General features: G+C 51.7%; 4 protein-coding genes across 7 annotated transcripts; 1 reads left to right on the top strand and 3 right to left on the bottom strand.

Moving 5' to 3' along the window:
- Positions 1–3,893: 3,893 nt before the first annotated feature.
- On the bottom strand, positions 3,894–15,084 carry LOC141988622 (uncharacterized). 3 transcript variants are annotated; one of them, XM_074954459.1, is made up of 8 exons: positions 14,519–15,084; positions 13,941–14,053; positions 11,207–13,290; positions 10,249–10,327; positions 8,321–8,528; positions 7,373–7,609; positions 6,346–6,447; positions 3,894–5,206 (listed from the first exon to the last, which is right to left on the bottom strand). In XM_074954459.1, the coding sequence occupies exons 3-8, from the start codon at positions 13,126–13,128 to the stop codon at positions 5,148–5,150; spliced, it is 2,607 nt and encodes an 868-aa protein (XP_074810560.1). In that variant the 5' UTR covers positions 13,129–13,290; positions 13,941–14,053; positions 14,519–15,084; the 3' UTR covers positions 3,894–5,147. The 3 variants fall into 3 exon arrangements, with proteins under 3 accessions (XP_074810560.1, XP_074810561.1, XP_074810562.1); XM_074954460.1 differs by lacking the exon at positions 13,941–14,053 and having other exon boundaries at positions 14,300–15,084; XM_074954461.1 differs by lacking the exon at positions 13,941–14,053 and having other exon boundaries at positions 14,708–15,084.
- A 2,303-nt stretch (positions 15,085–17,387) lies between these two features.
- On the top strand, positions 17,388–35,766 carry LOC141988624 (E3 ubiquitin-protein ligase TRIM58-like). Its single transcript, XM_074954462.1, has 8 exons — positions 17,388–17,515; positions 19,644–20,094; positions 21,051–21,146; positions 31,691–31,921; positions 32,262–32,284; positions 32,371–32,483; positions 33,723–34,246; positions 34,838–35,766. The coding sequence occupies exons 2-8, from the start codon at positions 19,666–19,668 to the stop codon at positions 34,889–34,891; spliced, it is 1,470 nt and encodes a 489-aa protein (XP_074810563.1). The 5' UTR covers positions 17,388–17,515; positions 19,644–19,665; the 3' UTR covers positions 34,892–35,766.
- A 1,937-nt stretch (positions 35,767–37,703) lies between these two features.
- Positions 37,704–40,952, bottom strand: LOC141988626 (uncharacterized). Of its 2 annotated transcripts, none has more exons than XM_074954469.1 (3): positions 40,763–40,952; positions 40,145–40,278; positions 37,704–38,910 (listed from the first exon to the last, which is right to left on the bottom strand). In XM_074954469.1, the coding sequence occupies exon 3, from the start codon at positions 38,900–38,902 to the stop codon at positions 37,769–37,771; it is 1,134 nt and encodes a 377-aa protein (XP_074810570.1). In that variant the 5' UTR covers positions 38,903–38,910; positions 40,145–40,278; positions 40,763–40,952; the 3' UTR covers positions 37,704–37,768. The 2 variants fall into 2 exon arrangements, with proteins under 2 accessions (XP_074810570.1, XP_074810569.1); XM_074954468.1 differs by having other exon boundaries at positions 40,189–40,278.
- Positions 40,953–60,347: 19,395 nt separating this feature from the next.
- LOC141989696 (uncharacterized) lies at positions 60,348–68,652 on the bottom strand. The gene is made up of 6 exons (XM_074956631.1): positions 68,385–68,652; positions 66,970–67,041; positions 66,440–66,514; positions 65,446–65,799; positions 63,863–64,147; positions 60,348–62,229 (listed from the first exon to the last, which is right to left on the bottom strand). Exons 1-6 carry the CDS (start codon positions 68,650–68,652, stop codon positions 61,973–61,975), a joined length of 1,311 nt encoding a protein of 436 aa, XP_074812732.1. The 3' UTR covers positions 60,348–61,972.
- Positions 68,653–69,048: the final 396 nt, after the last annotated feature.

Below are 69,048 nucleotides of genomic sequence, written 5' to 3'. Positions count from 1 at the left end.
TGCAGGACCGTTGTGGGCTCCGGCCTGGTGTGTGCGACCGGCACTGAAACAGCATGGCGTGGCACCAGGGCTGTCGAACCCCATACCGGATTTTCAGCTGACCTTGGAGGAGACCGCGGTGCCTCCCGGGTCGACAACGGCGGGACGGAAACAGAAGAGGCGTAGCGTCCCAAGCCAGCCTGTGACATGGGGAGCAGTAAAAGCATTGGTCGCCGCGGCTCAACGAAGACTGGCAGCAAACCAACAGCCAGAGACTCTTGAGACTTTGTTTGTGGCAATTCTCGCCCAAATCATTGCTAATTCTGTATTGGTTGTATGCCTTTTGTGCCTGCTATTTCCTGGAGGGGTTGATTCGGGAGCGCTTTCTCCGTTACAGGCCCAAATGACATATAACCTATGGGAAAGATTGGCTTCAATAGCAAATGTTACCCACTTTTGTTTATTTGATTTTGTAGCAGCTGAAGAATTGTTAGATACGTGCCTTATTCCAGTATGTCATCACCCTGAGGAAATTGGGAATGAGATGATGCTCGCCGCTCACTCGAACCTCTCTTCCCAGTACTCTAGCATGGCTAATCGGGGCCAGGCCAATCACACTTTACCTTTTTAAGCTTATTTTTTGCTGCTGCTGTGTACAATGTATTCCTTTTTGTTAAGGCTTTGTCGAGACCCGCCCTGGCAGGCTCCACGAGTTATGACCTTGCCTGTCCGGGAGTTAATTGGCTTGCAAATGCAAATTGATGGCTACCATGAGATGGCCGAGCACAAATAAACAAAAAAGGAGGGGATGTAGGATTCATAAAGGTTTATGCGCTTGGCAACATTCAGGGCACACCCGGAGTGTTGTGTAGGAGTAGTGCACACACTGCTCCATCCAAGGGCATCAACCTTGGAATCTCGCCAAGATGATATGTATCGTGGGAAGCCTCTCAGGACTGGGCTCAAGGCCCGAGAGCAAGGAATGCGGTAGACAGAAATTGGTAAATAAGAATGTTAAACAAAGCCAGTGTATTCCTTTTATCTGTTGGAGAATGTAATGCGCGGGGGGAGAGAGAGAGAATAAAGGGGAAGGTGAAAAGCTGACAGGAGAAGCCCGTTAGAGACCAGCCTGCTTGCTTGCTAAAAGCTGTATTCTGTCTTGTCATTGAACCGCCACAGTTGTAGAACAGTTTTTAAACTAAGGGCTAAGGGAAAGCTGCCAGGTTCAGAGGAGCACGTGGTTGGGACACAGACATCCCTTAGGGGAGGATGTCCCCTGCACTGCAGCTGGGTGCCTGGCCAGCAGCCTCTGCGCTCTCTGCTCAGCCTTTACAGCTGAGCGGTGGGAGAATGCCCAATGCTAAGGGGTGGCTATGGGGGGACTAAAGCAAGTTTTGGGGTGGCTATGGCCCCCGCAACCCTCCCCTGCCCTTGGGGAGGGGGCATCCTCCTTGCGCACAAAGAGCACAGCCAATTCGGATTCACTCTGGTGCGGTTTCTTCTCACCTGATGCCCTCGCCTGTGTGCTGCTTTCCCACAGGCACTTGGGGAGTGCGTGGGAATTGCAGGTTTTCTTGTAATGGGGAAACCCAGGCCCTGGTTCCCACAGGAAAGCACCACGTGGGGGAGGGCATCGCAGCCTGGGAAGAGAAGGAGCCCACAGGTCTCTGCAGAATTGGAGGGGGGAATCAGTGGTCCAGACTTTCCATACGTCCAGGTCTATGCTAAAAACTTAAGTTGACCTATGTTAGCTCCCAGCCGGCCTGCCCGCTGGGGTCTCAGCTCCCTGCTCCCAGTCAGGCCCGGCTGCCCCTCTGGTTCTCCACTCCCAGCCAGGTTGTCGCTCGGGCTACCCGCAAGGAGCCTGGTTGCCACCTGCACTCTCGGCTCCCTGTTTCCTGCTGGGAGCCCATCTTCACTGAGGCTCCCTGCTGGGAGCATGGCTGACCCCCGGACTCTTGGCTGCACGCTCCTCACCGGGAACCCAGCAGCAGCCCTGACTCCGGGCACAGAGCTCCCCGCCCAGAGTAAAAAATCCCAAAAAGAACAGAAATGTCCTCAGAGGCAGCTATTCCACGATAGTTATTTCATTCAATTTCCCAATTCATTGATTATAAGGACAGAAGGGACCACTGTCATCTTCTAGTCTGATCTGAATAAATTTAAACCTGGTTTGTATTGTTTTAGTTTGCACTTGCAATGGCTGGCCTAGATGCAGCTTGGGTACCGATTTAAGTATTGTGGGAAGGGATGCAATCTACACCAGTGTAGCTAAAGCGGGTACAATGCTTGGTGTGGATACAGTTATACTGGTATAAAGGTGCCTTACACTGGTTTATGGTATTCCCAGTTTAAACACTTTTATAACAGTACAGCAGCATCCTCACTCGGGGGTGGGCGGGAATTGTACTGTTTTCACCATACCAGTATAGTAATGGTAATGTCTGTGTGTTGACAAAGCCTGAGAGTGCAAGCTAACCCCATGTAGCCAGACTGAAAGCCAACAGCAGCGTCCATGCACATGGACTTGTCTTCACTAGGGTTTTTTTTAAATTGTCTGTTTTTTCACCTTGAGTGAATTGGTTGCCAGTTAAGTCGAGGCCATTAATCCCCCTTTGGACCCAATGCTGAAAAATGTTTCCTCAGAATGTCCTTTTCAGTGCTTGTTTTGTGTCTCTGAATTATTATTTACGTTTAAGTCTCAGATTTTGTCATGGATATTTTTAGAAAGTCACGGACAGGTCACCGGCAATATTGAAAAATTCACGGAAGTCCATGACCTGTCCCTGACTTTTACTAAAAATATCCTTGACAAAATGGACGGGCTGGGCAGCTGCGTGTGGCTGGGAGCTCCAGGGTCCCCCTCTGCTGGGGCCTCTGAGCTGCGGGGGTCCCACTGCCTCCTGCAGTGGCCCAGAGCTGTGGGGGTTCCCCTTGCTGCCCACGGTGGGCAGCAGCCAGGAGCCGGGGGGGTGCCCCTGTGCTGCTCGCGGCAGAGGGGAGCATCGGGGGTGCCCCTGTGCTGCCCATGGCGGAGGTGGCAGGGGACCCTGCAGCTCCCAGCCGGCGCTGGCTGAAGTCATGGAGGTCTTTGGAAGTCACGGCTTCTTTGACTTCCCTAACCTCTGTGACTCAATCGCAGCTTTATTTATGAGCAATAATTACTGGGTTATTAGTGCCCCGATCTTGCCAGCAGCTTCTGCCCATGCTTAGCATTACAGCTGTGAGTATCCATCCCCCATCGAAAGCAATACCCCTCCTTGATCTCTTGCTAACCCTCAAAGAGCTCCTCCAACCTTCGTCCATACCCCCACCCACAACAACCTCAGCACCTCTACTGCCCCCCTCCCCAGGTACCCCTTAATACCCCCTCCAGCACCCCTGGAGACTCCTAACATCCAAGAGTCTGCCCTACAGGACCCCCCCAAACTACCCAGCTATGAAAGCACGCAACTACTCCCCCAGCACCTCTCAACCCTCCCCCAACGCCATCTATCTCCAAGTAGCCACCAGCTCTCCCACAAGCACCCTGTTCCCATCCAATCCCCCCTACTTAGCACCCACCTACCTTCTAGCTTCCCCAACCCCTCCCTACCACCCAGGAGCCCTAGCACCCACCTACCCTCCAGTATCTGAAGTCAGTGCTGCCCATGGAATATTTCTTTAAAATGATGCTTTATTTTATTTTCACTTTGAAGGGCAGGCTCATGGGCAGACCCACGCAGCACAGAGCTGCCCATTTCAGTTTGCCAGGGTTGTGTGTTTGTTCTTCTTCTAAACTGTGTCTGATGTCTGTGAGCAGTGAGTGCTGTCCCACGCCGGCCACCCAGCACCACCTGGGCCATCAGGGCACGTGGACTCTCCTGTGCTGGGCGAGGTGCGAGTTCTGGCTGAAGCCCCTCCCACACTCGTGGTATGTGAAGGGGCGCTCGCCCGTGTGCATGCGCTGATGCCCGATAAGCTTGGAGAGAGCTCGGTTGAAGCTTTTCCCACACTGGGGGCACTTGTTGGGCCTTGCCCCTCCGTGGCTGAGGCAGTGCACCTGCAGGTTGGACCTGGAGACGAAGCTCTTCCCACACTGGTGGCAAAGATGCGGCCGGCCGACTGTGCGGGCCCCGCGCTTGAGAACATTGGAGCTTCTGGTGACGCTCTTGGCGGTCTCGGTGCAGGCATGGGCCATGCAGCGGTGCATGATGGAGTTGCTCTGACAGCGAAACTGGCTGTAGTCAGGGCACCAGTAGGGGTGCTCCCCCCATGTGCGGGGCCTGGTACTTGATCAGATTGTAACCCTGGCTGAACTGCAGCCTGCAGGAACTGCACTGGAATGGCTTCTCTACAGAACGGTTCCTCCGATGCATCTGCAGGGCCGAGGTGGTGAGGAAGCTTTTACCGCATTTGGGGCAGCGGTGGCACTGCTCCCATGTGCTCAGCGGCTGTGGGGAGGGGACATGGGGCAGCGCCACCCTCTCGGGAGCTTCCTACTGCCACCACCTTAGCTCCTTGCCACCTCTCATGGCCCTGACGCTGGCTGGAACACAGGAAAGCCAGCCATGAGGGGTTGTCTAACTCGGCCCTGTCCTAGGAACCTTCCACCATTATAATGGCCATCTTTGTAGTCTTGCCTGTGGCAAGGCATTCTGGGAAGCTTCATCCACCATGGCAGCCATTTTACGAGCCCTACCTGTGACAAGGCATGCTGGGAAATACAATCCACCATGACAGCCATCTAAACAGCCTTGTCTGTGGCAAAGCATGCTGGGAGAATATAGTATAAAAAGAAATCCCCTTTCGGCTGCCTATGAAGAAGACTGAACTGAAGTGCCCAGGGTGGAAGTCATAGTTTTGGAGTGAAATCCAGCCATTTTATACCCGGCTATCAGAGCAGGGGCAGGACTCATCAGGGAAGGGGAGCACAACTTGGACCTTCTCAGTGGGCCAGAGAAACCCACTCCTGTCCCTTATTTGACCTTCCATTCTACTTGGGTCAATCACACATAAACCCCTGAGCCCTCTGGACTCATCCAAACAGCCCGGATTGCCCTAAACCAATGGAAAAAACATGGAATGGGGCATTCGGGAATTATAGCTGCTAGACCAATATATTTGATGCCGCTCCAACCCTTCCCCCCCGGCACCATTCCTGCAGTGGTATTTTTAGACTCCAGTTCTTAGGGCAGCGCTTTGTCTTCTGGTCCAGTATCTGTGCAATGTCTGGAGTGACAGGGCCCTGCAATGACACCGCATGCAAAATATCACAATAATAAGTAAATAACTTGCCAGCACAAGTTACTTTCTTTTAATGCACCTAGTGAGCCAGGGCACTGACTCTCTCTCTCTGAGGCTCAGTTCCCCACCTATAAAACAACCAAAATAATCCTTCCTTTCGTATTGTCTATTTAGAGGATAAACTCTGTGACAGGGACTGTCTCTCACTGTGTGTCTGGGCAGCGCCCAGTGCAATGGGGCCCCAATCTCAGGCACTGTATGTCTATGCAGCACCCGGGCACAATGGGGCCCTGATCTGAAGTTAACCATACTATAATAATTTGAAGGGGATGTGGCACGCCATTTTTGTGGGGGACAGAGATTGAGCTGTTACAGCTTAGAAATCCCCATCGAGTAGCTGCTTCCTGGCTTTGTGCTCAGACAGTCCCCGATACTCTCCAAACTGTGTAGAAAAATTTTCCTGCAAATTTGCCTGCCCAACTGTGGAACCAAAGCTGTTGACTATAATTAGAGCTGAGTGAATAACTGATTTTGTAGTTCACAGGCTCAACCAAAAAATCCCCCCCACAAAAAAATGTGTGTTAGTTTTGAACCAAAACTGGTTTTTTTTCCAAATTTTTTGATCCAACTGGAGAACTTGAAAAAATTTGGTTTCAGATCTACAGAAACCTTTTGGCTGGCATAACACTGATCTTTTTAAAAAGTGTTTTGTTTCAATTCAGTTGTTTTTGGGTGTTTTTCACCCTTTTCTTTTTTTAAATTGGACAAACTTCAGAAAAGTAGAAACGAAACATTTCAAAATGGTCACCTCAAAACCTTGAGAGGTTGTTTTTAAGTGTTTCCCATGGTTTTTTTTCCAGCTGAAACTACTAATTGAATTCAACCCAAATTCAGGAATAGTTTCGGAGCCACAAAAAATGCATTTTTTAGTGAAAATTGTATTTGTCCAAAAAATGTCACCCTGATCTAGTTACAACACCCCTTGGCAGAGGGGCTGGCGCTGCTAGCTACGGAAGGGCAGCTGGGGACATGACAGTCTCTCCGGAGGGACCAGCTGGGAACAGAATACGAGTGGGAGAGCTGCATCCCAGTTCTGTGTTCGGGATTATGGTGGGTCCGAGTTGATCCAATGTTTCTTACCTGTAGTGTGGCACCTTTTAGGGGTGGGCAGGGGATCCGGGACCCATGGCGCCTGCCCTTGCTCCATGCAGGAGATTACATCTGGCTTGGGAATGTGGAACCCTGTGCGTGGGGGAGAGAAAGGACAGAGGTGACATGGGTGGGGTTCTCGGCACAGGGGGAGGTGTGATCCCCATGGGAGGGAAGCGGCGTCTGGGACCCACTGGGAATGATGGGAAGGCTGACCCCTGCTGGAGAGCCTGAGATCAGGGCATGCACAGGGAAGCCATGTTCTCAGGGAGACTGTGGGTGTGTAGTAGCAGCAGGGGGTGGGCAGGGTAGTGCCTCCTTTCTCCCCTATCCCGACGGCAGCCTGGCCAAGGGCCGGTACCAGAGCCCATCCCCAAGAACAAGGACAGGCAGGTGTGGCAGCCCCCAGGAAGGCATTTACACCAGGCAGGTCCATTCCTGGATCTCCTTTTAGATAGGAAGTGACAGCGTCTCTGTGACAGGCGCTGCACACTAGGCACCAGGGGGCTGACCCCATAGAAATAAAGGGAATCGAAGAATGTGCCCATCCAGCCCAGCCTCCTGCCTAACCCGGCCAGAGAATCTCTCCCAGCGACTCCTGCCTCTGGCTCAGTAAACTCCTGGCTGAGCTGGAGCGGGGCTTTGGGACAGAGACGCCCCATCTCCACTGACAGACTCCCAGTGAGGGAGAATCCACCCTGTCCCGAGGGGAGCTCTCCCAATGTTCATTCCCCTCCCAGATAAACAATGGTCCCCAATTCCCAGCCAGAATTCATCTCCCATCTGCTCCCAGTCAGACCCTGCCTTTGTCTGGATGTTAAAGAGCCCTCTCTTCCCAGCAGTCCCCTCCCTGTGTTGGTGCTTACAGGCTAGGATCACATCACCTCTTAACTCCTCTGGGACAAACTAAAACATACCGAGCTCCTTCAGATTCTCCCTGGGCTGCTGGCTTCCCGGGGCCGAATCCCAGGCACCAGGATCTGGCCCAGACCTTCCCCCGAGACACGCAGTCCCTTACCCAGCGACTGAAGGCTCCAATAGTTCTCCAGCATGACGTCCCTGTACAGCTCCCTCTGCTCCTCATCCAGCAGCTCCCACTCCGCCTCCGTGAAGGTCACAGCCACGTCCTCAAACTGCACCGGCCCCTGCAGCCCCCGGGACTCTCCTCTCAGTGCTGGCTGCTCCAGGGACCCTTGCCCCATCTCCGTTGCGGGTGGGGGAGAGGAGTTGAGCTCAGGCAGCAGCGCTGGAAATGCTGACGGAAGGAAACAGAGCTGGGTACGGCTCAGCTGGAGGCTGACGAGGGCGAGCGGTCCCGGCGCCCAGGACTCCACTCCGCAGCGAGGGCAGAATCCAGGGTGGCTGGGGACAAGGAGGGGCTGTGAGAGGATGGGGCCACATAGGGGTAGTTGGGAGGGAAGGCAGGGCAGATGCAGATGCAGCCTGGGATAACGGGGCAGGTAGTGGGGTGGGACTCAGGACGCCTGGATTAAATTCCTGGCTCCACCACCACGGAGCTGCTGTGTGACCCTGGGTACGTCACTGCGCCTCTGTTTCCCCTCCCAACTTTTGTCTGTTTAGACATGAGTTTTTCAGGGCAGGGACTGTGTCTGTGCAGTGCCTGGCACGACGGGGCCCCAATCTTGGTCGTATGTGTCCGTGCAATGCCTGGCGCAACAAGGTCCCCACTCACTGTGTGTCTGTGCCGTGCCTAACATGACGGGGCCCCGATCCTGTTGGGGGTGCTACTGTAACTCAGTCAAAGGAGGAGACTCCCTGCTCAGGGGTGGGGCACGGGGCTGATCAGTTACATCCCCTCCCTGCACTGACACCAGCAGACCACTGAATTGTCCACAATGTGGCCACAGCATTGCGGCCTGCCCGAACCAGCCTGTGCCCTCCATATGCCCAGCTCTGGTCACTCCCCTCCCTGTCCCTTGTCAGCCCCCCACATTCTGCCCCATACCTATTTCCTGGAGGGGCTGGGGCGCCTCTCTGGGGACATTTGGTGCATTGTTCTGGGGTCCTGGAGGTTCACCCTGTCCTGCATCCTGGGATACACACTCAGGATGGGGCTGCAGCCACTTCAGCTGGAAGCCAGGATATTCGCATAATGCCCCAGGGGATGCCATCCTCTCTGAGTTCTCTTCCTTGACGTCCACACCCACCACAACCTGGGAAAGAGCCAAACATGTCAACGTGGAGCTGGGGCTTGGGACCCTCTAGGAAGAGTTGGGTCTGAGAGGGGAGATGGTAGGGAATATCCCACTGAGATATGGAGGGGACACAGACCCCAGGGCCAGCAAGGGGCGCTGCAGGGGCTCATGGGAGAGAGAGGCCAATAGTCCTGGCTTGAGCCAGTCTGTGTCTGTCAAAGCTTCCCCTAGACACAGCTCTGCCCATGCCCCTCATTCCCGATCTGCAGCCATCCTTCTATCCCAACCCCGGACACAAGTGGATTGAGCTAACTCTGGAATAAGAGTGTCCACACGTAAACTTAATCAATAGTTAATCCGTTTTATGTTCACCCACCCCCCACATATACCACCTTATTCTGGATTAGTTACATGTCTAGGCAAGCCCTAACCTCTCACTCGACGGCATTTTTTGCAGCCATTAAATCATTTTTGGAGCTCTTCTCTGCACCCTCTCCAATTTTTTCAACACCCTTTTTAAAAACACTGACACCAGAACTGGCTGCAACATCCCAGTATCAGTCTCACCAATGCCATATACACAGGTGAAACCACTTCCCTGCTCCTCTCCTGTTTATACATCCAAGGGTTGCATAAACCCTTTTTGCCACAGCATCACACTGGGAGCTCTTGTTGAGTTGCTCATCCACTGACCCATAAATCCTTTTCAAAGGCACTGCTTTCCAGGATACAGTTCCTCATTCTGGGGCAAGGCCTGCCTTCCTTGTTCCTAGATGTATAACTTTGCATTTGGCTCGATTGAAATCCAGGTCGCTCTGTATAACTATTCTGTCCTCATTATTTATCACTCGCCAATCTTTGGGACACCTGCATATTTTGTCAGCCGTGATTTTGTATTTACTTCCAGATCATTAATGAAATGAAAGCGCTGGACCAATGCCTGCAGAACCCCATGAGGAACACCGTCATTCAGTAAGGATTCTCCATTAATGACTGAGATCTATCAGTCAGCCAGTTTTTAATCCACTTAGTGTGTAATTTACGGCTATGGTATAGGCTGAATTTTACGTCAGAACGTTGGACGTCACGAAATCAAATACCTCTTACCGAAGTCTACGTCTATTACATCTACGCAGTTAGCTTTTTTGACCAAACTTGCCACCTCATTAAAGAATGAAATCAGATCTGACAAGACCCATTTTCAATTAAAAAACCATGATGACTTGCCTTAGCTATAACCCCATCCTTTAATGCTTTATCTGACATTATTTTCCGTTCCATTATTCTGCCTAGGATTGACGTCAGGGTAACCCAGGTTATCCAACTTGCCCTTTTTAAATATTGGCAGGACATTAGCTCTCTTGCAGTCTTCTGGGTTTTCCCCAGTATTCCGAGATGTATTAAAAATGAACAGCAGCAGGCCACAGATCTCCTCACTCACCTGTTTCAGGACTTCTGAGTGTAAGCTATCTGGGCCTGCTGACTTTTAAAAGTTTATTCCTACTCATTTTTTTTTTTAACGTCCTCCTTGGTTACTAACAGTCTAGAAAGTATTCCAGCATTGTCATACGATCAGGGTTGCCAACTTTCCAACTGCTAAAAACCGGACACCCCTGCCCCACCCCCGATGCTCCGCCTCTTCCATGAGGCTCCACCCCCTACCCCGCCTCTTCCCCCTTGCTCCTCTCCCCCTCCCACCCTCCATCATTCACTCTGCCCCTCCACCCCCGGGACTCACCTGCCACCCGCAGAGTTGGGCTGGGAGAAGCTCACGTGGAGCCTGCCTGTCTGCCCAATCTGGGGACAGCGGCTGGGCTCTGGCTCGGAAAAAAAAGCATAGTTAGCACCCGCGGAGCCTTTTAACACTCCCCTTTCCCATTCTCTCTCTTCAGTGTCCCACTGTACTGAGCTTTTCCTGATTTCACTAAGGCTACACTACACTACCACGTATGTCAGCAAAACTTATGTTGCTCAAGGGTGTGGAAAAAAAAACACCCCCCCCCAAGTGACATAAGTTTCGCTGGCACGAGCGGTAGAGTGCTTTATGTTGGCGGGAGAGCTCTCTCCCATCAGCACAGAGCGGCTACACAAGAGATCTTATATCTTGCATTGGTACAGCTGTGCCACTGTAACATCTCAAGTGTGGACATGGCCTTAATCTCCCCACTGACTTATAATGAAATTAGAGTTTGGTAACATAGTACACAGGAAAATGATGGTGAGATTTTATTCTTTGAACTGATCTGTGCAATAGTATTTGCATAAACCCAAGGTAGATGTAAATGTTTCCAGGCATAACAAAAAAAACATTATACGTTTATCCATTCTGTTCTATTGGAACCTAATCACTTATCAAGTCTAAAGGATGTACGCAAAACCTTTCAAACCTCACCGTCTAAAATTAGGCACCTCAATTGGACACTTTCATAAAGCTAAGTTGGTTTTCAGTGGTGCTGAGCACCCACAAAACCTCTGAAAACCAGGTTGCTTTTCTGCGTGTGCTTTAATATACGGTTAGGTGCCAAGTTGTACATTTTTGGACATCACCAGATGCTGTATAATCATTTCATACAACCTTTATATCTTCTTTATACTTCACAAGACATTAAAAAACAAAAACAGTGCAAGGAACTCCCTAGTACAGCCACAAAGAACTTTCATGAGAATAGCAATTTAAAACCTATCTAAATTTATACTTCTGATATTTTCTTGCCGCTCCCACAAGCTCCTTAGCCGCTTCCGTCTTCAAAAATCCAGCAAACTCGGCACATGTCATTTGATAGTTGAAGTGCACGAATAGCTCAGCTTTTGCCATGTCCACTTGGAGCCGATTCCTTTTGTCGGTCCGCAAGTTCTTCATAACCCTGAAAATGCCTTCCACAAATGTGTTGCTGGGTGGGGTAGCAAGCACGTGCTGCACAATTTTAAGTAAGTTCGGGGCCTCGCAGCGCTTAAAGAATTCTACCCACACCTCAGAGACATTGTGGGGCTCTTGTGACTGCCGACGCAGTGTCGATTCAGCACAATTTGTCAAACTCTTTAGGGTCGGTAGCACATCATTCAATGTACACATTTCTGTAAATAGTTCATCTCCATCCACTTGAATGCCCAAGCTTGTCGTCAAAGCACACAGTTCGTCTAGCTCAAGAGGTCTGTCCAGATTGAGGGGCGCACACAACTTATAGAAAGAGTTTTCACTGAAATCAAACCACTTTTCCAGGTACTGTACCATGCGTGTGTAAGCCCGTTGGGCATCTCCAACAAATTTATTCTGCTTGTTAGGTGGTAGTTTCTTCAAGAACTGTGTCACCTTGTACCCATAGAATCCTCTCTCTTGTCGATTCTGAATCTCTCTCCTCAGCTTGTTGAATGTAGTATACAGTTCAGTTACCTGAACATAATCACTCTCAAGAACCTTTATGGTGTTGTTAAATTGGCTCATAATGTTGTGCACAAAATAGATGTACAGCTCGGGAAGCGTAAGAGTTTCATCGTTGGACACTGCATGCTCTTGCTCAGAAAGGAAGGCCCATATTGCACGGCACACATTTTCCTCTCCTTTGCTCACAAAGTAAGATTTGAGTGCTGGCCAATTCTTCAGTAACCTGTCTACTGCAGTGAAAAGGGTCAGAAAACGTGTAGATATATGGGGTAAGATTTCTGAATATTCTGTCCCCATGAAGTCAAAGAACTCTTTAAGTTCACTAATATTCTTTTCACTGGACGAGAATTCACTGAAAACGTTGATGACCAAGTGCTCTACATCATAAGAGAGCATTTTCAAGCCATGTTTTGCCGTATTGTGTAGTATGTGAGCACTGCAATGGCCTGGCACAAGGTTTGGTAAATCCAACATTCGTTTTAGGTGCACGAAAACAGACTTGTGTTTTTCAAAATTAACAGCTGCATTGTCTGCTCCATACGCCACAATTCGATTATGTATCAGACCGGCATTTTGAAGACAACTTTTTAAGTTGTTTGCGATTGCCTCTGATGTTTCGTCTGCATCCTCAAAAAAGTCTATGATACACATGCAGCTTCCCTTATCTTTATTAAAGTAGCGGACGGCAACTGGGAATAATTTTGTGTTCCCTTTATTAGAAGCATCCATCGCTATTGAGAACGATGTTGATCCAATGTCTTGCAAAGCCAGTTTCAATGAATGGGGGGCTAATACTTTCTCGATCAAAACCTCCACTTTTGTCCTTCTGCAGTGAATTTTGGAAGCTATCTTGGAATCAGTGAAAATGGAGCAGTACAGCGTACTTCCGCAATCTTGAGAACGGTAGCTATGCTGGTGTTTAACTCCATGATATGTTAGAAGCAATTCAGCTGTGCACATGTGTTCTTCTTCAGAGGTATCAGCCTTTACGAAGAATTTATCCATAGTACTAGACCGTACCTGTGCTCGTACTTTGATTTTGTGACCCGGTGTCTCCGCATGATGCTTGATAGCTTTTACAGAATCAAACTTAACCGTGAATTGAACACGACAAATAGAACAATACCCCGAGTCTTCACTTGCTTTCATAAGCCAATTCCGATACGCTGGGAGTTGCAACCACTTGTCTTTAAAAGAGCACAGCCTTCGAATCTTTCTCTTTTCGGGTGCCGCCATTTCACCTCGCACTAGTCTGACTGCAGCACAGTTTAGCCACCAGATAAAAGAGCGTTGACTGAGGATGCCGCGATGTTAACTACGTAGCTGACCGCTGAAGCCTGCTGGCTAGGCACTTAACTCTTTAAAGGCCAGTTGCTCCCCTCTGCTTGTGGTTGCGCACTAAAAAAGTTAATTCAAAGAGTCAATCAAATATGTTGTTCTGACAGATATATATTCTAATTTCAGGTATTATTTGTTACAGGACACTAGAAGAAGATAGAAAATTGCACTAACTGGACTTTTGGAGTCTGGTCAATACTTCTGACCAGAGACTGCCCAGGTCCCCTTAATACAGGACTATTATATTATATCATCCTCTATATTTTGTCATAAGCTATTTTTCAGTGGAGCTAAAGTTAACAGAGGTGTTTTGACCCGTTTCTGCAAGGACATCTCTGCATATTTGCATCCTGGCTGGGATGATTTAGTTGGTGTTGGTCCTGCTTTGAGCAGGGGGTTGGACTGCATGCTTACGGTGTCACGATTTTTCATGTTTGGGAGAGTATTATTAAGCAGTGACAAACTGATGTGAAAACTATAAGATAACAATATAATTTATATTTGATACCAGCTGCTCTCCAGATTAACAAAACAAGACACTACCATGTTGATATATTAAGTCGACTGTATTAAGATAATATATTCTGAAATTTGTTTTAACCTTTCAAACAATAAAAAACCCACCCAGAAGAGAGAATGCAAAGAATTTAGTTCATAATCCAACACCACATCCCCATCACAGACAATGTTTATATTTACAAATCAGTTACCTGGCATTCCTTAGAGTACACAGTTCTGTCATAAAGGTGATTCTCAGGGATCATCTTCATTTTTCTGGACTACATTGACTCTTAACACACGGCATCCGTTGTTCAAACCTTTGCTGAGTGTTGTGTCAGAGAAGTCAATCGTGGCACAGTGGGGTGGAGGACAGTCCCCAGAGCAAGGGACCGGGGTGGGGACAATCAGGGCACAGCGGGGTGTGCGGGGGGTGGGGTCGGTCCTCAGAGTGAGGGTCTGGGGCTAGGGTTGCCAACTTTCTACTTCCCCTCCCCAGGCCCCATTCCACCTCTTCCCTGAGGCCCCGCTTCTTCCCCAAGCCTCCCCCCATCATTCCTCCCCCACTCACCTGCCACCTGCAGAGCCAGGCCGGGAGGAGCTGATAGGAAGCCTGGCTGCCCAATCAGGGCCCAGCAGTGGGGCTCTGGCTCAGAAAAGTCGGTCCCCAGAGTAAGGAGCCGGGGCAACTGGGACGCAGCAGGGCAGGGGGGCGGGCGGTCCCCGGAGCAAGGGGCTGAGGGAAGGGCAGACAAGATCCCCTTCTGGGCAGCCCCAGTACCCAACCTACTTCAGTCTGCTGGAGGCTGGAACCACTTCTCTCCGTCAACAGCTGAGCAGCTCCCCCAGGTAGCAGCAGCTGCTGCTCTTGCCGCCCTCTGCGCGGAGAGGCTGCCTGCGATTACACCGATAACCGGACGTTGAGTGTCCGGTCCCCTTTCCGACTGGACAAAACGGGACCCCTGGCAGTTCTACATACCGTACAATTACAATACTCCATGGAGCGTCTTTCCAAGGGCAGAGCAGAAATGCCCATTGAGCCCTTCTGCCTTCGCTGCACCATCATCACTCACAATTTCCCCATCTCCAGCCAGCGCCCTGCTTTGCTTCCTGGTAGACTGAGCCCCCTGCCCCGGAGCTCTCCTGCGGCCCGGACCTGGCTCAGCTGGGGGGGGGGGGGGTTCCGGTTCCAGCCCCGGTTGGGCTCCGAGCCCCACCCCCGGCCCTGCAGCCCCCGATTTCCTGCCTCTGCGGCTGTTTCTCCTGCTGCGCTCAGAGGGGGACTCGGCCCCGTACGCCCAAGCCAGCCCCGGAGGGACCCAGGTGTCCGGGGGGGCGGAGAGGGGTTGGCACAGGAAGGTCCCTCCATTTTCCGTCCCTCTGTAAACACGGCCTGCTTTCCCCAGGCACCGAAAGATTTAGGCGCCTCCTCCACGCTTTTTAACCCTTCAGCTTCCCGATTTGGGGAAAGTGTGCGCCATTGCACCATTGCGGGGGGGTTTGCTGGAATCCCCAGCTCCTGGAGTCACGCGATCACGGGGGACCCCCCCCCCGCCACTCCCAGCAAAGAGAAAGGGCGTTTTGTAGCCCTGGTGGTTGCAGAGTAAAAATGTGAACATTTCACCCATGCTGCCTGCAAATATACACCATATTTCCCAAAGGGAAAATAGGACACCGCGTGGGGCTAGTCCTCTCCCTCCCCCAGTGCAGGGCTGGCCCGAGCCCTGCCTGCCCCTTGCCCGAACCCCTGCATGGGGCGGCATGGCCACTTGCATGGGTGGCGGGTGAAATTTCTCCTGGGGTAGGCTCCCTGTCCCCTGGCTTTTTCCACCGTTGGCCGCACCCACACTCCTCACCGCTCCCACCCGCACCACTGGCTGTGTCCCTCCTATTCTCCACCCCTCTCCCCTGTGGGCACCGGGGGCATTTGTCCCATTTGCTCTTGATGATCAAGTTGGCAAGAGCAAATGGGACAAATGCCCACTTTTGCCGGAGAAGTTGGGACAGCCAGGACAGAGCTTAAAAAACAGACTGTCCCAGTCAAAAAAGTGACATATGGTCACCCTATGTAGATACTCTGAAACCAGCAGATACTGCTGGGCGGGGGACATTATCCCCAGTGCCTCTATTGTTGCCTGGAGTAGCAGCATGGCCAACTCTCTCATTACAATAGGATGTTTTCCTCAAAGTCCCAGCTCCTGGAATCCCGTGATGACAGGAGATGCTGCTTTTTGGAAAAATCAGCTTCTACCAGTGCTGCCTTGGGGTGGCAGGGAGGGGAAAGGGACGGTTTAGTTTGCCCCGGAGAGCCCCTATTTGAGAGGGCATCCAAACCGAGTGGCATTGGATCCTGGTGCAGGAGGTCACAGTGCTGTCCAGGTTTTGCCCAGCTGCCCCTCGTTCATGACACAGCCCCAGCCCCACAGGATGGGAGCCACCGCTGCAGGATGAGCGCAGAACAGGCACCCAAGCCACCCCTCCTCTGGGGCCTCCCTTCAGAGTTCTTCCCATCTCCCCAAAAACCTTGGTGCAGCCCTTGTTTCTAGCTCTCATGGTTGGGGAGAAAAGCTTGGAAACATGACCTGAGTGTGGAAGCCTCAACACTCAGAAACCATAGGCCACAGAAACACCCCACACTCCTTGTTTTTAAGATAATTGCATAATTTGGTGGGGGGCCTGAACGCCTGATTGTTCAGTGTCGGGATTGGCCAGGCCGCCAAAAGGTCCTTGAAAACTGATTTGTCTCTGTGGAACCCCATTCCTTTCTCCTAGAATATCCAGAATGTTCTTTCCTACAGGGGACAGGATTTTCCACTACATACTCAGACTGTGAACGCTTTGGGACAGACACCTGCTCTTTGTGTTTGTAGTGAGCCTAGCCCTGAACCACACCTGCGGCCTCTAAACCTACTGCAATACCAATAAATATTAATAATAAGACAAGGACTGGCTGGAAAATACCAATTTTTTTCACAAGAAATTCAAAAAAAAGTCAAAATTTCCAGCCATTCCCTCCCCTTCCCGCCCAGTTTTTCAATGCAAACCGCCAAACCTTTTCATTTTTGGAAACCACATTTTGTCGGGTTTTTTTATTTGAAACTGAATATCAAAAAATTTTACCCAACAGTCTTATTACTGGACACTGAAATTTTCTACCTTTAAAAAAAAATTACTGAAAACTGAAGAGACTTTCCATTTCAAATAGCAATTAATTAACTAGTTTAAAAATCAGTTTTCATTAAAATTTTTTATTACAAATTCCAGTTTTGGGGTATCTGGCCCCTTTGATGCCAATGGAGCTATGGATGATTGACACCAGCTGGGGATTTGGCCTCATTGGTTCCAGAGGAGTGTTGGCCAATTCACACCCAGTCGGCATCTGGCCCACTGACATCAATGGCGCTACAGCTGATCTGGCCCATTGGCTCCAGTGGAATAACAGCTGATTCACACCAGCAAGGGTTGTGGTTGTGTCTAGGCACTAATAATACCCGTTCAGGGACACACCCTCTGCCCTTCTTTGCGCCTCCTGCCCCATGCCCCCTCCTCCTGCACAATCTGCCCGCTCCTGGTTGCCAGTTTTGGTTGGACGTATTCCTGGAGGTTTCATCACACGACATGATCTTTAATAATGCCTGGAGGCTCCAGCAGCCCTAACTGGGAACGCCCTCTGCACAGAAAGCGGCAGGAAGGACAAAGTTCACTTTGCTGGCTTCACCTTGTGCTGGGAGCTTTTGCCATAAGCTTGGAGCTCTGACCTGAGCACATGGCCCAGGCTTTCGGGGAGGTAAAGAATTCCATTTCTCCTCCTTGCCCTTCTCTTTCCGTCTGCCTTATTCCTGTCTTCCACCCTTCCCCCTGCCACTCTCAGTCTTCCCCACATTATTTCTGTCTCCCGCCCCGGCTCGTCCCTTTTGTGCTGGTGGGACCCCCTTGCTGGTCACTGTATGTGACAGGTGTGGTCCCCTGCTGGGCCTAATGCACAGCAGATGTGAGCCTGTTACAACCTCAGCTCCAAACTCTGGCCCTTTTGCTCTAGCTGGGGAGGTTGGTGTTTTCAGTTCGGCACAGTCCTGCTCCTTCCCCCCCCTGCCCCCAAGCCAGACAAGATGGCCGCGGTTGTGCTTGCTGTCCTGGCAGGTAGGGGAACGATCCTGTATTCTCTGTGGGCACTGCCCCATCCAGCCCCATGGCTGTACGAGCTGTGTCAGAGGAAGACGGCACTGCTGACTTGAGGAAGGACCCCATAAATCAGGAGACCTCAAAAAAAATAATTAGTCTATTTGTCCTCTAGGGTCAGTGCCATGTAGGGTCATCATGTTTCTGTCAGCTGACTCTTAAACTCTTAACTGACTCTTAAAAACGCAACCGGAGATTCCCCCATAATCCGGGGAGTGCAAGAGTCAGGGTTTGAAAAAAAGCATTCAATCTTGTGAGAGCTGGCAGCGCTGGGAAAGGGCAAGTGCTGTAGCTGGCATCCTGCCCAACCACAGCAGCCTGCAGAGCCAAAAGCATGAGTCTGTTGCACTCCTGTTGGGAGGGGAATGATGGTCCAGTGGTTTGGGTGCTGCTATCTTGGGACCCACTGACTTGGGTTCAATTCTTGCTCTGCTACAGGTCCCTCGGGTGGTCTTGAGCAAGTCAGTGAACTGTTCTGGGGGTAACAGCTGTGCCTTGCCTCACGGGGGGCTGTGAATATCACTACAATGCTGTTTTATAGATTTTAAGGCCAGAAAGGACCATTAGATCGTCTAGTCTGACCTCCTGCATAACCCAGCCCAGAGAATCTCACCCAGTTACCCCGGTATTGAGCCCAATCACTTAGATTAGACTAAAGCATTTCAGTCTTCGGGAGATTAAATAGCTGAGTGTCCCAGGCAGAGAACAGTTGAGACCAAGGGGCCCCTGAGGCCCCTGCAATGGCAGGGAATTGATTAGGTGAGAAACGCCCATGTGGTCTTGGCAGGTGATTCATGCTGCAGAGGAAAGTGAAAACCCCCAAGATCCCTGCTAAGCTGACCTGGGGAACAGTCCTTCCTGCGCATGGGAGCAAGATCCACCAGCCACATAGCTAGAAAGCATTCTTCAGACAGCCTCAGACCACTAGTCTGTCCTGTCTCCAGCTATGGACAATCCCTGATGCTTCAGAGAAAGGGGGATGGAGAGGAAATGAAGAATACATCTGGCCAAACTGTGCATGGAGACAAACAATTCCTTCCTGACCTCCTCAGTGGCTATAACCCTGAAGCATGATATTTGATTACAGCCATTGTCTTAGTGCAGAGCTGTATGTGTTGTGAGCATGTTGAGGGCAGTGCAGGCAATCCTGTTCTCCCCATGGGCCATGAAGGAAGGGGATTAGCACAGGGACTCATAAAGATAGTGCGGCAGCCGACACTGTGGTGATGGGGTCCATATAGCTAGAGCTAAAGTGGCTGGGCTGTAATAGACTCATGCCTTGCACTGACTGGTGGGTTACACATGCAGGATAACACACCTTCAGAGGAAGTTTCCTCTCCCTAGGTAGAATTTGGGTCTCTATAAAGCAAGCTTGATTGGATCCCTAAAAAAGCTCTTGGGTTTGTGTGGTGTATTGAGGACTGTGTTTTCATTGCAAGCTATCACTTTAAGAATTTTTTTTTTCCTGATCCTGTTTGCAGACTAAGGGGCTCTAGAGGGGAGTGTATGATCAGTCAGTCTGCAGCCAGCCAGCCAAGAGCAAGGTGGATGAATTGGGCCTCACTGCCTTAGGGAGCAGCCTGCTTTGTCTCTCTCTGTTTTGGGATTCTTGAGGAGTGTGATTCTGAATTCTAGGAATTAAAGTAGCATCATGTTGCAACCTTCCAGCAAGAGAGTTTTATGTTTTTATCTCATTTCTGTGCGTGTGCCATGAACATAAGGACTCTGTTTTACAGGGCGTTGCCATATAGTGGCATCATGGCCTCAGCAAACCCTGTGGAGAGACTGAAGGATGAGGCCTTGTGCCCCATTTGCCTGGAGTGCTTCACTGAGCCAGTGAGCATTGACTGTGGGCATAACTTCTGCCGGGTCTGCATCAGCCGATACTGTGAGGCATGTGAGGAGGAAAGCCCTTGTCGACCCGTCCAGTGCCCCGTCTGCAAAGGGAAATTCAAGAAGGACAACTTCCGGCCCAATTGGCAGCTGGCCAACATGTTAAAGACCATCCTGGAGCTGAGGGCCACGAGGGGAGAGGAGCGGGCGGGGCCGTTCTGCCAGCATCACCAAGAGCAGCTCAAGTTGTTCTGCGAAGAGGACGGGAAGGCCATCTGCGTGGTGTGCTGGGAGTCCCAAGAGCACCGGGAACACAGGGTGGCACCCATGGAGGAGGCTGCCCAAACATACAGGGTGAGAGTCTGCTGGGTGCAGGGGCTCCTGGGTGCTAATCTGCTGGGGAGCTGGGTGCTAATCACAGGCGCAGCTGGGGGCTCCTCTCCACTGCTGAAAGTTTAGGTGGGGCTACAAGTCTTTTCTTGTGTTTGAGAAAACGCTTTTCCCTCAGCGGGCTGGGCTGCTTGTCCATGCCCAGGGCAGGCCCCTAGGAGGCCAGGTTCAGTTCCCAGCTCTGACACAAACAGACCAAGCAACGGCTTTAGGGTTTCTTCACTGCAGCCGAGGGAACTTTTCAGGGAAAAACATGAATATGTTTCACAACATCGTCCATGTTGAAAAAAACAACAACATTTTTCTTTGTGGGGGAGGGGAACTTCTAAGCAAATCTTTGGACAGGCTTTATTTATAGGAGAGCCTGTGTGTGGCTAATGGCTCACTTTACTGGTACAAAGGGACACCCCTGGTGACTGATCCCAGGCAGGAGCGGTGGAAGAACCTTAAAAGTGAGGGGGCTGACAGGCTCCCGAACTGTGGCCCCGCCCCCATGTGGTCCATTTCCCCGAGGCCCCGCCCCTACACCGCCCATTCCCCCGAGGCCCCGTCCCCGCACCACCTCTTCCTCCAAGGTCCCGCTCCTGCACCACCTTCCCTCAAGACGTCCACCGCACACTCCTCTCTGCCCCTTCTCCATCACTTGTTCTTATGGCCAGTAAAGATTGGGGGAGCCATGGCCCCCTGACCTCCCCTGTTCCAGCGCCCTTGATCTCAGACCTCTGAATCTTCAACCACACACCGTTCCTGTTTGAGCTTGCAGACCAGGGGGCATTAGCTGAGATGCAGTGGCAGCCTTACAACCCCCTCTACATGGTCAGGTCACAGGTCTGGTGGAAACCAGAAGTGGTCAGCACCTCAGTGGCAGGTGCATGGCCCTCCCGGATGCCCTCCTGACCTGTGCTGCTCTTCCCCCTCAGACCAAAGTCCAGCAAGCCCTGACTCAGCTCAGGAAGGAGATGGAAGCTGCCAAGCGGCTGGAGGCCAAGGAGAACAGGAAGATCAAGGAATGGCAGGTGAGTGTCTCCCTGGTGGGAAGGTAGATCCACTCCAGTTCAACCACAACCTATTGAGGCCTCGCTCTTGGTCGCCTTGTGTCAGTGCCACGCTCGGTGCGACAGGGCCCAACTGCTACCATGATACGAATTAATAATAATAGCAAGGTATTACCTGGCGACTCCTTCTGTATTTAGTGATGACCCTGGCTCAGGTATCTGTGGGGACTGAACCCAGGGCACCAAAGCATCCCCCTCTAAAAGATTAAGTTTATTAGTGCAACGACTGTAGATGTCTAAGCCAGCAGGGCCGGCCTCCTGCCTAACCCAGGCCAGAGAATCTCCCACAGCGATTCTGGTCCAATAGCTCCTCTGGTCCAATAGCTCCTGGCTGAGCTAGAGCGAAGCTTTGAGACAGAGACGCTCCATCTCCACTGACAGACGCCCAGGGATGGAGCAGACACTACTAGACGCATACATGTGCTGTAGCTGCTGTGGGGATCCGGGAGCACATTAGCACAGACGTAGGGGAGCATGGCTGTCACGGCTCAGGGACACTGCTCCTCTGTCCCCCTGTGCTCTCTGAGGACACCCTGCTCTGGCTGTGAGCCTCCATCTCTCTGGGGTGGAATCCTGAGATTCTGCCACTCTCAGACTGGGTCCTGCCCCGCAGTCCCCGGTGTATCATGCACGTGTGGGCTGTTCCTCAGGGAGCGCCCAACCCACGGTCCATTCAGTAGCCAGACTTCTTATAGCAATAGTGGTGTGTGACTGTAACCATCTGGACAAAGCACTTCAGAGAGAAGGACCCTGACTCATCAAAAGGTCTCCACGTAGATCTGCTTTACCTGGAATCCTGCCAACTTTCCCCAGTCTAGTTTTCCTTAGCTCTCAAAAACCTTTCCCTCTCCCTTGAGGGTGTGAGCCTCTTTGAGCCCCCCACTCCCAAAGGGACCGAGTCATCCCTGGGCAAACTTGTCTAGCAGGGTGTGAAGGCTGATTCCCCACTCTGGCACTTTGAGTGTAGAAGGTGGGGGCCCACAAGGATTCTAATAATAAAAATTAATACTGGCGCCTCCAGGCTTGTATTAAACTCCCAAGGTTACAGCTTCTCTCTGACCTTGGATGGGTAGATGCTGCCACCACCCAAGTGCAAAAACCCCTTTTGGAACCCAGGAAGGCGCACTTGGGAATTCCTCCCTGTGGGGTACCCTCAAGCTCTTTCATCCCCCTCCAGGGAGGAGCTGAGAAAGAAAACAAAGGAAATCAGCTGTTGCCACCAGCTAATTAAACAACATCTGCACAAAGCTCTGAGGACATGTTGCCGGCACCCAGTGCCGAGAGGCTGAACAGCAGCTGGGGTTGGTTCGGTACCCGGTGTGCTACACCCAATAATCACAGCGGGGTGGAGAAGCAGAAAAGTTTATTTGAAGCTTCAAATAGGTACAGGGAGATTTGAATCTCAAATCCTGCACACAGAGCAGGAAGTTACACAGGCTTTTATACATCCTTTTCCCCAGCATACTTATCCAATAGCAAGCTGCCCCAAGTATCCATATAGCCAGCCAATCCAGTTCCCAGCTAGTTCCCTGGTTCTCTGTATCATTTGTTAAACTATACATAAAGCTGCTTTATTCAGCATTGTTCTTCCATATCTGCCCTGTGTGGCCTTGCTTAGTTTCAGGCAGTCTGACTCTGCAGTATATTGTTGCAGATCCTCAGCATAACTGCTGTGTGTGCCTCCAGGCGGGGGGGCCAAGGACACTTGGGCCTAGTACGCAGAGCTGCTGCGAGTGCCTCCAGGCAGGAGGGGGGGCCAAGGACACCTGGGCCTAGTGCGAGGGGGCTTCATCGACACTCGTGGTCTTCCATCCCCTTGAGTTACCTAGTGGCCATGCCCCAGTGTCCCCAACAACTCCCCCCTTTGAGAACACTCAACAACCTTGGCTCTGAGTTTTCTCACTTAGGCTACTTATTTCTTTATAATAGGACTTTGCATAAGCACTTTGTGATAGCCCTGAAGAGAATGACTTATTAACTTTTGCAAAAGGGCCCTAACACATGATACTGCACAGCATAATACCAGTAATACAAGCAATACAGGAAAGAGAAGTTTCAATAGCAGGCTAAATAAACCACCAAGCCAAGACGACAAACCCCAGCCTGAAAACAAGGTTTGCAACCAATCGTTCTCTGGGGCAGTATAGGCAACCTGTGCTCCAGCTCGGGCATGGGCCTCAGCCTGTACCACCTTTTTATAGATCTCATAACTGCTATCATTTACCTATACACAACATTGGGGCCCGACGAGGGCACAAACCCTTCCTTGGGATGCCAAGAGATAGTCCAAACCCAGCCTGTTTTGGAGGGAAAACGTCCTGAGCTGCTGTACCTCTTTATTTAATGTTTTTACTGCTGACCCTAAATCAGTAACCGAGTCCTCTAACTTTAAGGCAACTTTCTCAAGTACCATTTGCAGCCTTACAGTATAGCAGCCTATGCATGCCATGGCTGGTCCGGAAACCAGTGGCGCTATTCCCAGTACAGAGCACCCTACAAGCTTCTCGGTTGTGAGGGGATTCTTCATATTGCCCTCCAATGCCATAGTCAGTCGCTGCAGGGTCTTTTCTCGTGACTCAACAGAGGTGTCTCGGGCATTTCTAATCTTTCCTTTGGGCAGTGTGGCAGTTATGGAAAGATGAGGAACTCCATGAGCTATATAACAGCTACCTGTCCAGGTGGCTGGCAGCACCTTGTAAACCTTTTGGCCACATACAAAATAGTGACCCTGTAGGGCCCAGTAAGGACTGTTTCTTAAGGGGATTCCTGGGATATTTAAGGCTGCTTTTTCAAACAGTTCATATGCCCGTAGGGGGGCATCCCATCCTCCTGATTGGGTACAAGTGGGGGCATTTCTAATTGTGCTGTTCAAATTACACTCGCCATAGGGACCACTACAAACCCACCATTGACTTGCTACATTGGAAATGTTAACTGGACGGCAAGTTACATTTCCAAACCCCTTTTTTTGTGGTAAGATTATTTGTAAGAGTTTCCCTAAAAGGGGAGGAACCATTACACCCACACTGCTGCCCTCCCCTGTTGGTCTTTATCCAATACCCATCAGCCCACTGTGTAATAACACAGGAGCTTTTCCCCACAGGACGCCCATAGTGATCAGATTGGTTTCGGGTAAAACATAACACTCCCTCAGTGAGTACTGCAACTGAATACTCCTGGTCCTGATAGGTGGCCTGCTGTAAAGAGGTCTTATTCCAGAACGGCGAGTCCGTTCTTTCCTGCTCTTTGGTGGCGACTAATTCTGCTAGGGTCAGGGGCAGCATGTCAAGGGGCATTCCCGTTTTGGGGGACAGTGGAGTTGGAGCAATCAGTCTGGTTTGTTAAAGTAGCAACATGGTGCGCAAGCGAAACAAAGGAGTTATGCTCTCGATATGCACAGTTTGGAAATACCAATACAGAGAATAACAATGTTACCCAATTAATTATCACCAGAGTCTTCCCAACCCAGGGTCTCCACTACCTGGGTGGGCCCATTTTAGCATTAAGGTGCCCGCTATTTGTGTCTTTTAAACAGTAGCTTTAGCCCGAGATCATCACTAGATGAGGAGTCAGCAGGTTGGACGGTCCACTGTTCTGCTGACGAGGGGGCGGGTACTGCCTTCAGACGAGAGTGATGGATCCAGTTCTTGTGTCCCTCGATCTTTGCCGCTGTATGGGAGACCAGCAGGACGGTATAGGGTCCTTTCCACTTTTCCTGGAGAGGCTCGTCTTTCCAGGTGCGAACAAGCACAGAGTCACCAGGCTGTAAGGAGTGGATGGGAGTGTCCAAGGGGAGAGGCTGGGAAACCTTGGTATACCTGTGAAGAGACAAGAGAACAGCAGACAGGGAACACATATACTGTGACAAAAAAACCATTACCCAACTCCCATTTCCCTGACAGAACCGGGGTGCCATTCATAGGCCATGCCCTTTTAAACATAATTTTAAAGGTACTGAGTCCTAATCTAGCCTTTGGGAGAACGCGGATACGGAGTAGGACGAGGGGCAAAGCATTAGGCCATCGCAGTGAGGCTTCTTGGCACACTTTTGAGAGATGCCGTTTAAGGGTCTGATTGGTACGCTCCACTACCCCACTGGCTTGCGGTCTCCAGGGCGTATGGAGTTTCCAGGGGATCTGTAAGGCATGTGAGATGCTTTGAATGATTTTTGACATGAAGTGTGTCCCGTTGTCAGATTCCATCCACAGGGGGAGTCCAAAGCGAGGAATGATCTCCTTAACAAACTTGAGGGCCACTGTTTTGGCAGTGCAGTTACGGCATGGGAAGGCTTCTGGCCATCTGCTGAACCGATCCACTATGACAAGGAGATATTTGAACCCTTGGGTCCGGGAAAACTCAGTAAAGTCTATTTGCCACACTTGTCCAGGGCCCGGAGTGGGTTCTAGGGCAGCTGGTGGCACAGGATGTCCTGGTCGGGGGTTATTCTTTTGGCAGACTAAGCAGTCCACTTGTACCTGGGCAGCCAGGGGTCGGAGTCCGGAAGTGATAAAGTATTTTCCCATTAGTTGGATAAGTGCTTCCCTGCCAGCATGAGTGGTTTGATGTAGTTTCTGCAGCACTGGCCGGATTAGGCCCTTTGGTAAGAGGACCTTCCCTTCTGGGGAATGGAGCCATCCCTCCTTTTCCTGGAGACCGAGTTTGTCAGTTAGCTGTCTCTCCTCCCCGGAGTATTGAGGGGTTGGAAGCTCCCCTACTGATGGGATAAGGGCATGCATATGGGCGTTCTCAGTCTGAGGGGATGACAGGGTGGCAGCATGCTTAGCCTCTCTATCTGCCCGGGCGTTACCTCTGGCCACATCTTGATCCTCCCTTTGGTGGGCTTTACAGTGTACCACCACCACTTCCGAGGGAAGTTGTACGGCTTCTAGGAGCCGGATGATTTGGGGCCCATACTTGACTGGGGAGCCTTGGGCTGTCAGCATTCCCCTTTGCTTCCATAGGCCAGCATGAGCATGCAGCACACCAAAAGCATACTTTGAATCAGTACAAATGTTGACCCGCTTTCCTTTTGACAGTTCAAGTGCACGGGTCAGGGCTATTAGTTCGGCAAGCTGGGCAGAGGTCCCAGCAGGCAAACCTTCAGCTTCCACAGTGTCATGGAGGGTCACAACAGCATAACCCGCCCTCCTTTGCCCATTCATTACAGTACTGCTACCATCAGTCTACCACTCATAATCTGCATTTGGGAGGGGTACATCCTTTAAATCCGGACGGCTGGAGTACTGGACATCTATGATCTCTAAACAGTCATGTTCCTGTTCCTCTGTTTCTGGCAAGAGAGTGGCTGGGTTAAGGGAGGGGCAAGGCTGTAAGGTGACTTCAGAGTTCTCTAACAGCTTAGTCTGATACCGAGCAATCCGAGCCTGGGTGAGCCAAAGCCCTCCCTTTGCATCCAATACGGCTCGGACCATATGGGGAGTATAGATTTGCATAACCCCTCCCAATGTTAGCTTCTCGGCTTCCTTAAGCACTAGGGCAGTAGCTGCGACCGCCCGTAAACATGCCGGCCAACCCTTTGCAACCTGATCCAATTGCTTAGAAAAATAAGCCACGGGACGTCTCCATGCTCCTAACAGCTGTGTGAGCACTCCTAGGGCCACCCCCCTTCGTTCATGTACATACAACTGAAACGGCTTAGAGAGATCCGGCAGGCCCAGAGCCGGGGCTTTCATCAATTTTCTTTTCAGGATTTTAAATGCCCTGTCAGCCTCTGGGGTCCAATAGAAGGGGTCATGATCTGCTTCTTTTACACAGTCGTACAGGGGTTTAGCCCACAGTCCAAACCCTGGGATCCATATCCTGCAAAAGCCTGCCATACCCAGAAATGCCCTGAGCCGCTTACGATTACTTGGAGTAGGAACTTGACAGATAGCTTCCTTTCTTTCGCTTGAAAGCTGACGCTCCCCTTGTTGTATGTGAAACCCGAGGTACCGTACCTCTGGGAGGGCAATTTGAGCCTTACTCCGTGCTACCCGATATCCCCGGAGTCCAATAAAATTCAGGAGGCTCACGGTGGCTTTAAGGCAGGGGGTTTGGCCCACAGTGGCAATTAACAAATCATATACATACCGCGGAAGGAGGGCCTCCTCATTATCCCACTCCTCTAGGTCCCTGGCCAGAGCCTGGCCAAAGAGGGTGGGGGAGTTTTTAAATCCCTGGGCCAACACTGTCCAGCAAAGTTGCTTTTTAACCCTTTTTCGGTCCTCCCACTCGAAGGAGAAGATCTCCTGTGACGGGGTGGCAACTGGGATGGTAAAGAAAGCATTTTTCAGATCAAGGACTGAAAAATGGGTATACTGTCCCCCTATAGAAGCCAATAAGGTATACGGGTTAGGGACAAGAGGGTGCAGAGTTTTAACCCATTCATTGACTGCCCTTAGGTCCTGTACCAGCTGATACGTGCCATCAGGCTTCTGTACGGATAGAATGGGAGTGTTCCAGGCTGACTGACATTCCTGGAGAATACCATACATTAGGAGTTGATCTATAGTTTCCTGTAAACCTTCTCTGGCTTCCCTCTTGTTGGATACTGTTTTACTTGCACTGGGCCTTTCCCTGGTATGAGCTGAATAGTAATGGGGGTCTGGTGGGTGGCCTTTCCTGGAATCCCTGATGCCCACACGAGGGGGTACACCTGGTCTTCCCACGGGCTCCATTCTGGGGCTTGCATGGCTGAGGGCTCAACTGCAAGGGTCATGATCCATGCATTCTCAGGGGGTAAGGTAAGGGTTATTTCGTCCTCAGTAAAATGCAGGGTGGCACCGAGGTGACAAAGTAGATCCCGTCCCAGCAGAGGCATTGGACACTCAGGGAGGGATACCAGCTTGTGGGATATAGTCCTGTTTCCCAAAGCGCATTCCGCTGGGGCATACACTGGGCACTTGGTGTCCCTTACTGTGGCTCCCACCACAGTAAGGGAATCTGCTACTGCCAACTGAAGAGGCTGATTTACGGCAGTTTGGGCCGCTTCAGAGTCCACTAAAAAATCTATTTCTGAGCTTCCCACCCGCATCTTTACTTGGGGTTCCGGGGGTAGGCTGGTCCATCTCCCCTGACACCCTTATTCCTGCTCCGCCATCGCCATCATAGGGGAACCCCCCTTTTCTTTCCTCTTTGGGCACTCATTTTTCCAGTCTCTCCTGTCAACACAGGGCACACTGGTTGCGACCCAGTCGTCTCTCCTGCGGGCCCGGACGGTCGCGTCCACGGCCCCTTCCTCCCCGGCCACTTCTCTTAGTGCCGGCCTGTACCGCTGTTACCATCACTCTCACTTGCTTTTTCTCCTTCTCTGTCTCTCTCAGACTATAAGCTCGGTTTACAGTCTCTAAGATTTGTGCCATGGCCATGCCCATTAAATCCTCCTTTTTTTGTAACTTTCTCTTAATATCAGGGGCTGCTCTGCTCGTAAAAATTCCCTTAGTAATTGACTCAGTTGCCTGATCATCGGGGTCTGCATTAGTGTTCTGTAGAATGGTGTCCCGAATACGCTGTAGAAAGGCCCCTGGGCTTTCTTTTAAATCCTGCATTACTTCATATGGCTTTGCCCAATTATTATGTCGGACAGCCGAGTGACGGAGTCCATGCAAAAGCAACTCCTTATAGGAGGTAAGGCGGGTCATATCCCTTTCATCATTTGGATCCCACCTGGGGTCTGCTCGGGGGACTTACAAGGTGTGGGTGTAGGGCCGAAGGGGACACCGGCTCTGCCATTACAGTGGGGGTGGGGGTCTGGGGACTAACATTAGCTGCTACCGAACCAGTCGGAGTCAGATTACAGTGCTGTAAAATATCTGGTCTAGTACATAAAGTCAGAAACAAATGCACATACATATGTTCATTCCATTTACCCATTCACTGACAAAACAAAACTAATTGGAGGATCGTGTTGTAATTAATTGACCCTCCTGGTGGCCACCACTCCTGGTCCTCTAGTTGATATTGAGGCCAGTCAACTGTACAGAATTGTTTTAATTGGCTCTTAGTCATCGGATCCGCACCAAATACCTTCCAGTTTGCTAGAATGCACTCTAGGGGCGTACACCGTGCCCTAACCCCTGAGCTCTGTCCCTGTCCCATACCTACAGGGTAACTCTGGGCGTCCCCAGGTTCCAACAGAGCATACAATCCGGATTTCAAAAGGTTCCTACCTTATCCAAGGGACCGGTTCTTCACCGTGGCCTGCAGCTGCTCCTCCCCCATGTGTAAGGGACCGGTTCTTCACCGCCGTCCACAACTGCTTCTCCACTATATGAGTGCGTTGCACCGTTGTGCCCTCCGGGGTCGATCAAATCGCGTCTCCTCCGAGGCCCCGGTGAACTCACCGGTGCGCACTGGGCGTCGGTTCTCGCCGCAATCCTTGACCTCCAGGAGGGGTCCGGGCAAGGCTAAATTGCAGCCTCTGGCCCACCCAGGGACGCCAAAAGCTGTTGCCGGCACCCAGTGCCGAGAGGCTGAACAACAGCTTGAGTTGGTTCGTTACCCGGTGTGCTACACCCAATAATCACAACGGGGTGGAGAAGCAGAAAAGTTTATTTGAAGCTTCAAATAGGTACAGGGAGATTTGAATCTCAAATCCTGTACACAGAGCAGGAAGTTACACAGGCTTTTATACATCCTTTTTCCCAGCATACTTATCCAATAGCAAGCTGCCCCAAGTATCCATATAGCCAGCCAATTCAGTTCCCAGCTAGTTCCCTGGTTCTCTGTATCATTTGTTAAACTATACATAAAGTTGCTTTATTCAGCATTGTTCTTCCATATCTGCACTGTGTGGCCTTGCTTAGTTTCAGGCAGTCTGACTCTGCAGTATATTGTTGCAGATCCTCAGCATAACTGCTGTGTGTGCCTCCAGGCGGGGGGGCCAAGGACACTTGGGCCTAGTACGCAGAGCTGCTGCGAGTGCCTCCAGGCGGGAGGGGGGGCCAAGGACACCTGGGCCTAGTGCGAGGGGGCTTCATCGACACTCGTGGTCTTCCATCCCCTCGAGTTACCTAGTGGCCATGCCCCAGTGTCCCCAACAGACACAAAAACACAGTCCTGTTCTTAAAAAAGGTAAATTTTATTAAAAACAAAAAGAAAGAAAATACATCTGGAACTTAGGCTATTGCTAGATTTTAAAAGAGCAAATATAATAATTAAGCATCAAGAATGGTTTTCTTGAGGTCCAGCGTAATGGTTGCAAGCAAAACAAAAGCAGTTGGGGGTTAGCACAGAGGAGTCCACAAGCCAATAAGAAATAAAAGAAATAACCCTAATCATGTCTTCCCAGACATTCTCTGATCTACTTACATATCTGGGGTTTCAGATAAGTAATTCCTAGGTATGATTTGATGATTTTTCATACCTGGTTTAGCTTCTTACAGCATTGCTGCTCTGTGTCTCCTCTCTCCGGAGAACAACAACAGACAGACAAAGGGAAAGTTTTATCCCTAATTTTAAAAAGTTCTAGCCCTTCCATTGGCTCCTTTGGTCAGGAGCCCACTCCCTTCCTTCTACCTATGGGCTTTTTTAATGCTTTACAGATAAAGCAAGTAGAGAACAGCTACTAACAGTGATTTTGTAGCTAACTGTCTGGCTGGGTGTCCATAAAAGGGAGCTACCCCTCCTCTTCATTCATCACACAGAGGTCAAGCCAGGGCATCAAAACAAATGCATCTTTCATTGTACTTTAAGTGTTTCTGAGAAGCATTTACCTGGATCCATCTCTCCCTTCCCATCTCTCCTTTCCTGATTTTTGATGGGAAATTTCAGAATGAAATGAAGATCTTCTTTACATTCTGAGCCAATGTGAAATTTCCCCTTTGGTTCAAATTATTCAATGGGAGACTTAAAGAGCGCAATCTCTTTAGTTTCTCAAGAAGAAGACTGAGATGCGACTTGATGGTGGTGTAGAAGTACCTTCATGGGAGAAAGTACTGGCTACTAAAAAAACTCTTTGATCTAGCAGAGAATGGCAGAACAAGAGCCGATGGCAGGGAGCGGAAGCCAGACAAATTCAAAGTAGTTATAAGGCACAAGTTATTAACACGAGGGATGATTAACCACTGGAACAAACTCCTAAGGGAAGTGGTGGATGCCTCATCTAGATGGCTTTGAATCTAGATGGGACACCTTTCTGGAAAACACTTTGGTCAATCACAAGTTATTGGGCTCAGGACAGGGGTGACTGGGTGAAATTCAATGGCTGGGCTATGCAGGAGGTGAGACTAGAATCTAATGGTCCCTTATGGCCTTGGAATCTGTACAGTTATTCAATAAAAAATGCTGGTTTTGTTTCAGTTTTCGAAACCTGGATAGTGGAGTGGGGGGGAGGTCAAACAATTTGGAGAAAATGGGGGGAGAGACACCCCCTTCTCCCCACTTTCTCTGTTATTAAAACCATTTTCAATGAGAAAAGTGTAGGGAAAGATTGGCTGGCTGGTTGGTGTGTAAGTAGCACTTAGTTTTCCCTTAGACCTGTTGGATTTTTTTACTTCTCCCGGCAGGAGAAAGTGCAGGTTCAGCGTCAGATCATCGTGTCAGAGTTCGAGAAGATCCGCCAGTTCCTGACTGAGGAGGAGAAGCTGCTGCTAGAGAAGCTGGCAACGGAAGAGAAGGACTTTGTGCAGAGAGTACAGGCCAACCTAGCTGACCTCTTGGAGCAGAGCTCTGCCCTGGGCAAACTCATCGCAGAGCTGGAGGAGAAGTGCCAGAAATCGTCTGTGGAGCTGCTAGAGGTGAGAGTGTGTTGGGTGTGTCAGCAGGTGGCTGGGTGGCCAAGGGGGTAAGGTACAGGGCAGTGATGTGGGACGCCTGGGTTTTAATCCCAGCCTGCCTCTGGGTGACTTTTCCTTCTGTGGGCATCAGTTTTCCCATCTGTTAAATGGGGCTAACTGGTAAAATTGGTTGGGAAATGACTTGGGATTTTTCCGTCTGCTGAAAAAGATTTTGTTTTCTTCAAAAATTTGGGCTGGATGGGAGGGAGGTTGGAAAAAACCCCAAATGGAAAATGTTAGGATTCACCAAACAAGCCTTTTTCACAGCAGACACTGATTCTCCTCCGTTTCTCCTCTGCAGGGTGTGAGGCATTCACTGAGCAGGTAGGTGACCATGGTCCATCTCCGTTCCATTTGTGCTATGGATGGGTGTGCTGGGAGCTGAGATAACAAGGCATTTCTCCCCATAGTGCTGAAACTATCAAACTGCGGGAGCCAGAAGCCATCCCCACTGAAGTGAAGAATAAATACAAATTCCCTGAGCGTTGCCTAGATATGAAGAAAATGCTACAGAGATTCAAGAGTGAGTGACACCGCACGGGATGGAATTTGCTGAGGATCCCAGGGAGAACAGAAGAATATACACCCTGTGTGTGTTTGGGCGGAGGGGTGGGGGGGAAGTAAAGTGATACTTGGATGCATACACAGGGGAATCTTGAGTAGGAGTAGAGAGGTTATTCTACCTGTGTTTATCACTGGTGCGACTGCAGCTGGAGTCCTGTGTCCACAATTCCAGAACGATGTTGATAAATTGCAGAGGGATCAGGGAAGAGCCGTGAGAATGGTTGAAGGATTAGAAAATCTGCCTTCTAGTGAGAGACTCAAGGAGCTCAGTCTATTTAGCTTAACAAAGAGAACGTTCAGGGGTGACTTGATCACAGTCTATAAGTACTTACATGGGGAACAAATATTTAATAATAGAGGCCTCTTCAAGCTAGCCGACGAAGGTCTAACAAGATACAGTGGCTGCTAGTTGAAGCTAGGCAAACTCAGACTGTAAATACTGCGTGACTTGTTAACAGCGAGAGTGAGTAGCTACTGGAATAATTTACCAACAACTGTGGCGAATTCTCCATCACTGGCCATTTTTAATTCAAGTTTGGATGTTTTTTTTTTTTCTAAAAGATCTGCTCTAGTTCAAACAGAAATTAATTCAGGGCCGTCTTGTGCTGCTGTGTTACACAGGAGGCCAGGCTAGATTGTCACAGTTATCCCTTCTGGCCTTAGAATCTCGTGCAGGTAGGGAGGGCGTGGTTTGTACATGTGGGGAGGTAGGCCCACAGTGCTGAAGTGGGGAGCCATGATGTGTGGGCATGGGGCCATAGTGAGGGGTAGAGCCACAGCATGGGATGAGGCTGCTTTCTGGGAGCCATATTGCAGGGGTAACACCGACAGACCCTGTTCGTCGGTGTGATCAAACCTGTGACCTCTGGAGCTAAATGCATGAGCCTCTACTGCATGAGCTAAAAGCCACATGGCTCTTAGCTAAGGCTGTAGAGCAGACTCATTCATCTCTAAGTGGTCTCGGTGCCGCTAGCTGGGGCAGAGAACCACACCCCGGAGGTGTGGCCCTGATACAGAGGCTGCAGCTCCGTTTTGGGGTAGGACCATGGTGTGGTGTGGGGCTATATTCTGGGGAGCTGGGCCACAGGGCAGAGGTGCAGCCAGGGCCCATGGGTGGGGCCACGTGGTCCCTGGACCATGGAGTGTTTGGCTGCAGGCCTCAGCAGCGCTGGTCTGACTCTCTCATCTCTCCATACAGCGGACGTGACTCTGGACCCCGAGACAGCCCACGTGTGCCTGGAGCTGTCCAAGGACCGTCGTGGTGTGCGGCTGGGGGAGCCGCAGCGGGCCGTCCCATCCCACCCCAAGCGTTTCGACACGTACCACTGTGTGCTGGGCGCGGCGGGGCTGCGGACGGGACGGCACTACTGGGAGGTGGAGGTAGAGGCGGGCGACAAGGCCTACTGGATGCTGGGTGTAGCACGGGGCTCGCTGCGCAGGAAGGGCTGGTTCAGCATGGAGCAGGAGGAGGGCATCTGGGCTGTGCGCCTGATCAGGGGCCAGTACCACGCCCACACCTGCCCCGAGACCAGCCTGTCCCCGAGCCGCAGCCCCCAGCTCCTGGGCATCTTCCTGGACTGTGACAGCGGGAGCATCACCTTCTATGAGGCCGAGGGCATGGAGCCCATCTTCTCCTTTGCCGCCGGCACCCCCTTCTCCGAGCCGGTCTTCCCCTTCTTCTGGCTCATGTGCCCTGGCACCAGCCTCAGGGTTCAACCCACGGTATGAGCGGGGGAAGCAGGCCTGAGGGGCTGGGGAATGGCACGGGGGTTGGCAGTGTCCCTGACAGGGCTTCTCGGTGGGACAGTGGCCCCTTCCCCATCACACCAACACCCACCCCAATCGTCCAGTAGCTGGGAACCACTCAAGGCTGTTGGAGTTGGGGGGCTCCCTCACCCTAACAGCAGCGGGGGTGGGGGGCAGGGAGATGAGGTATGCCAGCCAGCTCCGCTCCCCTTACCCAGCTCTCAGGGCCGGGGGCGGGTCTGCCTCGGTAAGCGTGTGTATACACGCTCCCATAGAACTCCCCCCCAGCCCTGTGTACCTCCCTCGCCTACCCCACCCCCCCCGCCAGATCTGAGACGAAGAGGGGCAGAGATGGCAGGGCCGGGCCTGGTTGCTCAGTGGGATGAGCTCACCCGCACTGGTCAGGCCTCAGTCTGTGCCCCCTGGTGGGATGGCCTCGCTCCCCCTCTCCCCAGGGAGCCCTCGCTCTGCTGGGTTGGTTTGGTCAGGACCTTTTTTTTAGGATAAACTGAATGTAAAGATGAGGCAGGTTGTCAGTTACTGACCTCTCCACTCCACCCCCGCCAGGTGTGTGCGTACATCCCGCTTACAGCAGCCCCATGGGGCAGCACCATCTTGTGATTCAAACCCTTAGGAACTAACACGGGAGTTATTCAGAACCCAGAGCTCATCATCTTCCTAACTACGGACAGTTTGGGGAGAAACCCACCCTAAAGCCCCCATATTGTCTTCACTGCTGGGTGCTGCACTCCAGGACTTGACTCCAAAACTAGACTGGGGGGCCATCCGGGCAAGGACAATGTCTGGGATCACAGGAGGGATCCATCAAGAGCCCATTATTATTACTGTGAATCCAACCAGAATTGGGGTCCTGTTGTGCAGGGCACTGCACAGAAGCTGGCCCTGCCTGAGTCTGGCGAGAGCCTGAGACAGTTGCTCTGAGGGGATGGGTTTCATGCACTGTGCCCAGGAGGCTGAATCCTGCTGTCCAAGGGCTCTGATAATCAGGGGTTAAATCTATGTGGCTCAGAGTCCTCTGGGAACTAGAGCCCGCTAGAAAAATTTTGATGACATTTGATTTGTCAGTTTTTAGCATTTTTTAAAAACCAACTCCCTAGATTTTATGTTTGGAGTCAGGGGGCTTATTTCCCCACTTTGTTCCAGGTTTCCCTCTTAGGGTTTGTTTGCTCTCACAGTGCTCAACCCTCATCGGATAAGCTTGCCTTGCGGGGAGCTAGCATGGGCCACCTTTGCGCCCTCTGCCTCCTCCACTCTTTAGTGCCCCCCATAGCCTCACTGCCCTCCATCCAACATCCCTCCACCCCACACTCCTGTGCTCCATACCCCTTCATCCCCCTGCCCCCTCCTCTGCCTCCTAACTCTTCATGCCTCTGCCCCCTCCTCCTCAGCCCCCCAACTCTGTCCCATAGCCCCTTACTACCCTTCATCCTCCTGTGCCCCACCACCATGTGCCCTGCACCCTATGCCCCTCCACCCATTCCCACACAGCAATTACTGGGGAACAAGCCCCCCCCCCCCCCCCCCGGAGCAGGATTCCCAGAACGGTGTTGCTCCTGGGAGCATTAGGCACTGTGGGAAAACTTGCCCACATCCTCCTGGGGCATGATGGGAGGCAAGGGCTGAACTCCCACAATTCACTCCTGCCGTGAGTATGGTTGAGGAGTTTAGTGTGCGGGGTGTGTGTGTGTCTGCAGTGCCCCCTGTTGGGTCTTTGCTCCTAGCATCACTGGTGTGTGTGTGTGGGGGGGTGCATGCGCACCCCATTGGTCTAGAGGGTTTTAGGCAAGAGGGAAGCACAAGTCTGACTGTGCAGACAGACAGTGTGAGGGCTGTACGTTTGGGGCAGCCACTGTGTCAGAATAAACTGGATTCTGCAGCCACAAAAGCTGGTCTCAGTCCAGTGAGTGGAGGAAGCACCCCCACCCCCCCGCAGGGGAAAGGCCCCATGTCACATTCGCTGCCCCCAAGACAGACAGACAGCTCCTCCCAAACTCTGCCTTCCCCAATAGCTGCAGTCCTTCACTGCAGTCCCCCCAGCACTGCCAGGCTGGGTTGTTATTGTTTATTTGCGTTATGTGGGGCCTATAGGCCAGGTGCCCATTGTGCTGGGCGCCGCACGAACACAGAACAAAGAGAAAGCGCCTGCTCCCAAGAGCTCACAATCTGTGCGGGCAACATCAACCCTGGATCAGCCCAGGGGCCCATCTAGCCGGTCAAGTGCCCAGGAGCAGCCCATTCAGAGGGAGGGGCGTGAGGCCTGCAGTGGGCAGTTGTGGGAGGAGCTGGTTTGCTCCTGGTCGGGGCCAGGAGTAATTAGTGACGATGGATAACTGTGAACGTTCTCGCTTCCCACCTGGACGCCGAAGCGCGGCTCCTCTGCAGGTGTGAAGCGCCCTCTTTCCATCTGCCCCCAAATCCCTTCCCTGAGACATGTTCAGTTCTTGGACTCCGAAACACCAGGTGGCAATGAGTTCCACAGGGCATGGCAAAGGGCATTTCCTTTCACTGAAAATGGGCTGTCTCTTGAAGTGTGGACCCCAGGACAGGACACAGGATCCAGGAACCGTCTCCCCAATGCTGCATCCAGCAGTAACACGCCTTCTCCACTCTGACTCTGCATTTCCCTGCTCACACAGCCCAGGAGCAAGTTACCCTCTTAAGGGACCGCAGAGTGGATTTGCCTACATCCTTTTCAGGGCCTCTGGTTTCCAGGGTACAGTCCCCATTCTGCAGGTCTGGCCTGCATTCCTTGGTCCTAGAAAGATGACCTTGCATTTGGCTGTATTAAAAAGCACCGTGTTCGAATGATCTCAACTGACCCCAATTGCTCATACACTTTAAGGCCACAAGGGACCATCATGATCGTTTAGTCTGACCTCCTCCACGTCGCAGGCCACAGAACCGCCCCCACCCACTCCTGTAACAGGCCCATAACCGCTGGCTGAGTTACTGAAGTTCTCAAATTACGATTTAAAGACTTCAAGTTACAGGGAATCCACCATTTACTCTAGTTCAAACCTACAAGTGACTCATGCCCCATGCTGCAGAGGAAGGAGAAAAACACCCAGGGTCTCTGCCAATCTGACCCGGGGGGAAATTCCCTCGTGACCCCAAATATGGCAAAAAGTTAGACCCTGAGCATAGGGGTGCAATCCATGAGCCAGCTCTGCCCCCATTGTTATTCCCCACCCACTCACTTTCATGCCACTGCCAAGCTTTGCCCTGATGTGTGTAATACTCTCCAGGGATGCCAAGCAGACTCCACGCTTTACTTCACTTGACCCTCCTGCCCCTGCACCCAGCTCCTTCCCATCCTAGTCCCCAGCCCCACCCCCAAGCTCTCCATCTAGGTGCTAGGTCCCTCCCCCAGAACCCATCCCCAGCTTCCCAGCACCCACCCCAATCTGACCCCTGTCCTCTGCTCCACTCGATCTCCAAGCCGGCCCCTGACCCCCAAGGGTGAGCCGTGGCCAATCCCTAGCCCATGTGAGTCCTCTGGTGTCTGATCAGGGCTGAACTCTGGCGGAAGTCCTTCCCGCACTGGGTGCATTTGAAAGGCTTCTCCCCTGTGTGGGTCCTCAGATGGGCGCTGAGGGCCGAACTGTGCAGGAAGCTTTTCCCACACTGGCAGCAGCTGTGCGATCTCTGCTGGCTGTGAGTCCTCTGGTGCCTGCCGAGGGCAGCACGGAGCCGGAAGGCTTTCCCGCAAGCTGCGCACCGGTGTGGCATCTTCTCCCCATGGGCGCTGCTCTGGTGGTTCAGGAGTTCAGCGCTGGCACTGAAGCCAGCCCCACAGTCAGGGCACTTGTGGGCTGCAACCCCAGCGTCGTGGCCCCTCCGGTGGGCGAGGAGATCGGAGCTGACGCTGAAGGCCTTGCCACACTGTCCGCACTTGTAGGGCTTGTCTCCGGCGTGGAGCCGCTGGTGGATGAGGAAGCCCGAGTTCTGGGTGAAGCCTTTGCCGCATTGGTGGCAGCGGTAGGGCTTCTCACCCGTGTGGGTGCGCCAGTGCACCGTCAGGGTGGAGCTCATGCCAAAGCGCTTGCCGCACACAGTGCACTGGTAGGGGCGCTCCCCGGTATGGGTGCGGCGGTGGGCCACCAGGTCGGAGCGCTGGGTGAAGGCCTTGCCACAGTCGGGGCAGGGGAAGGGGCGCTCACCGGTGTGGATGCGCCTGTGCGTGGCGATGTGGGAGCGCCGGGCAAAGCCTTTCCCGCACTGGGGGCAGCGGTGGGGCTTGTGGCCGGCGTGACCGCGCAGGTGAGCGGCCAGGTTGGAGGAGTCAGTGAAACCGCGGCCGCAGTCTGGGCAGCGGTAGGGGCGTTCGCCGGTGTGGGTGCCCTGGTGCTTCACTAGGTTGGAGCTGCGGCTGAAGCTCTTGCCACACTCACCGCACTGGAACGGCCGCTCCCCGGTGTGCGTGCGCCGGTGCTGCGCCAGGTGTGAGCTCCAGACAAAGCTCTTCCCGCACTCAGGGCATGTCTTCCGCTCCGCGCTCCCTTCACCCTGTGTTCCATCCGGCTGAGCCTCGGCCCCAGGCTGGCCCTCGGACTCCTCGCCCGACAATGCTTCATCCTGCCACGGACTCCCCTCTTCGTCCCTGTGCAGCATCTCAGCACCTATGGGAAGGAAATGGGAGACAATGAACAGCTGGGAAAGGGGAATCCTGGGAGAGAGAGAGAGATCAGTGACTGAGATCAGGGCCTCGTCATGCTGGGCGCTGCACAGACACACAGCGACTGGGATCAGGGCCCTGTAGCGCTGGACACTGAACAGACACACCGTGACCATAAAAACCATAAAAGATTAGGAGAAAGGTAACCTCAGAGAGCACAACTGGAAAAGGTGGGATCTTTAAAATACAAAGGCAAAGCAAGATCTGCTGGCTGGGAGCAGAAGGGAGACAAATGGAGGCTGGGAATTGGGGGCCAGTGTTTATCTGGGAGGGGAATGAACCATTGGGAGAGCTCCCCTTAGGATGGGGTGAATTCTCCATCCCTGGGAGTCTGTCAGTGGAGATGGGGCGTCTCTCTCTCAAAGCTCCGCTCTAGGTCAGCCAGGAGTTACTGGGCCAGAGGCAGGAATCGGTGGGGGAGATTCCTGGCCTGGGTTAGGCAGGAGGCCGGGCTGGATGGGCACGATGGGCTCTGCTGTCTCTGACATCTATGAAATTCTAAGACATTACGACATAGAAAGGGCCAGATTCTGTCCTCATTACCAACTTCCTGCCACTAGAACTGCTAGTGAGATTAAACAGGGCAGGAGCGAAATCTCTCCTCCTGTGTAGTCTTTGCTCTCCACTCTCCGCAGAAGGATGGGAGGCAAAGGGCCAGAGCTGCTGTCAGAAATTAGTCAAGGTCAGTGCAAATCATGCATGCCATGGCCAGGAGGGCTTAATGCGGCTATTACCATGAAAAACTAGTTCCACCACAAAAATGTTCCTTTCGCGGCTTCCAGCCTGAAGCATTTTTCATCGCTTCAAAATTCTTGGACCCAGATTTCCATCACGGTCACTAGCTACTTCTTTCACCCACTGAAAACCTGGGTGTTTCACCCACATAAAATTCTCTGGGGCCTGACAACCCGCTTCCCAGGCAATATTGGCTGTGGGCAGTGGACTTTTTGAAAGAGGACATCGCCTGGTACTTCGCAAAAACCAATGCATTTCAAGAGCGTTGTTAATCCCCCCCCCCCCCCAAAAAAAAAAAAACAAAACCCATTAAGAAGCTATGAGAAAACCCCTTATTTGGAAACCAAGATCTATGGCATGCTATGGAATGAACCGGGATGGGACAGAACTGGGGCTGTGGCAGGGAGCGGGGGAGCTCACCCCAGCCCCACTGGGATATTTACCTGGCTCAGAGATGGTCTCTGAGCGCCTTTAATGCATCCCTCACCTCTATGGATGCCTTGTGGCCCATCCGTGTCCTCAGAGCCCTGGAGATCTGGGATGCAGGGTGCTTCCATGGGAATCAGGAATCCTGCCCCTGTGAGGAAGAGCAGGGCAAGCGGGAGATTTTCTCCAGGAGCTGAAATTGGTCAACTACTGAAAGTTCTGAGAAAAAACTCCTCTTGAGTTATTTTGCCAACCAGGAAGGGGAGGAGGGGGAGGAAAACTGACACAAAAACAGTTTCTTTTCTTTCCAAAATTTCCATGAAAAACAGCCCCCTAAATTGCAGCCAGCTCTAGTGACTAGGCAGCAAACAGTGAGCAGAAAAAGCTCCTCCCAGCTTCAGGGATGATCTGTGGTTTAGGGCTCCAGGTCACATGTACAGCAAGGAGTGGGGTCTGCACAGGCTCCGGGGAACGAGTCCACACACCTGCTTGGCATGTCTCTCACAATCACCGAGCAAGAGCATCCCAGAGGGTGACTAGATAAACCTCACTGGAGCAGAGAGAAGCACAACCACTATGAAGGGCTGCCTAAGGCAAGCACTGACCCCCAGCTGCTATCCCCACCTCTAACCTACCAGACCCCACTCCCCAGCCAGAGCCGGGGACAGAACCCAGGAGTCCTGAGTCCCAGCACCCGCTGGCTGACGCACTCTCCCAGGCACCAGGGGATGCTCAGAGCTGGTTCCCGGGCCCCCATGGCCCCAGGGCGTAGTGCTGCATGGAGGGAGAAACGAGGCACAACGGGGACTGGGGACTAAGACAGGAGCTGCACAACCAGGAAGTGCTGAAGAGATTGAGAGAGAGAAAAACACGAGCTTTGCCTCCCAGAGCCAGAGCCATCTAGTGGCTCCAGCCCCAGAACCGCATCCCCAGACAGACAGGGGCATGCAGACCCAGACAGACACAGGGCTGAATAATATGGAGGTAGTCAGAGAGCTAGGTACTGCTTTGGGATGCTTTGCAGTCCCACTCCCTGGACTTTGGGGCTAAGAAGATTAGCAGCAAAATTTCCCACCGTGTTTAAATTGGCACCATTAGGTTTCACAATCAACAGACCCCCGCCTCCGCCCCCCCGAGATGAACAGACACTTTTCAGCCCTCGCAGAGCGATGGGCTCAGACTCTCAGCAGACGCAGGCAGCTGTCACTGCCATGGCTAAACCACAGTTCATATTCCAAACGTTTCTTTCGGAGCCCTAACCGCTAGGGACTGCATGTCCGTGTTAAAGGACGCTGAGCTGCTGAATCAAAGTGGGGTGGCTTCTACTGCAGCTACCGAGCCAGGCCATCACAGAATACAATGAGATGTGGCACTGAATAGAACCCAGGAGTCCAGACTCCCGGCCCCTCCCTCTGCGCTACCCCACCCCCTGCCCTGGCTTGCAGAGCTCACAAGCCCTGTACATGTACGTGCACGGGTCTCACTCTACTACCTAGCTATGCAGAGCATCAGCCCCGTGCAGCTCGTTCCTCAGCCCAGGGACAGGTGCCTCTCTCCTGCCGCTAGCAGCCCAGGGCTCTAAGTGTGCTGGTGATGGCACCAGAGGGGTGTTTACACCAATGGTCCCAGCTCAGGAAGGGCCATTTCCATTGGGTTGCCAAGGGAGCTAACATAGAATCATAGAATCTCAGGGTTGCAAGGGACCTCAGGAGATCATCTAGTCCAACCCCCTGCTCAAAGCAGGACCAAGCCCCAATTTTTGCCCCAGATCCCTAAGTGGCCCCCTCCAGGATTGAACTCACAACCCTGGGTTTAGCAAGCCAATGCTCAAACCACTGAACTATCCCTCCACCAGGAGTTATTACCTAGCCCCCCCCCACCCCCCCGTTGCCAGGGGCTGTACAGACACAGAACAGAGACAGGCCAAGCCCCGAAGAGCTTGAAAATCTCATTGTTTTTGCACAGAGGTATTCATACATATAACGGGCAGCAGGACCCATTGTGCCCATCCAGCCCGGCCTCTTGCCTAACCCAGGCCAGAGAATCTCCCCCAGTGATTCCTGCCTCCAGACCAGTAACTCCTGACTGAGCTAGAGCAGGGCTTTGAGAGAGAGACGCCCCATCTCCACTGACAGACTCCCAGGGAGGGAGAATCCACCCCTTCCCTCAGGGAGCTGATCCTGTTCCAGTGGTGAATTCCCCTCCCTGGTAAACCCTTATTCGCAGCCTGAATCTGTCCCCCTTCATTCAGGGAGGTGGTGTTCCTACCCAGACAGGGAAACTCCTTCCGTTATCATATGCTCCGCCTTCACTAGGGGACTGGGCCGGGATATCTAGGCTGGCACAGGCTTGGTAGTATAGACATAGCCTCAGCCTAGCACGATTTATAACTGGAAACTGCTCCCCTACTGCAAAAGTTACAGTGAGAAACCCTGAATGTACGTCTACACTGCAGGCGCTCCAGAGGTGCAGGTGCAGTGCTGTAGTGTCGACACGTAGTGTAGCAATGGATTGGGTTTTCCCATCACTGTAGTAAATCTACTCCCTCGAGAGGCAGCAGCTAGGTCAACGGAAGAATCTTGAGTGGACCGAGCTGCTTTTACAGTGGGGGTTAGTTCAATCTCACGGCATCACATTGAGCATGACATTTTTCACAGCCGTGAATGATGAATCTAGGTCAGGGGTGGGCAAACTTTTTGGCCCAAGGGCCAAGTCGGCGTGCAAAACTCTATGGAGGGCCGGGTAGGGAAGGCTGTGCCTCCCCAAACAGCCTGACCCCCGCCCCCATCCAAACCCTCCCACTTCCTGCCCCTCTGAACTCCTGCCCCATCCAACCCCCCCTGCTCCTTGTCCCCTGACCGCCCCCTCCCAGGACCCCCGCCCCTAACCGCCCCCCCAGGATGCCACCCCCATCCAACCCCCCCTACTCCTTGTCCCCTGACCACCCCCTCCCGGGACCCCCACCCCTAACTGCCCCCCGGGACTCCACCCCCCTATCCAGCCCCCCCAGCTCCCTGTCCCCTGACCGTCCCGACCCCTATCCACACCCCCACCCCCAGACAGGCCCCCCAGGACTCCCACACCTAACCAACCCCCCTGCTCCCCATCCCCTGACCGCCCCCCAGGACCACCTGCCCCTTATCCAAGGCCCCGGCCCCCTTACCATGCTGCTCAGAGCAGCATGTCTGGCAGCCGTGCCACCCGGGCTGGAGCCAGACACACTGCCGCGCTGCCCTGTATGAATGCGCAGCCCTGTCACCCAGAGTGCTGCCCGTGTGGCAGCATGGCTGCGGGGGAGGGGGGACAGCAGGGGAGGGGCCAGGAGCTAGCCTCCCCGGCCGGGAGCTCAGGGGCCGGGCAGGACGGTCTGAGGGTGGATGTGGCCCGCAGGCCGTAGTGTGCCCACCTCCCTTGGTGTTCACACCTCAGCTGCTAGAAGAGGGCCTCATCCTCCCTGATTAAACTAACCTTGTTATCCCTAGCCTGATTCTTGCTTGCACATTTATACCTGCCTCTGGAAATTTCCACTACATGCATCTGACGAAGTGGGTATTCACCCACGAAATCTTATGCTCCAATACGTCTGTTAGTCTATAAGGTGCCACAGGACTCTTTACCACTTAAATAGTCATAATAAATCATGGGGAAATAAGACAAGTGATAAAAATGGTGTATGCTTAGATTGATTAAAATGCTCTAGTGGCTTTAAAAGATGGCACCTTAACTAGATTTAATGCAGCAGAGGGTAGTTTTTCCTGCTTAGACCTGGGAATTATAACAGCAGATATTGCAAGTAGATGCAACTGGAAAATATATAAGGAAGAAGGAATAGGGTATGATAATTTCCCGATAGTACTTTTACTACTTTTAAGGGCAAGATAAGGTTGAAGGTCATGGAAAATTAAGAAAGCTAACCGGGAGATATTTTCAAGTAAATGTATTGAATTTGTGAATAATAATTGTGTGAGTGATGAGACAGAGAATTTCAATGATTATGTAATAAAGGGATAAGCAGCAGCAGCCACTGTAGCCATACGTAGGATACTGAAGTCCCCCAAAAATAAAGACTCACTTCTATGGTGGAATGAGGAGTGCAAAATGGCAGTTAAAAATAAGAACAAAGACAATAAAAAAAGCAAAAAATACAATGAATAGTGACGTTTTAAAGAAGTCAGGCAGTAGCACAAAGAATTATAAAAAAAAATCAAAGAAGGAGCATTGGAGAAAGTACTGTGGGCAGATAAACAAAGATACCAAGACATCCGAAAAATACAGGCAAATTAGAAGAAATATTGGAATTCAGACTAAGACTTCCCAGGTCTTATTGGGACTAACAACATAGTAAGAAATTCTGATAATGAGAAAGCAGAAGTTTTAGCAGACACTTTCTGAGGGGTCAATAATGATGAAAACCCAAGAGAAGTTTTCCTTCAGATTAAAAAACAATTCATTGGGGAGAGTCACGATCCATTATGTAACTGGGGTAAACATGAGGCTACTATACTGAATGAATGGTTTTGTTTGTGAGAACTTGAGAAATCTACTGATATCAGCAAGAATACATCCCCAGGTAAAGATAATAAATGTAACATAACGTTTAAATATCTCTCTGACAGCAGTTTGAGAGTTATCTTGCAATTATTTAACACTCTGTGGGAAAAAGGAGTGATACCAGACCAATAAAACTGAATCATGGAGTAGTAATTCCAATATGAGAACCAGGCAAACTGTTCGCCTAAGTGGATGCCTATAGACCACTTGCCCCCACGTTATGGCGAGAACGGTTAATGACAGATTGGCTGCCTATTTGGAAAACAATGGCATTACAGATAATGTGCAGAGTGGTTTTAGGAGAGGCAGATGCACCATTGTTCACATTGCTAAATTAGAAACTAAGATACAAAAACCTATGAGGTGCAAGGGTTTCATGACAGCTGTCTTTCTAGGTATTGAAAAGACGTATGACCTGCTATGGAGGGAAGGCTTATTGTACAAAGTAGGTGCACTACGGATAAGGGGAAGAATGTAGGGGTAGATTAGAGAATTATTGAGTAAAAGGACCAGGCAGAGTTGGGAAAGTTATGTTGAATACGTACAATATTAAAAATGGAACACCAAAGGGAAGTGTTATCAACCCAACCTTATTTAATATTATGATACTGTAAATGATCTCCCAACACAAATAAGTGCTGGGGCAGGTGTCATTCTATTCAGAGATGACTGTGCTCTGTGCATGAGGAGCAGGATTACTGAGGTGGCAGAAAAGAGAATCAACAACGTGTTAGGAGAGACCTCTGGCTGGGGATATACGTGGGGCTTCACGTTCTCCATTGCTAAAACCAAAGAGCTGGTCTTTACAGAAAAAAAAAGTTGCAAAGGAATGTAAACTGTATCTGTATGTAGAACAAACAGATATAGTTACAATGTTCAAATTCTTAGTGTTAATATTTGATACTAAATTACTTTAGAAAGGTCATAAAACCCTATGTTAAAGATCAATGTGCAGGAAGGATTAACCTGCTTAAAAGTCTTGCTGGAGAGCAGATAAGAAAACAATGCTGATGGCCTACGGGGCTTTAATCAGACCAGTTACTGACTTGGCTGCCAAACTTTTGGGTCAGCATCAAAATCAGAATTTAAAAAATTAGATTTAATACAAGCCCAGGCACTATGAATTGCAAGCAGTGCATTTATTACAACACCTGTGCGCACTACAGATAGCTTCCAGTGAAATGCCAGCTACACTACAAATGAAACTACTGGCCCTAACTTTCTGGGCCAAAGTTAATGGGAACTGCAATGATGAAAGTACCAAGCAAAATATGAGGCTTGTTGGGAATCTGATAGGTAAACTATATAGCACTGTGGTGGGGCGGTTGCCCCACACAGGGAGAAGAAGGGGTTAAAAGCAGCACCAAGGAGGCTGCGCAGAACCCACTAATTAGGAAAGGGCTTATTGAGACCACCAATAGAGGGAAGGCTTGCTGGAGCAGCCAATCAAGGCCGGCGAGGGCCATATATAAAGGACTGTTCTGCAGAGCAGAGGGCAGTCTCTCCCTGGAAGGCAAGGATGGAGGGCTGGGCCCCAGGCCCCGGGCCCCAAGCCCAAGGGAAATAGGCAGCAGGTTGGAGAGCACAGTAGGTGGCTGCTGGCTATAGGATCCCAGGGTCGGGACCCAGAGTAGCGGGCAGGCCTGGGTCCCGTCCCCCACCCCGCACTCCACTTGCCAATGAAGAGAGTGGCTAGTATCCAGACTGCAGTTTGCCCCTGAGACAACGGGCTGAACCTTGGACTGCAGCTGGCCATTGAGGCAAGTGGCGGGACTAAGGACTGCTGGTCCCCTGGAAGGGGGGAGATACTGGGGTGGGGCTGGAGCTGGTGCAGCTGGAGGACCGTGCCTAGAAGAGGACGCTGCAGTTCGGGGAGCGACGCAGGTCCAAAGAGTGGAGACAGCAGTGATGGTAGGCATGACACCACTAGCTGAAGGCAGACTGGAAGGGCCAAGAGCTAATTCCCAGGATGGCCAGCAGGAGGCACTGCAGTGGTGAATCGCACACCGTAACAAACACACGATGTTAGAACTCCACATGCAGGAGTTGAAAGACAAGGGAAAACCTGAATGAAGTCAAAACTTTTAGTCATGGGAAAATTAGTTAGGGATGGAAAGTCGCATGCCCAAATGTGGATTTAGATTTATTTTATAAATTTGAGGGTAAAAAAGAGACAGTAGGTATTGAAAATGAAGTGTACCAGTCTATAGATGAGGAGTGGAGTCAGTTTTGTCAAATATATTGTAACCGTTCTGCCAGGTGGAGCCAGCAGCAACCAGGGCCAGGTTCAATATCTAGGGGTTCTTTTCCATCAATACAACATAGAACTGGCTCAAGCTCCCACCCAGTAAGCTGGGAAAATTATACACCACCCCTGGGTGCCTCTGAGAGGAATACTTCCCCTCTCACAAGCACAGAGTCTGAGTGTAGAAAATAAACTTTTAATAAAAGGAGGGGAGTGACTTAGCATTAATTTGGAAAAACACCGCACACAGGGTTCATAAACATAAACCATGAGTAAAAGACCCACCCTCAAGTAAGTTGGGCAGTGCTCTTTCCCCCTTAGGTTCTTAAATCCGGCAACCCAAAAGTTTCTTTAACATGCCTGTCCCTTCTCTGCACCCCACTCACAGTTGCTGTCCTTGGTCAGTGCAGACCTAGAGTTCAGAAGTGCATCTGTAGAGTTCACCTCCCACCCTGGTTGGAGGAGGGAGTAAAGAGGCACCTCACTCACTCCACTGCTTGGACACTCGCTCGCTGCCCCTCTCTCTAGGGCCCTGCTGGCCCCTCGCTGTGCCTCTCTGCCTGCTGGCCACTCACTCTGCTGCCTGGCCACCCTGCCAGCCACTGCTCCTCACACCTGGCTACCCCGCCAGCCCTGATTCCTCTCCACTGGCCATCCCACCAGCCACGAGCTGCCTCACGAGCTGATTGTCAGTCACCTTCTGCTGCCACTAGCCTCTCTCCTGTGACCTCTGCACATTAGTCTCTTAGTAATTTTTAGCTCTTTGCAGGCTGCACAGAAACACTGCCCCATCTCAAGTGATTTCAGCTCTAGTGAGTTTTAGCTCTTAGGAGGCTGGGCAGAAACACAGTCCTACCACAACTAATTTCAGCTCTGATTGAGCATTTAAAATAACAAAGAGGCTCCTAATAAACCCTATTTAGCCCTTTCTTTGAAGAGCGGAGGGGAAGAAGCTAAACTAGTACAGGAAGGACTCTTGGGGAAGGGGCCACATCTCCTGGATGAAATACCCATCCGCACCCTTTTTACTTCTACAGGGCTCCGGCATTTGAGCCCCTGGCTTAACAAGGTCCTTTCAGCTGAGGGTGACCCCCCCTCACTTGGGACACATTAGGTACAGTTCTGCACCCCTTTATTCACAATAATGCCAACATTGGTAACAGCATTTCACTACCGCTGTATTCAGTACTAAGGTGATTTGTAACCCAACACCAGCCAAACAGGGTGGTGTTTATGTGACCATCGTTTATTATTGATCACTCTGAGAACACACTGCTCTATCTGCTGGATATCTAAGCAGAGTAGGTGTGTTCATGTAAATACAGTTTGCTCTTGAAGTCTCTCCCCATCTCAGGTAGCTGTCAGGGAAGAATTCAGTAGACGTATATACAGTATAGAAGTCTCTCCCCATCTCAGGTAGCTGTCAGGGAAGAATTCAGTAGACGTATATACAGTATAGAAGTCTCTCCCCATCTCAGGTAGCTGTCAGGGAAGAATTCAGTAGACGTATATACAGGTGGGTCCAAAAAAGAAAAAAAAAACAGGAATAGTAGGGATGGCGTATTGTATACCAAAATTGGGAATTAGTGCATCCAAAAGAATCTCTGATTATGTAGCAGTCACGACAGCTGAACCAGTAGCAATAATGCTAGCATTAAACTGGATCTTGGACGTATGCCCAGCAGCAGCAGCAGTCATATTTTTGGATTCAATCTCAGGCATTATGGGGATAAAAAAAGGGAATCTCAATATGTAGAAGTGATTTAATCAACAAAGTTATATTTTCTAACAACAGAGTTACGACAGATGGGGATACAGGCAGCATTAGCTTGGATCCCAGTGTTTATTGGGATAACAGGGAACAAAATGGCCAACAAAGCAGCTAAAAACGCTGTGAGAAATGGAAGGATTAACACAGAAATACCCTTGAGTAAGTAGGGATTCAAAAGCCTGGTGCAGAAAAATGTAAAAGGGGAATGGCAAAAAAAATTGTTCTAATGGAAAAAGAGGAAGCTGATTATCTCAACTGTGCCCTAGAGCTGACATATTTCGGGGCTGGACAGGATGCACGCAGGAAGTGCTTTTGTTTTGTGGCTCAAACAAAAATCTTTTTCAGATGAAGAGAAACAAAGACAGACTCTGTGCGCCCTGTAAGGTAGAAGAAACGTGCAATCACCTTTTATGGGTATGTCAGAGCTTTGATAAAGAAAGGGAAAAGCTTTGTGAGGTGGTTACAGACCCCTCTGCCCCCCCACCCCACCCCATCCTTACTCCTATAATCCTTGCCCCCTTCCCACTGTGCTACTATCCTGCCCCACATTGGTGCCTATACACCCTCCTAGAACCTAACCCTCCCCCAGTTCCTCTTCCCTCCCCCTCTGCTGACCCCCCAGCAGTTCCTGTGTCCCCATCCCCCTCCCCGCACTATCATCCCCCCCACCCTCTGGCTCCTGCAACTCTCTCTCCCCGGTGTTCCCCCCGTTCCTCCAGCCTCTGCATCCCAAGTCAGGTTGCTTCATGATACTCATGCCTGTCTCATACAGCACTTTTCATCAGGAGATCTCAAAGCACTGCCCACCCACTGTTTAGTGTATTTATCCTCACAGCCCAGTGCCATTATCCCCATTGTGCCTATGGCAACTGAGGCAGAGATAGGCTAAGTGATTTGACCAAGGTCACAAAGGAAGTCCATAGCGGAGCAGGCAAGTGAACCTGGGTCTCTTGTGGCCTAAGCCAGTGCCCAAGCCCCTGTGCTGGGGCACCAGCAGTGGGGGTACTGGGAACACTGTAGAGACAATCACCCTGTTCTCAGTTCTGGGGCCCAAGGAGGCAGCAGCCCAGAGCAGTAATTGCAGAGGAAGTCTGGCTCAGCCCCTGCAGCCCTGGCCTAGAGCATAGAAACATAGAAATGTAGGGCTGGAAGGGACCTTGATAGGTCATCAAGTCCATCCCCTGCACAGAGACAGGGTAAAGACCTAGACTATCCCTGTCCAACATGTCCTTAAAAACCTCCATTTACAGGAATTCCACAACCTCCTCAGGGAACCTGTTCCAGTGCCTAATTATCCACAGTACGCCAACTAATTATCCACAGTATGCCAACATTTTTATGGCTGACTTAGAACAACACTTCCTCAGCTCTCGTCCCCTAACGCCCCTACTCTACTTGCACTACATTGATGACATCTTCATCATCTGGACCCATGGAAAAGAAGCCCTTGAGGAATTCCACCATGATTTCAACAATTGCCATCCCACCATCAACCTCAGCCTGGTCCAGTCCACACAAGAGATCCACTTCCTGGAAACTACAGTGCTAATAAGCGATGGTCACATAAACACCACCCTATACCAGAAACCTACTGACTGCTATACTTACCTACATGCTTCCAGCTTTCATCCAGACCACACCAGACAATCCATTGTCTACAGCCAAGCTCTGTGATACAACCGCATTTGCTCCAACCCCTCAGACAGAGACAAACACATACAAGATCTCTATCAAGCATTCTTACAACTACAATACCCACCTGCTGAAGTGAAGAAACAGATTGACAGAGCCAGAAGAGTACCCGGAAGTTACCTACTGCAGGACAGGCACAACAAAGAAAATAACAGAATGCCACTAGCCGTCACCTTCAGCCCCCAACTAAAACCTCTTCAACGCATCAAGGATCTACAACCTATCCTGAAGGACGACCTATCACTCTCACAGATCTTGGGAGACAGGCCAGTCCTTGCTTACAGACAGCCCCCCAACCTGAAGCAAATACTCACCAGCAACCACACAACAAAAACACTAACCCAGGAACCTATCCTTGCAACAAAGCCCGTTGCCAACTGTGCCCACATATCTATTCAGGGGACACCATCACAGGGCCTAATAACATCAGCCACACTATCAGAGGCTCGTTCACCTGCACATCCACCAATGTGATATATGCCATCATGTGCCAGCAATGCCCCTCTGCCATGTACATTGGTCAAACTGGACAGTCTCTACGTAAAAGAATAAATGGACACAAATCAGACGTCAAGAATTATAACATTCAAAAACCAGTCGGAGAACACTTCAATCTCTCTGGTCACTCAATTACAGACCTAAAAGTTGTGATTCTTCAACAAAAAAACTTCAAAAATAGACTCCAATGAGAGACTGCTGAATTGGAATTAATTTGCAAACTGGATACAATTAACTTAGGCTTGAATAAAGACTGGGAGTGGATGTGTCATTACACAAAGTAAAACTATTTCCCCTTGTTTATTTCCCCTCCTACTGTTCTTGTAAAGTGCTGGAAATGGCCCACCTTGATTATCACTAGGGGTATGTCTACACTACGGAATAAGGTCGAATTTATAGAAGTCGGTTTTTTAGAAATCGGTTTTATATATTCGAGAGTGTGTTTCCCCACAGAAGTGCATTAAGTGCATTAACTCGGCGGAGTGCTTCCACAGTACCGAGGCTAGAGTCGACTTCTGGAGCGTTGCACTGTGGGTAGCTATCCCACAGTTCCCGCAGTCTCCGCTGCCCATTGGAATTCTGGGTTGAGATCCCAATGCCTGATGGGGCTGAAACATTGTCGCGGGTGGTTCTGGGTACATATCGTCAGTCCCCCCTTCCCTCCCTCCCTCCCTCCCTCCGTGAAAGCAAGGGCAGACAATCGTTTCGCGCCTTTTTTCCTGAGTTACCTGTGCGGACGCCATACCACCGCAAGCATGGAGCCCGCTCAGGTAACCGTCACCGTATGTCTCCTGGGTGCTGGCAGATGCGGTACGGCATTGCTACACAGTAGCAGCAACCCATTGCCTTCTGGCAGCAGACGGTACAATACGACTGGTAGCCGTCCTCGTCATGTCTGAGGTACTCCTGGTCGCCTGTGTGAAGTCGATCAGGAGCGCCTGGGCAGACATGGGCGCAGGGACTAAATTTTTAGTGACTTGACCAGGTCATTCTCTTAAGTCCGGCAGTCAGTCCTATTGAACCGTCTTATGGTGAGCAGGCAGGCAATATGTCCTTCTGCACCGTCTGCTGCCAGCCAAAGATGTAAAAGATAGATGGAGTGGATCAAAACAAGAAAAAGACCAGATTTGTTTTGTACTCATTTGCCTTCTCCCCTGTCTAGGGGACTCATTCCTCTAGTTCACACTGCAGTCACTCACAGAGAAGGTGCAGCGAGGTAAATCTAGCCATGTATCAATCAGAGGCCAGGCTAACCTCCTTGTTCCAATAAGAACAATAACTTAGGTGCACCATTTCTTATTGGAACCCTCCGTGAAGTCCTGCCTGAACTACTCCTTGATGTAAAGCCACCCCCTTTGTGGATTTTAGCCCCCTGAAGCCAACCCTGTAAGCCGTGTCGTCAGTCGCCCCTCCCTCCGTCAGAGCAACGGCAGACAATCATTCCGCGCCTTTTTTCTGTGCGGACGCCATACCAAGTGGAGTCCGCTCAGCTCACTTTGGCAATTAGGAGCACTTTAAACACCACACGCATTATCCAGCAGTATATGCAGCACCAGAACCTGGCAAAGCGCTACCGGGCAAGGAGGCGACGTCAGCGCGGTCACGTGAGTGATCAGGACATGGACACAGATTTCTCTGAAAGCATGGGCCCTGCCAATGCATGCATAATGGTGCTAATGGGGCAGGTTCATGCTGTGGAACGCCGATTCTGGGCTCAGGAAACAAGTACAGACTGGTGGGACCGCATAGTGTTGCAGGTCTGGGACGATTCCCAGTGGCTGCGAAACTTTCGCATGCGTAAGGACACTTTCATGGAACTTTGTGACTTGCTTTCCCCTGCCCTGAAGCGCATGAATACCAAGATGAGAGCAGCCCTCACAGTTGAGAAGCGAGTGGCGATAGCCCTGTGGAAGCTTGCAACGCCAGACAGCTACCGGTCAGTTGGGAATCAATTTGGAGTGGGCAAATCTACTGTGGGGGCTGCTGTGATGCAAGTAGCCCACGCAATCAAAGATCTGCTGATATCAAGGGTAGTGACCCTGGGAAATGTGCAGGTCATAGTGGATGGCTTTGCTGCAATGGGATTCCCTAACTGTGGTGGGGCCATAGACGGAACCCATATCCCTATCTTGGCACCGGAGCACCAAGCCGGCGAGTACATAAACCGCAAGGGGTACTTTTCAATAGTGCTGCAAGCTCTGCTGGATCACAAGGGACGTTTCACCAACATCAACGTGGGATGGCCGGGAAAGGTACATGACGCTCGCATCTTCAGGAACTCTGGTCTGTTTCAAAAGCTTCAAGAAGGGACTTTATTCCCAGACCAGAAAATAACTGTTGGGGATGTTGAAATGCCTATATGTATCCTTGGGGACCCAGCCTACCCCTTAATGCCCTGGCTCATGAAGCCGTACACAGGCAGCCTGGACAGCAGTCAGGAGCTGTTCAACTACAGGCTGAGCAAGTGCAGAATGGTGGTAGAATGTGCATTTGGACGTTTAAAGGCGCGCTGGCGCAGTTTACTGACTCGCTTAGACCTCAGCGAAACCAATATTCCCACTGTTATTACTGCTTGCTGTGTGCTCCACAATATCTGTGAGAGTAAGGGGGAGACGTTTATGGCGGGGTGGGAGGTTGAGGCAAATCGCCTGGCTGCTGGTTACACGCAGCCAGACACCAGGGCGGTTAGAAGAGCACAGGAGGGTGCGGTACGCATCAGAGAGGCTTTGAAAACCAGTTTCATGACTGGCCAGGCTACGGTGTGAAAGTGCTGTTTGTTTCTCCTTGATGAAACCCCCCGCCCCTTGGTTCACTCTACTTCCCTGTAAGCTAACCACCCTCCCCTCCTCTCTTCGATCACCGCTTGCAGAGGCAATAAAGTCATTGTTGCTTCACATTCATGCATTCTTTATTCATTCATCACACAAATAGGGGGATGACTACCAAGGTAGCCCAGGAGGGGTGGTGGAGGAGGGAAGGAAAATGCCACACAGCACTTTAAAAGTTTACAACTTTAAAATTTATTGAATGACAGCCTTCTTTTTTTTGGGCAATCCTCTGTGGTGGAGTGGCTGGTTGGCTGGTGGCCCCCCCACCGCGTTCTTGGGCGTCTGGGTGTGGAGGCTATGGAACTTGGGGAGGAGGGCGGTTGGTTACACAGGGGCTGTAGTGGCAGTCTGTGCTCCAGCTGCCTTTGCTGCAGCTCAACCATACACTGGAGCATACTGGTTTGGTCCTCCAGCAGCCTCAGCATTGAATCCTGCCTCCTCTCATCACGCTGCCGCCACATTCGAGCTTCAGCCCGCCACTTACTCTCTTCAGCCCGCCACCTCTCCTCCTGGTCATTTTGTGCTTTCCTGCAGTCTGACATTATTTGCCTCCACGCATTCGTCTGTGCTCTGTCAGTGTGGGAGGAGAGCATGAGCTCGGAGAACATTTCATCTCGAGTGCGTTTTTTTTTCTTTCTAATCTTCACTAGCCTCTGGGAAGGAAAAGATCCTGTGATCATTGAAACACATGCAGCTGGTGGAGAAAAGAAAAGGGACAGCGGTATTTAAAAAGACACATTTTATAAAACACTGGCTACACTCTTTCAGGGTAAACCTTGCTGTTAACATTACATACATAGCACATGTGCTTTCGTTACAAGGTCGCATTTTGCCTCCCCCCACCGCGTGGCTACCCCCTCAACCCTCCCCCCTCCCTGTGGCTAACAGCGGGGAACATTTCTGTTCAGCCGCAGGCAAACAACCCAGCAGGAATGGGCTCCTCTGAGTGTCCCCTGAAGAAAAGCACCCTATTTCAACCAGGTGACCATGAATGATATCTCACTCTCCTGAGGATAACACAGAGAGATAAAGAACGGATGTTGCTTGAACGCCAGCAAACATACACTGCAATGCTTTGTTGTACAATGATTCCCGAGTACGTGTTACTGGCCTGGAGTGGTAAAGTGTCCTACCATGAAGGACGCAATAAGTCTGCCCTCCCCAGAAACCTTTTGCAAAGGCTTTGGGAGTATATCCAGGAATGCCAGGGCAAAGTAATCCTTTCACATGCTTGCTTTTAAACCATGTATAGTATTTTAAAAGGTACACTCACCGGAGGTCCCTTCTCCGCCTGCTGGGTCCAGGAGGCAGCCTTGGGTGGGTTCGGGGGGTACTGGCTCCAGGTCCAGGGTGAGAAACAGTTCCTGGCTGTCGGGAAAACCGGTTTCTCCGCTTGCTTGCTGTGAGCTATCTACAACCTCGTCATCATCATCATCTTCTTCGTCCCCAAAACCTGCTTCCGTATTGCCTCCATCTCCATTGAAGGAGTCAAACAACACGGCTGGGGTAGTGGTGGCTGAACCCCCTAAAATGGCATGCAGCTCATCATAGAAGCGGCATGTTTGGGGCTCTGACCCGGAGCGGCCGTTCGCCTCTCTGGTTTTCTGGTAGGCTTGCCTCAGCTCCTTCAGTTTCACGCGGCACTGCTTCGGGTCCCTGTTATGGCCTCTGTCCTTCATGCCCTGGGAGATCTTGACAAAGGTTTTGGCATTTCAAAAACTGGAACGGAGTTCTGATAGCACGGATTCCTCTCCCCATACAGCGATCAGATCCCGTACCTCCCGTTCGGTCCATGCTGGAGCTCTTTTGCGATTCTGAGACTCCATCATGGTCACCTCTGCTGATGAGCTCTGCATGGTCACCTGCAGCTTGCCACGCTGGCCAAACAGGAAATGAGATTCAAAAGTTCGCGGTTCTTTTCCTGTCTACCTGGCCAGTGCATCTGAGTTGAGAGTGCTGTCCAGAGCGGTCAAAATGGAGCACTCTGGGATAGCTCCCGGAGGCCAATACCGTCGAATTGTGTCCACAGTACCCCAAATTCGACCCGGCAAGGCCGATTTAAGCGCTAATCCACTTGTCAGGGGTGGAGTAAGGAAATCGATTTTAAGAGCCCTTTAAGTCGAAATAAAGGGCTTCATCGTGTGGACGGGTGCAGGTTTACATCGATTTAATGCTGCTAAATTCGACCTAAAGTCCTAGTGTAGACCAGGGCTAGAAAAGGTGTCCCCACACCCACCCCCTGGTCTCCTGCTGGTAATAGCTCACCTTTCCTGATCACTCTCGTTACAGTGTGGTAACACCCATTGTTTCATGTTCTCTGTGTATATAAAATCTCCCCACTATATTTTTCACTGTATGCATCCGATGAAGTGAGCTGTAGCTCACGAAAGCTTATGCTCTAATAAATTTGTTAGTCTCTAAGGTGCCACAAGTCCTCCTGCTCTTTTTACGGATACAGATTAATACGGCTGCTACTCTGAAACCTGTAATTATCCACAGAGTCAGAAAGTTTTTCCTAAATCTCCCTTGCTCCAAACTAAGCCGATTCCTTTTTGTCCTACCGTGGGTGGGCATGGAGAATAGTTGATCACTGTCCTCATCATAATAACCTTTGATATATTTGAAGGCTGTTATCTTATCCACCCTCCATTTTTTGTACTCTAGACTAACCAAGTCCAGTTCTTTCAATCTTCCTTCACAGGCCAGGTTTTCTAACCCTCTGATCATTTTTGTTGCTCTCCTCTGGACTTTCTCCAGTTTGGTCCACATATTTCCTAAAGTATGGCGCCGAGAACCGGACACAGTGCTCCAGCTGAGGCCTCACCAGCGCTGAGAACAGCAGAACAATTACCTCCCATGTCTTACATACAACACTGCTGTTAATATGCCCCAGAATGACATCTGTCTTTTCCGCAACAGCATCACAGTTGACCTGTAGTCAACTCGTGATCCAATGTAACCTCCAGATCCTTTTCTGCAGCATGGCTGCCTAGCCAGTCATTGCCCAGTTTGTATTCGTGTATGTTCCATCGCTCGGGTGGGGTGGCGCAGTCCAGTCACATCTCGGAGCTGGTGCAGATGCAGTCTTTGGAGAATTTAGCAGCAGTGAACAAGTCTCCATTGGGCACATGTGAATTGAGATTTTTCAAAGGCTCACAACTTGGCCGAATATGGGTGTTTTCCACAGGCACAGCAAAAGGCACTAGGGTGACCCCATTTGCCAAATTTCAATACCTGCTTCAAAGTATGGAGGTTTTTAAAGTTATTTCATTTCCTTTGATTTATGAAAAAACAATGGAAAACATCTATTAAAAAACCCCAGTGCTTTTGCCTTCCCACTTACTAACACACCTTTCCATCCCATTAACCCCCCGCGCTCAGCACCTCTCCCTCCCCGCCATCCCTCCCACTACAGTCCTATGCAGGACTACTTTTTAATCCCGCTCCCGTCCCACCCCGCAATACCCACTCCCACCTGCTCCTGCATTATTTCTTGCATTTTTATCCCACTACCACCCACAAAAACCTTAGATCCCACAAATCCCATCAGAGAGAGAGAGATTTCCCCATACTACTAAAAACAAAACAAGCAAACAACCTCCCCACCCCAATATATTTAAATGGAATTCAGTCACAATTTTTGCCACTAAAAGAATAAAACAAATCTTGCTTAAACCATGTGTAGCGGGGTGGTCACCCCACACCTGCCCTGTGGGGCTTAAAACAGCCCAGGAGAGGGCTATGGCTGGGGGCAAGCAGCTCCCACGCTGATTGAGGAAGCAGGCTTGGCAGGGGCCACACCCCAATCAGGGCCCAGCTGGCCCTTATAAGAGGGCAGTGGGCTAGGAGTAGACAGAGACTCTTTCTCTCTGTCTCTAGAAGGAGAAGGTCCTAGCTGCTGGGAGCGTACCTGGTTACTTAAGGTGGAGTAGGGCTGGGGGGATGGCCAGAGGAGCTGGAGAGCTCCAGCTTGGAAACCCCCCAGGCTGCAGGCATAGTGGAAGGCCAAAAGGGGTACTGGGGTTGCAGGGGGCAGCCCAGGGGTAGGCAGAGGCAGCAGGTCCAAACCCCCCTTGCCTGTGATGATTGGCTTATACACTGCAGTCTGCCCCAGTGTGCGGGGGCTCAATGGTGACTGGCAGTAGCCAAAGACTGAGGTGAGGTGGGGATAGTGGATGGGGGTTCCACAGGGAGGGGAGACTGTGGGAGTACTGCCAGGGGGCAGCCCCCTGGGTAAAAGGGGCACTGGGGTCCAGGAGGGACATGGGGGTCAGCAGCAAGCGGGACACCAGCCTGCAGAGGGCGCTCTGGAGGCTGGAAGAGCTAATTCCCTGAGAGACCAGCCGGAGGTGCCGCAGGGGTGAGTCCCGCCCTGTGAGACCATGTAAAAAAAAATACTTTAACTCCTGTTATAACAGACATCAAATCTCTTTCTATCCCTCACTTAAATTTAAGTATGAAAAGTTATAAAGTGTTTTCCTGCAGATTACTGCAGTATGTTGGGGTTTGGAGGGATTTTTTGGCCCACCCAATCCCACTTGCAGCAAAGTACATTAGCTCCTGCTATTATGGCTGCAGGATCCCACTCCCGCTGCAGGGCTCTGCCTCCCACTTCCATTTGCTCTAGCTCCCCTCATTTCCCCTCCCCCCCAACCACGTCTCTCTCCCTCTTTCATTTGGTCAGTGGGTGGGAGCTTCCAGCGTCCCCTGCTGACAGCAGCAGTGCTCTGCTCTCAGACCAACTCATCACCAGAGCCGAGTGCAGCCAAACTGAACAAGCTGTAAACAAAATGACGTTTGGGGGAAGGGGTCATTTTAGGGCACTTTTTAACATGAAAGCAATGGAAATGAAAGGCATATGAAACGGGTGGGGGGGGGGAAGTAAGCTTTTACTGCTGTATTCTCGTGGTTAGCACATTCACATGTGATGTGGGAGACACTGGTTCAATTCCCTGCTCTGCTTGAGCGGAGAAAGGACTTGAACTTGGGTTTTGCACTGTGCAGAAGAGCGTCCTAACCCCTGGCCTATGGGGGTATTCTGGGACAGCGTTTGCACGGTCTCTCCTGTTGGAGCAGTTCCACTCGGGATACACAGTTAAACAGCCACTAGAGCGGGGACTTGAACTGGGGGCTCTTATAGTACCAGTGCGTGTCCTGAGCCCTGGATTAGGGGCCGTCCTAGACTGGCTCCTTCTCAAGATCTTCTGCAGAAGCTGTTCCACTTTGTATAAATACCTGAGTAGTCTCTGCGCCAGTCAGAGAACAAATGACTCTGTAGCCTGGCAGGGCACTTACCTGGGCTGTGCCAGCCCCAAGTTCCAGTCTTTGGGCCCCTGACTAGTTATTTCGTTATACTGCAAGAAGAAGCTTCAGCAGGAGAGACTGAGGGAGTCATACGCCAGACTATCCCGTAGCCAGCGGCCAGGGCATGCTCCTGAGAGGTGGGAGACCCAAGGGCTCTACATCAGGCCGAGTGGGGAACTGAACGGGCATCTCCCACATCCCAAGTGAGCATGCTACACAGTGGGCAACAGGTATAAGGGAGATCACCATAGTTGGCAGGGGTCTAACCCCATCCCCCAGGGCGGATTAACAGGTACACCACGGGGGTGTAGAGGGAGGGAAGTAAAGCCCAGGGCTGGATCCCTTCCCCCACAGCCTGGATTTCACTCCCTTTCCCTTCCCAAGCTCAGTGTCTGACATGGTAGGCTCTCCTCTTGGACTCCTGCCCCTCAGGCCTCTAGAGCGGATAAGACCAGCCCCCGAGTGTCCCCCAATCCTTAGAGAGAGACACGCCCTTGTCTGTGCCTGTCACATGTTGGGGTCTGAGGGTATGTTTACACCGCATCTGGGAGCGAGACTCCCCACCCAGCTCCACAGACTCATGCTAGAGTGCTCGCGGCAGCAGGCTACAAAATACCTGTGTAGACACATTGCTTGGATGTTGCTGCTTATGCTGGAGCTCAGGCTCCCAAGCTGACACCCCTCCTCCCGCCTCCCCCCACACCAGCCTGAACACCAGGGCAAGCTGCAGTGGCTACACAGCCAGTTTTAGCAGGCTACCACGAGCCCTCCTAACAGGGGTGCTGGAACGGGGGGGCCAGGAGATCATGGCCCACACACTTTTACTGGCCGAGCGATGGGGGGAGAGGATGGAGAGGAGCAAGTGAGGGGTAGGGTCTTAGGGGAAGGGGCAGGGCAGAGCCTCTGGGAGTCAGGGTGCTACAGGGGGTTCAGGTGCCCATGGACCCCCACTTTTAAGAGCTTCCGCTGCTCCTGCCTGCTAGCACAAGGCCATGGATCCAGGCACACTCCCAGCTGCACTGATGACACCCCCAAGGGCATCAGCCTTTGCCCTATTTGGGTCGGTTTTGTTTTTTACACAGGGAATACCCAGTCCTGACTCTGCCCCGCCCACATCCCCTTCCCACACAGCTGGGGCTGGGAAAGTTTGGCTCAGGGTTCCGCCCTGCGCATCGCAGTCCAAGTGCCCTCTCCCTCCCACCCAGCAGCTGCTGCTTTCTCCCTTGCACCCGCCTCCACCCCCAACCTCCTCCCAAAATCCTCCTTGCCACCATGGCTGGCACTAATGAGCGACTGCCCCACTCTCAGACAGGTACCACCTTCTTTTTAATTTAAATACAAAGGTACAAAAGTTGCTCTATGTTAAAATAATAACAATAACCAGCCCCTATTGTGTTAATGTGAGAATTACAGTGATTTCCCCTTTCAGCAGGCTGGCTGAGAGGCAGCCCCCTCTCCCAACAGGGCCCTGAGGGGTTGATGCTGGTGGACTTAGATGGACAGCAAAGGCCTAGGGTAGCAGCCAGGTTCTGGCTTGGGGGACATGTGTGTGTCTGGGGAGAAGCAGAGCAAAGCCTCGTCCTGGCAGCGGTGGAACTGCCTGGCCTGAAGCCCTGATACAAAGGACGAATGGGTCTGTAATGCAAGTGAGAGCGTGGGGGAAGGGCACCGCAGTGTACGAGGCTCTGCAATCCGCTGGAGAAAAACAGAACAGGAACCCGGGACTGGGGAGCTGAAGCCAGACAAGTTCACACTAGAAATCAGGCACCAATTTTTCTCACTCAGGGTGGAACAAACGCCCAAAGGAAGTGGTGAATCCTCCATTTCTTGGTGTCTTCAAATCCTGACCGACTGCCATTGTGGAAGAGGCTTTAGTCAAATGCAGGTTATTGGGCACAGTGCAGGGGTAACTGGGTGAAATGTAAGGGCCAGGGCTACACAGGGGGTCAGACTGGATGATCTAATGGTGCCTTCTGGCTTTAAACTCTAGGAGAGCATCTCTGGACTTTTTGTGTCCAAAGGGAGGGATGTTGTGGGACAGAATGTAGCTGTGGGGATTCAGGGCTTTATCTTCCCAGGGACTAGGATAAAATGGAGACGCCCCCCCAGATTTGTGGTCCTCACCAGCCCAGCAGCTGTTCAGTTCAGCCTCCAGCCCTTCACACTCAGCTGCCAACAGAATGCAGCAGCCAGGGGCTGAAGTGGCTGGGAGAGCAAGGCACGGAGAGGGAGCTGCAGTTTGGTTTGGGGCTCTGCTGATGGCAAATGAAAGATTTTTCCACTGACGTTTTAAAACAAAACAGAACCCCCAAACAAAAACAGATCAATAGATTTCATTCGTGTCCAGATTTTTCACTGAAAAGTTCAACTTTTCAGCAAAAACAAACAAAAAAACACAAACACATAAACTAAAACCAAAATATGTTGATTTGGGAATGCTGCCGCAGTTCCAAATGGGAGTTGAAATTTGGGTACCCCATGACCCCATTCTCTACTGTAGTCTGGGCTCCAGCATGCACCATGGTCTCTCCTTTTGGTGAGGAGGCAGTTGCATCATGGGAATCCTTGGCCATGGTGCATCATGGGAAATGTAGTCCAGCTGAGGGCCCTGGTCCATAGATGAGAATGGGGATGAGGCAAGTGAACTCCACCTCCCATAAGTTATACCCAGATTGAAACATTTCAGGTTTTGGCTGAAATATTTTTGGTTCGGGTGTTTGGTTTTTCAACAATAAATTTTTTTCTCAGAAAATAGATATTTTATCTTGTTAAAAACCTGATTTTCCATTGAAAAATAATTCAAGGGAAAGTATTCATGCAGCCCATGTCTTAATCAGTTGTGACATCTTTGGAAACTTGGGGAAGAGCCAGAAATGGGTTTCCCTCCCTGGAACACACACAGGAAGCAAAGGGAAAGGCAGTGTGTGTGTGTAGGGGGGAACGGTGTTCATTGCCTTCATTCCCCTTCCAGATCTGCAACAAGAAACTTGCACTTGTCCTTCAGTGCCCAGTAGAGCTGGTCCTTGCAATACCTGTTCCAGCTCAGCATGAATTCATACAGCTTCCGCATTTTCATTGTGTTGGTTTTCTCGGCTGTAATGGTCATGTATTGCTCAGAGTCCAACACGTTACCCAGCAGCTTATCCAGGACACCCTCGACCAGAGTTACTCGCTGGATGAGCTGTTCTCGGTGCTGGTCGACAAAGTGTGTCTCTGAGGGGAGAAAGAGGAACACAAGAGAGTAAAGAAATGGTCTGCCTCATGCTCTCTGCTGCACTCTGATTATCGACACAGTGTATTAGCTACTCTGTTATCCATGCATTCTATTTGATTATGTGCACGGTCTATTAGCTACTCCAGATGGTCTATATAATAATCCACATAGCCTATTAGCTGCTTCATTATCCACACAGTCTACTCGCTATTCCGTTATCCACACGATCTATTTAATTATCCACACAATCACCTACCCATCTTGACTGGCTCGGCGCTCAATCGCTCGCTATTGACCACCCACAGGGCCCTCTGTACTCATCTGTGGCTTCACTGCTCTGTGACCAGGCAGATTTTCTCTGCTCCGTAACCTCCCTCCCATGCATAATTAATCTGGTTTGCCCTGTCATCCAAAACCAATCCCCAACCCCTCCTGCTAAGCCCTGTCTCCCCTTCACCTCCAACTTCATTCAATGTGCCACCAACAACCACCTTTCCAGCTCCACCTTGGTTCCACCCCTCTGATCTGGCTTCCACCATCACCAAGGCCCTCTTCTGGGCCCAGCCTCAGTGCTTTAACCCCATTCTCATCCTTGATTTCTCCACTGCTTCAGACACCATCCATCATACCCCTCCTGCTTGGTACTTTGTCCTGCCTTAGGCTTCAAGACTCCCTCCTCTGCCAACTGTCCTCCTACCACTCTGGTCGCTCCAGTGACTCATCCGGTGGATCTCCTCCCCACCGCTCCCACTTCTCACTGAGAGGATCCCTCCTTTGTGCCCTCCTTTTCTCCCTGCTCTGAACTGTACACATGGCTTTGGCTGCTATCTTCATGCCTATGACTCTCAAATCTCTGCTCTTGTTCCCACTCCAACCCATTCGCTCCTCTCACTCCTGTCTCTCTGAAGCCTCCTCCTGGATACCTTGCTGTCAGCTCACATTGGCCAACCAGATCTCCCCTGCGAGGCCCTCTGTTCTCTGCCTCTATTGACAGCACCACCATCCTCCTTGCCACTCCAGCCTGTGACCTGGCTGCATCTTTGACTCAGTCCTTCTCTCGACACCCCCATATCCAGGCAGTGCCAAATCTTGCCTTGTCTTCCTCCTCAGTGTCTCTGAGATCTGCCCTTTCCTCTGGCCCACAAAAGCTTTCTCCAGGTCTTTATCCCCTTCGGCCTCCTTCACATCCACATCAACCCCTCTCCACTCCATTCCAAACCAAGGTGATATGGGATTTGAGATGCCGCTATCTTGGGGTCCAAAGGTTCAGTTTTGGCTCACAACAACAGTGGTGTTTCTAAAAGTTGGGTCCAAAAGGAATCTTAAGCCTCAGCCCCTTTGGGTTCAAATCCACAGCCAAGATTTGAGTCAGATCTAAAACTGGGAGGGGCCTGTTTTCATCACTGGGTTTAGATCTGGCCCAAGATGCAGGTAGAAAATCAAGGGAGAGCCACTGACAACACTCTGGCACTGTGGAACCTGGCTTCACCCTGATTTGGCCTTTGACCCCAAGCTGCAGCCTCACCCGGAGCTGGACACGCACTCCTGGGCCCATCTACCTTGCGCCCCACCCTCCATTCAGCTCTCTTCAATGTAATATAAAGACCTTGCCCAGCTAACCTTGCCACTCACCTTTTCCACCAGCTGCGTTTTCTCTGTCTTCCCTGGAAATGGACTTAAATTCCCTGGAGTCAGGGGCAACTTCTTTGGAAACAGGAGTAACTCCCCTGGTGTCGGGGGCAACTTCTTTGGAAACAGGAGTAACTCCCCTGGTGTCGGGGGCAACTTCCTTGGAAACAGGAGTAACTTCCTTGGAAACAGGAGTAACTCCCCTGGTGTCGGGGGCAACTTCCTTGGAAACAGGAGTAACTTCCCTGGTGTCGGGGGCAACTTCCTTGGCGTTGGGGGTAGCGACACCTGTTCAGAGACCCCAGGCAACAGAGTTAGAGACCCAGGAGAGGACGTTACAGAAGCTATATCACCAGGGGGAGGTTAGAGTAACAGTCCTTTCTGCTTGTATTGGATTTCTCGTCAGGTACAGAGGTGAAAGGCTCAGCAAAAACACGTTTGTGCTGTTACTTGCCTGGCACCCTGGCTAAAGCCGGCCATTGCGTTTCTTTGGGGGACCCCAACCCTGCCTGTATTCTTAAAATTAAAAATTTCAGGTCCTTGCTTCCCAATATTTTTCCTGGTCTGGACTTCTGGACTCACCCCAGCTATGCAGCACTTTAGAAGGTCCCAGGAAAAGTCAGGACCTGAGATTATTGTGAATTATTTTGCTCAGGAATGCCACTCATGGACCAAGACCCTTTGCTCTAAGCAATGTACACTCACAGAACAAGAAGATGAGCCCTGCCCCAAAGAGCATGGACCCATGGGTCTGATCCAGGGCGGCAGGGAGAGGTGGGATACTGAGCTAGATGGACCCATGGGTCTGATTCAGGGCAGCAGGAAGAAGCCGAGATACCAGGCTAGATGGGCCCATTGGTTGGATCTGGAGCAGCAGTTCCTATGTCCCTTCATTTTATTCCAGGAGAGCTTGAGGGCTCTCTGGACCCCATTATGGATCTCTGTTGGGGAGGGGAAGGGAAACCAGCCTTCTCTGCTCAGCTCCACATGGGTGTCTGCTGAATCCACCAAGGGACCTGTGTGACCCTCTGCATCATCCAGCTGCATGGAGTCAGGGTTCTGTGGCAGGTGAATCTGGAGAAAGTGACAGGGGTGGGGAGGTTGGGGGTGTTCTCAAAGAGCCGATTCCAGTTCAGGGCTAGAGTGAGAGGAAACCACAGATACAGGGCCTCATCCTGCAAAACCTCACTGGGGTATCACCTGGCGCAGCACTTGCTGCTGGGAGAAGCCTCAGTGAAGGGACTGGGATTGCTCACAGCTGCCAGCAATAGGAGCTCAACGATGAGTGACTTATTTATTTCCAGGGTCAGGTACCAAAGCTACTAAGCGCTACAGCGACTGGCGCCTGACGTATGATCCAGACCAGCAAGCTGGGGTCTAGGAGAATGGGGATGAGGCAAGTGCACTGTAACTCCCATAAGTTATACCCAAATTGAAATATTTCAGGTTTTGGCTGGCTGGCTAGGGCCTGGGAAGACAGACCAGCGTACTAGGATCTAGGGCTGGAGACAGATACACACATTAGGAGAAGGGAAGCCCCAAACAACCCATGGGCAATCGCTCTCCACCTTTAAACTCAGACTGACCTTTGACCTCCAGTGTCCCAGTGCTCCTCTCAATGGGGGTCTGCAGGGTCACATGTCCCACCTGGCAGATGAACTCTGCCCCTTGGTCTCTCTGCACCGATGGGGTGAAGGAGAGCGTCACCATCTGCTGGTAGGTCTCCCTGTCTTTGGCACAGGTCTCCTTGGGGATGATGGCATAATCAGCGGAGTCCTTGATGGGCGTGGCCACACTCTCTCCACTCTCCCTCCTGAGCCAGGTCACAGTTAGCTCCTGGGGGAAGTACCCTGCGATGAAGCAGCTGAAGGCCACGTGGCTGCCCTCCACCAGTGGCTGAGACTGGAATATTTCTGACACCTCCGGGCGCCGCAGGACAACTGAGAAGTCAAATGGATAGAGAGAGAGGGAAGGAGAAATCTTGCCCCGGAGTGGGGCTTTCATGTGTAGCGTCTGCTAATGGCCACTATTGGAGTTGGGCCCATTGATCTGATTTGGGGTTGTAGGGAAGGGGCAAGATACAGTTTAGACTGGCCCAATGATTTGATCCAGAGTGGCATGGAGGGGGCAGGATACCAGGGTAGATGGGCCCATCAGGGCAGTTCCTGTGTGCCATCATTACATTCCAGGAGGGCTTGGCATCTCTGGACTCCAACACGGATCTCTGTTGGGTGGAGAAGGGGACCCAGCCCTCTCTGCTCAGCCCCACACAGTACCTGCTGAATCCACAAAGGCAGGGCTTAAATTCAGCTGTCCAGAGGGGAGCTCCAGTAAATATTTTCCCTTGACTCCAGCCTGATGCTGTTGGCTCTCAATCTGGGATTCCGGCTCTCTGGGGGGCCTCAAGCTGATTTCAGGTGGTCCATGGGGCCCCGCGGCTGAAGCCCAGAGCCACAAGCCCAGGCACCTCCTGTGGAACTGAAACCCCAAACCCTGAAGCCTTGAACCCCGAATGGGATGGGGGAATGGGCCTGGAGGACTCCAGGAGAATGTAAGTGCTGCAACAAAGGAGCTACTGACCTGTGTGTCCCTCTGCATTGTCCAAAGGGAGAATTTCCAGCTGCTCAGAGTCAGGAATCACAGTGGGAGGGTACTCTGGAGCAAATGAGACAGAGAGGAAGCATGAATGCTACAGAGTGAGTCATGGCTCAGAGCTGGAAAGGGCGGAGACCACTCATGGGGAGCCTTATCCCCCCCAACACTTGCCATGGTGCTACCAGACAGAGCTCCCTGCCTGAAGGCACTTACATTACATCTCAGTTCACTAGATAGGAAAAAAAATCTTCACCTGGCCTCTTTCTACAGGAGCCAGCGAAGGGCACAAATGAGGAGGGGGGCACTCTGCCGTTTGCCACCAGTGCATGGCAGGAAGAAATGGGGGTGACAGTTCCCCACAAAAATCTAGGGGGCTGGGGAAGAGCCCTGAGCCAAAGCTGCCTCAGATGTCTCCAAGCCTGGGATTTGGAAAGGGGATGATCTGTCCCAGGCTGGGGGGAAGGAATCCTCCTTTCAGAGCCTTTCACGCACCTCTTGATCTGCACCCCACTCACCGGCGGCTCCGGCTGTGGCACCAGCAGGAAGGGGCTCGCTCTGCACAGCAGTGGCTGCAGATCCAGGGGGCACTGGAGAAAAAAGGGGGGAAATCAGTCTCGGACCTGTGGTCAGCTCACAGCACGGCTCACCTCCTCCCCACACGCTCCCTCCTCCCCACACATACACACAGAGGACGAACGTAGTTCTTCGAGGCCAGAACAGGAGTGTGAGTGAGATATCGGCGTGGGGGAGAGTCAGGGGCAAAGGGAGAAGAATCCATAATGGCAGAGAAACAGGGGTCCAGAGGGCTAAAGCAGATGCTTCTGCCCCTCAGTTAGATTTGGTCCTTGACCTTGTTCTATCACATTTTCTTTCAAGTGAACGCTGCCCAGACCTACTACAAATGGGGCCGGGGTGGGGGGGGCGGTGTCTGGTCCAGGGAACGGGATGGAAGGAGGACAGATATGGCAGTGGAAAGGAGTCCACTGGGAAGGAATAGGGTTCATTCTGGTGCAGTCTGCAAGGCCTGTGTTGGACACCTGTCATGGAGCACATGGAATGATTCATGATTAATAAAAAAAACTAAGGAAATTTCCCATCTAAAAACAAACAACTTTGTTAACCTGCAGTTTGGGTGGAGAGATTCTCTCACTTACTTGACCTAAAACACCCCACAGAGCACTCTCGGCCCCATGAAGAGAGGCTCTCCAGGAGTCCCTCCTTGCGGGGCTGAGAACGGGAGCCCAGCCACTTGGGGCTGAAAACAGAATTCTACCGCGAGATCATGAGCGAGGCTTAATTTTACCTAGAAATTACATCTCTCGCAATACATTCATGACTGTTGGCATGTTTGCACGGGGGAGGCCCAGTCACGGACCAAGCCCCCATTGCGCCAGGCACTGTAGAAAACCCAGAACAAAAAGAGCCTCCCTGCCTCCAAGGAGTGAACAATCAGTGTGAGCTGGTGAGCGCTCAGCTGGTTTGGGGGGCGGGGGAGTGCTGCAGGTCCCAGGGGCTGAGTTAGTTTTGCTTGGTGAAATGATGTTAAAGGAATAACAGTTTGTGTGTGTGTTTTGGGGGAGGGGGGGCTGCAGGGGTTTTTGCCAATGGATCAACAACCCTCTCTTGCTTTTTACACATGAGGTGGGGGTGGGGAGCAGATTCTTCCCAGGTGTAAATGGTCCCACCAGCTCAGGATGTGGCTGGAAAGGAGCAGGGGAGCGGCAGGGCAGGAGGGGAGGGGGGCTGGTATGAGAAGAGAATGAAAGTGAAAGCGGGGGTGGAATCCCAGCCTGGAAAAGACCGGAAAGAAAGGCAGATTGGGGGTTGTTTCCCGCTCCCAGAGATCCCCGTGAGGGGGGGATTTAGTCGTGCCCAGAAATAAGGGGGCCGGGTGGGGAGGAGCAGTGGGGATTCCCCCATGTCTCTGTACCGTCTGTGCCGAGTGCCCCTGCCAGGTCTCTGACGCGGTCCGGGTCTATCAGCACCTTCACGGCCGCCTCCAGCCCGCTGTACTCGGCGCTGTCCCTCCGGTCGTTAACCTCCGCGGCCGGCTCCGCCCCTCCCTCCGGCTTGTTCTCGGCCATGAGCTTCTCCCCCTCCCTCACCAGGCACTTCTGCACCCTCTTGCTGAAGCGCTGCAGCTCCCGCTCGCCCTTCTTCTCCAGGGGCCCCAGCAGCCGCTTCAGCAGCTCCTCCATGCCGGTGCCAGTGCCGGCCCTGCCCGCCGCCTCCCGGCCCTTCTGGGAAGCGGTTTCCACATCGGCCTCCCGGCCCAGGTCCCTTCGCCCCACCCCGCGGGCATTTCCCGCTCGTCACTCCCAGACAGGGACCGGGGGCGGGGCTGTCCGCGGGGGCAGGGCCGGACTGGGCTCCTGGCTCTCCGAGGGGAAATGGGACACCCCGTGTGGGGCTAGGCCGAGCCCCCCCCATACTTGACTGGCCTGAGCCGCTCGCCCCAGCCCCCCCCCCGGCTTGCCCGAGCACACCCCACTCTCTGCATGGGGCTGGCGTCGCTGCTTGCCTGAGCCCTGCCTGCCCCCCCCCCCCGTGTCCAGCTACCCTCACCCCCCCGCGTGGGGCTGGCATCACCACTC

Source organism: Natator depressus, chromosome 6 (genome assembly GCF_965152275.1).
Source record: "Natator depressus isolate rNatDep1 chromosome 6, rNatDep2.hap1, whole genome shotgun sequence".
Classification (NCBI taxonomy): domain Eukaryota; kingdom Metazoa; phylum Chordata; order Testudines; family Cheloniidae; genus Natator; species Natator depressus.
Note: the sequence above shows the minus strand (reverse complement) of the source record. Positions and strands in the feature narration are given on the sequence as shown.

Bases quoted from the DNA above. Each gene is read 5' to 3' on its own strand.
- LOC141988624 (XM_074954462.1), top strand. From the start codon at position 19,666: ATGGCCTCAGCAAACCCTGTGGAGAGACTGAAGGATGAGGCCTTGTGC. The intron at 21,147-31,690 runs GTGAGTGTCTCC...TTCTCCCGGCAG, and splicing joins GGAAGATCAAGGAATGGCAG to GAGAAAGTGCAGGTTCAGCG. The intron at 34,247-34,837 runs GTATGAGCGGGG...CACCCCCGCCAG, and splicing joins GCCTCAGGGTTCAACCCACG to GTGTGTGCGTACATCCCGCT.
- LOC141988622 (XM_074954460.1), bottom strand. From the start codon at position 13,128: ATGGCGGCACCCGAAAAGAGAAAGATTCGAAGGCTGTGCTCTTTTAAA. The intron at 10,328-11,206 runs GTATAAATTTAG...TTTCCGAGCCAG, and splicing joins GCGGCAAGAAAATATCAGAA to AGCCCAGCCGCTGTCCCCAG. The intron at 7,610-8,320 runs GTATGGGGCAGA...TCCTTCCGTCAG, and splicing joins CCAGCCCCTCCAGGAAATAG to CATTTCCAGCGCTGCTGCCT.
- LOC141988626 (XM_074954468.1), bottom strand. From the start codon at position 40,258: ATGGAAGCACCCTGCATCCCAGATCTCCAGGGCTCTGAGGACACGGAT. The intron at 38,911-40,188 runs GTGAGGGATGCA...TCCTTCCCATAG, and splicing joins GCCACAAGGCATCCATAGAG to GTGCTGAGATGCTGCACAGG.
- LOC141989696 (XM_074956631.1), bottom strand. From the start codon at position 68,652: ATGGAGGAGCTGCTGAAGCGGCTGCTGGGGCCCCTGGAGAAGAAGGGC. The intron at 66,515-66,969 runs GTGAGTGGGGTG...CATTTGCTCCAG, and splicing joins TGCCACAGCCGGAGCCGCCG to AGTACCCTCCCACTGTGATT. The intron at 65,800-66,439 runs GTCAGTAGCTCC...TTGACTTCTCAG, and splicing joins CAATGCAGAGGGACACACAG to TTGTCCTGCGGCGCCCGGAG.